The 71,694-nt window shown below is 46.3% G+C and overlaps 1 protein-coding gene across 1 annotated transcript; it reads left to right on the forward strand.

Moving 5' to 3' along the window:
- The first annotated feature begins 3,734 nt into the window (after positions 1–3,734).
- Positions 3,735–25,709, forward strand: SLC40A1 (solute carrier family 40 member 1). The gene is made up of 8 exons (XM_080798421.1): positions 3,735–4,021; positions 4,445–4,512; positions 10,321–10,480; positions 12,655–12,770; positions 13,819–13,945; positions 21,247–21,492; positions 22,227–22,880; positions 24,146–25,709. Exons 1-8 carry the CDS (start codon positions 3,979–3,981, stop codon positions 24,457–24,459), a joined length of 1,728 nt encoding a protein of 575 aa, XP_080654547.1. The 5' UTR covers positions 3,735–3,978; the 3' UTR covers positions 24,460–25,709.
- The last annotated feature ends 45,985 nt before the right edge of the window (positions 25,710–71,694 follow it).

Here is a 71,694-nt window from a genome sequence, read left to right on the forward strand (position 1 = left end):
GGGGGCCGCTCTGTGCCGCTTCTGTGGGGGGCTTGCGGGGAGCAGTGCCGTTGAAACGGTGCCCAGAAGACCAGCTAAAATGACCGAACCCCGAGGCCGCCGCCCCTGTTCCTGTAGCCTGGAAGGTAAGGCCAAGAGAGGTCTTGAGGCTGCGAAGGGACTTTGGGGCGACCTTGTGTCTGTCCTCCGTCACTTCAGAATACAGGAGCGTGTATGTGACACGGAGCAGGAGGGAGTTAGGCCGCCAAGGAAGCTACCTGCGGCCAAAGTTGCCCGAGTGAAACATTCATGAAATGGAATGTGCGCGTGTGTGTTTTCTGGCTGCACGTGCAGAAAACGAACCAGTGAGCTCGGTTCCATGTTTTATTTTCCAGTGAGTATGATGGGCAAGATGTCTCTCTTCCTCTTTGCAAATCCTTTCTAAGATCTCCTAAGACAACATTTGGTCTACATTTATACCAGTGAACACTGTTAATGAAAAATGGCAAACTTCCCATACAGGAATACATTTTTTTTTTTGGTAAACTTCACATAACATACATTTCACCATTTTAGCCATTTTAAAGCACACATTTCAGTGACTTTTACTACATTCACGGTGTTGTGCAACCAGTGCTATTTTCTTGTTCCAGAACATTTTCATCAGCCCAAAAGGAAACCCCGTACACATTAAGCAGCCGCTACCCACTCTTGCCTCCTCCCAGCCCCGGCCCCTGACAATAACTAACACGTTTTCTGTCTCTGTGGATTTGCCATGGGAATGTATTTCTTTTAGGATCTTCTGAATTCTGCATTTAATTTTCCAACTGGAAACTACAGACTACAGAGTGTGTGTGTGTGTGTGTGTGTGAGAGAGAGAGAGAGAGAGAGGAATGAGAGTCACTATTCATGAGAACCTTTGCAAGCTCCAGTCTATTTAAAATATCCAAACAAAATGAAAACCTGAGAGGATATTTATTTTTTCAATTAGATGTCCGTAATTTAAATTAGGTGTCAACTTAAATTTCTAAGGTTCAGTCAGTTATAGGTTATAGAAACATCAAACAGTTCTTGAAATATATCTGTAATACTGAAAAAGGGGTTTGAATGCAATGTAGCTTTATAGCTCCTAAATTAGGCTAAAACGCTTCACACCCATCAGAAAGCTCTGTTCTAGGTCTGAGCTCTTCCTGTACTAGTCGATGATAACCCTATGGCTTTTCTTTAGGGCAGTGCAGGGGTGACCGTTCTTTATTCTGCGTTTGTCTCAGCACATCAGATACAGCCAAGGAAACAGGGTGCTGGCGGTAAGTGAAAAAGCAAAATAAAAATAACAAAAACCCCGTTTCCCTCCCAACCATAAATACTTATCCATTTTAAATTAGAATATACTTTTTATCCTACCCGGACTTTATAAAAAGTTAACCTATTCACAAACTTAAAAACTTTGAAAATGAACTAGAAAGTGGTTCTCAGGGCATCTGTGTCTTTGTAAACTGATTTAAAATTTGCATGGCTTGATTAGTTATGATTACATTGACAGAGAAGTTGTGTTTTCTGAATTCTGGAAGAAATACATATTTTTGAGAGAAATTTTAATTTTCAGCCAAATAATTCCTCGGAAGGAGGATTAGCCTGTTGGGATGTGATTTAAGCTGTGCTTTATGATCTTGAATGTCAAGGCCAGGAGGTTACTGTCATTTTGCATTTTGTACACGTTTTGAGGACTTCTATTCCATTTTCATTTTCAATTCCTTTTTTTTTTCCCATGAGCCTTAACTAATATATCCTGACTGTTTCCATGAATAAGGACTTAGGATTTCCCTGCCAAAGCGCAAACACCTCGCTGGTTTTAATGTTACGGATTGTGCCCGTTTTTGTTTTCAGACCATTTTTCCTATGTGCTTCACTGTAGTCTCCTATCTGTTCGTTTTTCTTTTCGTTCTCTCAGTTTGGGCTTCTGGGCACTCCTTGATGACAACAGGAAAGTCTCCATGTCACATTTTGAGGTATACATTGACTTAGCCACTGCTCCCACAAATACCTCTCAGTCAGTGTCAACCAGAAGCAATTTTTTTTAAAGCAACCGAACCTCCTTTATGCCACTTGGAAGTTGGGAACAGCACAGCGCTTCTCTTCTGGCACGAGAAATTAATTTAATGCACTTGGAGGTCCTTGTTGCTGAGAGACGCTGTGGCAAACGTGCGAAGTGTCATTCGCTTTTCTGCCTTGCTTGAGGAGCTTATCAACAAAAGTCATCTCCGGTAAGCCCTGGCCATCAGGTGGAGGGGTTCGGTGGGCCAGCTCCCTCCTTCGGATCCCTCTTATTTTGTGGCTGCATGATCCCATTCTCCAACTTAAGAAGACAACCCCAAACTTCTCTTGGAGTAAAGACAAAGGGCTTTAAAGTCCTGCGGATAAAAAGAAAAGGGGGGGGAGGGCTTTAAAAGAGGGAAAAAACAGGAGCAGTTAACAGCAGAAGCTAAACTGTAGAGCCCCTATCTCTGCCTCCAGACCACATCCCAACGGAGTCCAGCTGTGCCCCGCCCGCCGGCGGACCCGGGAGGCTCCCGACTGATGGTGCAGATACTGGGCTTGTACTTATCCGAGTCTCCTTCCCCGGGGTGTCCGTCCGGCCTGTGCTCAGGGTGTGGAATCTGGCTGGAGTTTCAGTGTGTAGGATCCACTCCCGGGGGTTTGGCAAGATCGAGAAGGGTAAGGTAACTGGCTGGCAAGAGGGGCTGGTGTGCCCAGGGGCTTCGCACTGAGGGGGAAAAGGTAGAATTCACGGAAGACTGAAGCCCATGATGTTCCTTAGGTCATCCACCTGCCACTTCAGGAGGCCACTGAATGGCCTTATCTGGACAGGTGCGCGCCCGGGCCACAGCTGGGACAACCGGTATTCCTGGTAGCGGCCGGTCGGACGCTGCGGCGTTTGGAGGACAGGTGGGGAAGGAAGGCAGGGCCGGGGGCGGGAGTGCAGGCCACGAGCAAGAAGGAAGGGTGGGAAGGGAGTGTGCGCAGCGGCTCCACCTTGCCGCACCTCCGGGGGGGACCTGGGGACCCCGGTTCTGGGCTGGGAGTGGGTCCCTAACAGCCTGCGCGGCGTCCCTTTCCGCGCCTCCCTCGGCTCCGCGGACAGGGCTCGGCTCCGACCCTGGCGCCCTTTCCTGCCTTCGATTCTCCTCTTCGAGAGACGCTCCGCCGCCGCCCCGGGAAGCAGTGGTGCTCCCGGTGCGCGCGGCCGGAGGGAAGAGCCGGGGAAGAGGGAGGCCGTCAGCAGCGTCCCGTGTCCAGAGTCCCACGTTACAAACCCGGTCCTGGAAGCAGGGACCACCCCCGGCCCCGGCCCCGGCCCAGACCCCGGCCCCGGCGGGCGCTCTGCCCGTGACCCCGCGGCGGGCGGCCTCGCCGAGAGCCTTCCAGCCGCACCTGCCGGTTCGCTCGGCTCCGGGCCTGGCCCTGCGGCCCTGCGGGTCCGGCTCCGCGGTCCCGTCCAGCCTCCCGCGGCCTTCCCGACCGTCCGCCGCGGCGGCGGGGTCCCGGGGGCGCCCGGCCCGAGGGCGCCCAGGCCGCGCGGGGGGTGCGCCCGGGGGTCTGCGCGGCGGCGGGCGGACGGCTCCTCCGGGGCGGGGCGTGGGGGGCGGCGCGGGCCCGCGGGGGCGGGGCGGGGCGGGGCGGGGCGGCCGGCGGGGCGGGCGGCCCGCGGGAGCCCCGCCCCGGCCCTATAAGTGCGCGCGCCGGGCGGCGGCGGCGGCGGCGGCGCGGGGTCCCGGAGCGTCCCGCGCGGCCTGCGGAGCGCCCGCGCATAGGGTTGGGCTTTCCGACTTCAGCTACAGTGCTAGCTAAGTTGGAAGGAAGACGCGGGAAGACCCGGGCCGCTCCCCTCCGCGCTCCGCGCTGTCGCCGAGCGTCCCCCGCGCGGCTGCTGTGCCCCCGGCGGCGCCCCCGGTCCCGGCCCCCCCGATCCCGGCCTCTCGGAGCGCGGCGGCGGCGGTCATGAGCAAGGCCCGAGCGGAGCCCCGCGGGGCAGGATGCTGCGGTGAGCGGGCGCGGGGGCGCGGGGGCGCGGGGGCGCGGGGGCGCGCGGTCGGGCCTCGGCGGCGGGCCTGTGCGCGGGGGCTGCTCGCGCCGGCGAGGCTCGGGGGCGGGGGCAGCGAGCGGGGGGCAGGGAGCCGTCGGGGAGCCGTCGGGGAGCGGGCGGGCGGTGCGGGCTGTCGGTGCGGGCTGTCGCGGGGAAGAAAGACGGAGTCCGGGACCGGGACTGTGCGGGAGGCTTCGCGGGGCCGACCGGGGCGCGGGGGGCGGCAGGGGCGCGTGTACTGTGTGCGCGGGTTCCGTGTGGGACACTGTGCCCCGCACATCAGCGTTTAGGGGTCGTGTTGGAGGACACAGGACGCAGTGGCGTCCCTCGCTCCCCGCGACGACTGAACGCTCCTTCCCGCCGCCCTCCGTGTCTCCGCAGGCTCCGTAGCGCAGTACCTGAGCTCGGCCAAGTTCCTCCTCTACCTGGGCCACTCGCTGTCCACTTGGGTAAGCGATGCGGACGGTTGCGCTCACAACCCGCTTGCGTAACCTCTCGTTTCCTTCCATGCGGCCCCGTTTTACTCAACCGTCTTCCAGGTTTCTCGTGCAGCTGAAGAAATGAAGCCTCCAAACACACAAGTTCTAATGAAAAAGTTATTTTCTCCAAAGATATTTTGCCGTCCGTGTGAGTGCATGTATTTAAGTATCATACTTCGTGTCGATGAACAACTATCCAAAGATAAAATGACAAGGACAGGAATGTTGCAGTGCTTGTCAAGTATAGTTTGCGTTACTAGGCTTAGGAAATGGTAAAATTTGCTGCTAAGAATGGGTGAATGTCTCATGTATCTCCCGTGTCCCATTTTAAGGTATTTCTCCATTTTCTTCTTTTGTTAAAAAGGTAAGTTCCAGCATATTGCACAATGAAAATACAGTAGAAGAGTGGAATGACTGCCTTAGGCTAAAAATAGCATTCTAAGATTAATTTAAATATAATTAACCCCAAGAACAAATATCTGAGTGATAAGAATTCTCGGCTTTAAAAATGTTATCCATTAGTAGATATGCGTGCGGCATCTCAGGCTCTCTTAAAAACCATCATCCAAAGAAAATTTGCAGATGATTCATAATTCTCCTTCTGATTTCCTATGTGGTCCTAGAAGAGTGCCAGTGTTTCTGTGGGCCTGGATTCCTTCATCCACACCCCAAAAAAGAGTAATCCCAAAAGGATGTTGGATGTGTGTTTAATTAATGATTATAATCTTTCAACAATTGTTCTTACTGTTGAAAAGCAGTATCTGAGTAAATTCTATTTATGCCTCATCTGTAATATCTGATTTTAAAAAATCATAAATAAGAAGAGAGAATTTTTAGGGTAAATTTTGTGAATGTTATTTTCTTTTTAACTGGATCATTGGATCTGTTGGATCATTCTGTTGGTCGTTCTTAAGACCTGAATGCAGGCTATTACAGGAGGAAATGTGTACCCATGCTCTTGGGAAATTATTAAGCTTGGTTATCAGCTCTTTAAGAAATAGCAGTTCAAAGATGGCTTTGGCTTTTTAGAATGGCCATCTCCTATCTCCCCTGAGGCTTAGAGGGGGATGACTCTGCAAATACACATAAACAAACTGAGTTTGTTTTGTTTCCAACAGCTGATGATTCTAAGTAGAAACTAGTGAAACTACTCTTAATTATATGTAAATCAATAGTTTCTTCTTCCATTTAATTTAGTAAGTATTAAGTATTTTAAAAACTAGTAACAGGTGGTGGAGATAGTATCTGAAATTGTCATCTTGTGATCTGGACCTGTCTCTTAGAAGAATGAGGTGCCTCACTTCCAAATGTTCATTACCTTGTTTAATGTTTATGTGACCTTGTTACTAGATTGGGAGGTCAGATTTGCCAAAAGGGTGGAACTCTAGATGTTCTAGGAGGAACTGTTTGTCATGTTCGTTAAGAGTCCCACAAGAAAAGTGACAGATACCCCAGTCTTACATTAACTTGAGCAAAGGGAATTCTTGTGGAAAGTTGGATTAAAAAATATAAACAAAAAACCCAGGAATTACAACCATATAAGGTTGAGTGGAGTTTTACTTCTTGTTGCAAAAGAGTGCAAAAGAGGAATGCTCATTAACTCTAGATAATTCTGCCTTTTGCGTTTTGTCTCCTGTTTGACACTGGCTGATTTTATTAGAGCAAAATATATGTGCTTGTGTATGTGTATGTACATATACGCTTATCTATCCATCCATTCCCCTGCAAACTCTGCCAAATCATGGTTTCCTATACACTGAACGTAGAAGTGTTAGCGTGCAAGGTTAGATTTATGTGGGGTTGAATGCTTTGTATTTCTGTCTGCCAGTAGATCAGCGTATTTTACTCTATACTCTCAAAATACAAACTACTGTGAGTAGTGGATCTGTTGTCGAGGAGCTTAAAATGTGATTTAGTTTGGGCTTCAAAAAATGTGGTCACAAAAAGGTGACCAACAGTGTAAGGCAGTGGGAAAGGGCGGCCAGTTGCTTACATCGTACGTCATCATGATGGGGTTATGATGAGGTTTGGTGAGGTGAGTCCAGAGCCGACAGCCAAGAAGAATTCTCGAGACATCTTTAGTACAAAATGGTGGTTTATTACAGCACAGGACCCATGGGCAGAATGCCCTGAGGTTGTGAGGGGAGACTGATGATATCCTTGGGGGTTCGGGGTTTTAAAAGAGCTTTCACGTGCTAAAGAGGACCCACGAAGGATACCGGAAGCCTTGCCGTTGTCAAGTTAAGGTTGTTTTTCCCTCTAGCGAGGCATTACCAGTGAGATGGTTAGGACCCTCCTTGAGGAACGTTGCACTCTGCCCGCCTCCCTGTTTCCAGGGTCTGTCAGTGGGCTGCAGGTTATCAGGACAGTTAATTGTGTCTGTCTTTCCTGCTGGAAGCTGGGTCCTTGATGGAAATGCTTTGTTCTTGTAGATCGCGGCGGAGGCATTTGTAAACTGAGGGAGACTGGGGTCTTGCAGGCTTGTGATCTCTACAAGTTAACGATTTGTTTTTCCTTTTCTTAGCCTTAGGGCCCCCAGGAGTGCCTGAGGAATGTCACCTATGTCCCATGGGGGGAAGGGGAGGTGGGGGTATCAGCTTCTGCCCTGTCCTCCGCTTGCCTTCTGCTCCCTCATCATTCAGGCTGCGGACTGTCTCTGTTCATATCCCGGGTGTCGGCGTGGCTCCGGCCCTCGTTTCCTTCAGGTCTCTGCTCAGAGAAGTCTCTGTTTAACGCAAAATGCCACTTTCCTGCTCACGCTATTTCCTCATAGCGTTTATACCCCCTGAACTGTTCTAGGTTTGCTTTTGGTCTCTGCTCCCTGAGATGCCAGCTGTGTGAACGTACAGACCTTGACTTTTATGGACCGCTGAGTTTCTAGTGCCTGCAGGAGTACTGGGTGTACAGTAGCCGCTCAGTAAGTAGTGAGTGGGTTCCTGACTGTGGTCGTCGATTCCTGGATACTCAGTTGGCCATGGGCCCGCAGTCAGCTGGGGGCAGACGGACATGTAAACGAATCATCAAAGTACAGGGAGAGCACATAGGAGGCAGGAAATGGATGTAAGGAAGGAATGGGTGGGCTTGAAATCGCACTTGGTCAACATTTACTTAGACTTTGCCTGATTCTTGGGCTTTGTGAGCGCGAGGGATCTGTTGCCACTTAAAGCCTAAACTCTTTAGGAATTGGGGTAACTGGGGCAATTCTGTGCCTCTCCATCAAGGAGGTGTCATACCGTACAAGGATAAACAAGAAAGAAAATTTTCTTTTAGTAGCACTTGTTTTGGCGGCCCGCTGCAGAGGAATCTAAAACAAATGTTTTGGGTAAAAAATAGGACTTAAAAAACAAGAAAGAAAGGAAAGAAGGAAGGAAGGAAAGAAGGGAAAGAAAGACGTAATTGAGTAATATTTTTCATTCTTTATGTTGAGAAGGAGGAAACTCACCCATGGAGGCAACCTGTCATTAAGGGCATTTCTGTGTTTTTTGTCTTTTCCTTGGGAGCTATACAGAGGAATGAGGATTCAGGTAAAGGAGGGGAGGGACTCTGCTTACTCTTCATTCTTTACTTGTGGGAGGCACTAACTCTCCCCATGCCACTGTGTTCTAATTTAGTCTAGATTTGCTTCTCCTCTTGAAGATTAAGAAAACAGTTTTTCTTATTGACATCTTTATGTTAATATAAATTTGTCCTTTTATTGGTTTCAGACAAATTTTATGTATATCATACATTTTTAATAATTTAGTACAATGGTATTTGAAACTTAAATAAATCCTACTTAATTTAAGTGGAGAAACTTTCTGTTATCAAAGCGAACACAAGCTGTGTCAGAAATAGTAATTACGATACTGATTAATCCTTGAACTTTTGAACATTCAGGGAACAAATCTCATGTACCAGAACAGTGCGATTGGTAAATCGGTCTCAGTGTGGCCACTTTTGTATTTACTCATTCACAACTGGGATCCATGGCATGTCTACTCCTTTGTTGATTCCGCAGTCTCTAATCTGGGCCCTGCTCTCGGCTGAGGTGTGTGAGAGTGCACACCGTTCTAGAGCTCCCATCAGTTTCCTGTAGTGCTTGTTTTAACATTTACTTGACCATATCCACCCCATCCACTGAGAGCCTGATGTTATGTTAAGTTTGAATTGCATTTCCTTTTTTTTTTTTTATGATTTTATGTACTTATTTGACAGAATGAGAGATAGCGAGAGAGAGAGAGAGAGACAGCATGTGTGTGTAAGCAGGGGGAAACAGCAGGCAGAGGGAGAGGAAGGGAGGGAGGGAAGGAGCGAGGAGCAGACTCCTTGCTGAGCAAGGAGCCCCATGTGGGGACTCAATCCCAGGACCCCGGGATCATGACCAGAGCTGAAGGCAGGTGCCCCTTGAATTGCCTTTCTAAATTATGTTCGTAATTCCCTACATCAGGGTTTCTCTACCTGGTGGCAGAGATGGTACTATTGCCATCTGGGGCTGAATAATTCTTTGTTGTGGGAGACTGCCCTATGTATTGTAGATGGCAGAAGTACCCCCCACTCCCTGCCGCCAGAATTGTGACGACCCAAAACAGTTTCAGACATTGCCAGGTGATCCCTGCGGTAAAATCACCCCCACAGAGAAATACTGGTCCACATGATTGCTGTTGTATAATGTGCATCAGTTTTAAATTTTGAATGCATAGGATTGTTGTCTTGGCTTTATTAAAATTTTTAAATCGTTTGATAGACCTGAATATTATTTTGCTCCTGATACATCAAATTTATCAAACAGATGTTAAGAGACTTTGGAAAGAACCAGGACTCAGCACTGACACATAGGGTCAAATCCATGAGGAGCCTGGCCTGGGAATTTCATTTCTGGTAGTGATTTCCAGGGTTAAATTGTAATAGAACACTGTTGTTCTGTTTTATGTTAACCCAGAGGTCAAAGATAGAGCCAAAAATCTTATAATAAGGTCCATTATAGGTTTCTTACCTAGTAATTTATGTGACTCATATAAAAGTTCTGTTTTTCTACATTTTCCAGTGTTGAATTCCAAAATTCCCTATATAATCTGGAGTGAAAAAATAAGTAGTTTTTTTCCCCCTTTCAAAATCCATCTGTATTAAAATGTTCAAATGAAAAGCTGCTTACGCATTTATTTTTGGCATTTTTGTAAACGTGGTGCCAGAATTTGCCCATGTTAATTTCACCTTTCCGAGCCCTGCTGTTTATTGACTTTGAAATTTATTTGTAAAATAGAACATAGATTTTAGAATGTTGGAGGTAAAAGAAACTTTAAAGATCATATGGTTCATTCTTATCAGTTTACAAATTGGGGAGCTGGTTTTTTCTTGACATTCAAGGCATATGAATATTTGTGAACTAGACTGTAGTTTCATTCCAGCTCAATATCAAACTGCTTTACGCCTCCCAAATCGGAATAGGTCTGTTCCAGGCCCGGGCGGAAACCTGACCTGAAAGGGAACAAGTTTTGTCTCTAAAAGCCTTCTTTGGTATGGAAGGTACATTTTTTTCTAGAGTGATAAGGAGTGTGTATGTCTCATTGATGTCATACCTTTCTGGGTGTACTTACTAAATGCGCCAGAATATTTTCCACTGGGCTATGATGGATGGTTTTACCACCTGACCCGTGTTCAATGCATAGAGGAGTTGTTGACTTTGAACATCTCATGGCATAGCCTAGAAGTACCTTTTTGATAAGGAAGCAAGTTCCTCAGTATAATTGACTAGAATACAAAAATAATTTCACCAAAACATTTTCTCTTTTCTCATTCAAGGGAGACCGGATGTGGCACTTTGCTGTGTCTGTGTTCTTGGTAGAGCTCTATGGAAACAGCCTCCTCTTGACTGCAGTCTACGGGCTGGTGGTGGCAGGGTCTGTTCTGGTCCTTGGAGCCATCATTGGTGATTGGGTGGATAAGAATGCCAGACTCAGAGGTGAGTACCGGTTAACGAAGGCTTTGTATTCTTGGGGCTCAGGAACCCCTGGGACTAACCCACCGCATGTCTGCCTGCTGCACCTGAGGGATGGGGTGTTCCGTGGCAGCTCTTCTGACGGAGGGTCCTGGGGCCCCTGCACAAAATTGGAATGCCAGGATATTAAGCTTATAGATTTTTTTTTTTAGATCTTTGGCAGTTCATAAATTCCAGATGTTAATAATTAACACCATAGCTCTTTTCTGAGAACCATGTTAAACATTAAAAGTTTGCTCAACTCTGACATTCTTTCTAACCATGATGTGCACTGAAGTCTGCTAGTGTGATGTTGCTGGGACAGCTTTAACATCTGTCCTCTGGGTTACAGTGTTTGACATAGCGGCTTGTGTAGGGACTCAAAAACTATAGATTTAAGTAAGCGAGCCTGAGTCTGCATTGTGGAGAACTGAATTATAAATTTTTGACGCAAAGATAAGAAATGATAATATGTTGACATTTATTCTAGAACATTAGTGCAGTTTGCAAAGAGAGAAAGTGAACAATTCAGTTGTGTAGAATATAAGGGCACTGTAAAGTACGAAGTCAGGGCAAAATTTTCCCAAATTACGCACTTGGGAATCCAAGACCTGGCCATGTCTGTTTTAGACATTGGAGACAAATTGAGGTATTAGTTTCTTTCAGTGCGGGGTGACTGGCCCTGTATAGAAAGCAATTTGGATCATCTAATTCTAGGACTTGACGCTATTAGTGAAATGGTCAAGATGACATTTTTCTGTCTTGAGAATGGATAGACCAAAACGCATATAAAGTGAAGTTTTGTGTGCTAGAAAAACATTCCTAGTTGTTTACATCATTGTTTATAGGAACGTAGGAATATTATACATAGAGACCTTTTAACCTTAACAGTCGTCAAACACTGAAAATCTAGGTTGGGAATGTTGAGTTGGGTGAAAAAGTGTGTGGTGGGATAGCAGTCTCCCATTTATCCCTTGAAATCAGCTCCTGTATCACCTTCCATGAAAATCTCTGATCTTTCTGGGCTGAGTTAACCCTTTCTTCCTCTGTGCTCCCAGAAGACTTTGTCTGGACCTCAGCTGTGGTACTTACACTCTTACAATTATCTGTTCACCTATCTTTTTTTCCTCTGGTCTGTGGTCTCCTAAAAACGAAAATGACCTCATGTAGTTGATAGTTAGTCCTTGTACAATGAAAGAATGAATTCCATGTTGGGATTTCATTCCAAACTAATTTCAGAAAGCAGTTTGGGCTTTTATGTGACTTTCCGAGCCAGAATGAGCTTCGCTGCCCTTGAAGACAAGAGCTGGCTGTAATTATACCTCGCATACACACAACTCTGTATTTTTCAAAGTACTTTCATGAGTATTTTATTGGAGCATAATAATGACCTTGAGAAGTAAAGAAGGCAGGAATGGGTTCTTGTCCTCACCTCATAGACGTAAGAGACATTATGTGTCTTCCCCTAGATCACCTTTCCTGATACACGGCAGAGAAGAGACTGCAAATAAGACCGTGGGTGGCCTTACTTGGCACACGGACTGTCCTTACTCCAGTACTTTGTCTGCGTGGGTGCCTCACTCCAAGGAAGTTGGCATTTTCTGTGAAGGAAGGTGTAGCTTGGAATGTCATAGCCCGGCATGTAGCATTAGAATGCCCAGAGGAACACACCGCTACCCTTCATTCCTGGCAAATGTTTCTGTCTTTCCCGTGTATCTAGACCATGTGATCGTGTCCGATTCCGCGTAGCCCGGAGGAGGTTATGGATGCCGCGACTTCTTCCTTAACCTCCTCTATCACTTCTGTGGTTTCTTGTTTTAGCAACAAAGAGCTGAAAGATGGAGGTTGTCTCTGTGACGTGGTTCCGTTTATGACAGTAAACCGTCAAGGGACTAGACTAAGTGAAAGTGAGGTCATTATGAACGACTTCAGCTAATAGGAAAAATGGTGACTGCTTCGTTCCCTCTGCGAGGTTCGCTGGCCTGATGCGATATGGTGGGTCCTACTGGAAGCAGTTCATTCAGGATTTACTTCAGGAATGTTTTTTTTCCTATAATAATTTGCATATGCGTGACTGTAGTAGAACAGGGGTATGTGGACAAAAACGGCCCCCTGAGATGTTTTGGTGTAGTGAATGCTTTGTCTCTCCTTCTGTGCAGTGGCTCAGACTTCGCTGGTGGTACAGAATGTTTCGGTCATCCTGTGCGGGATCATCCTGATGATGGTTTTCTTACATAAAAACGAGCTTCTGACCATGTACCATGGATGGGTTCTTGTAAGTTCCCAGTGGGATTCCTAATGGCAGAAAATAGAACATCTGGTAGTGGTAAAAAATGAAAACCATTTGAGACTAGGGAATATCTTTTTACAAAGACACTGTTGATCTCTGTGTCCACTTTAATATCCCCTACAGTTACTATGTTTTGTTTTTGTTTGTTTGTTTGTTTTTTGCCCATAGTAGGCACTTATTAAGTATTGTTTGAATTTTAACTCTGTTCAGTTGTTTTTTTCTTACTTGTTTTTTGATGGCATTTCTAAGAGTTTATTATGTAATTCAGTTGTTAGTTTTCAGCTCACTAGTATTAACCAGTAATTTGTTCACAATATCTAAGAAATGTTACCCATATACTTATCAGTGTGTCATGATTGTGTTCCTCCAGTAATAATGGGTATTGATGTTTGGGGTCATGAGCTAGGTAACTTCTTACACTAGGTTCTCAGGGAGCTTGATGAAAAAAGGAGAAAGACCTGGGGAGGGGGCGGGAAACAAGGGATTTGATGTCACTCTTGAATCTTCTTAAATACTTAGACCGATACTGTCCAGCTTCAAGGCCAGGCGGGACAATCGAACTCTTCTAGTGTGTTCCCTTTATTTCGTTAATGAAAAAGTTGAGGCAAAGTGATGTTAGTTGATTATCCATCGTCAGGCAACTAGCCCGTGTCAGAACTCTGACTTAAATACGGGTCCTCTCACTTCCCCTTCAGTGGTTTTTCCAAAAGAGATATTCTGGGGAGAAATTACAACCTTACCCCCGTGATAACACTTATTATGGTAACTATGTCACGTGAAAGTACGTATGACTTTTACAACTTTTGTATGATGTGTATTATAGATGGTACAGATTAGGAAGATATTATGCCCTTTAACTCGACCGCTGGTACCTTAACATATCATGTCGACAAAGTAAAATGATTTCTTACGATTTTGTGAAATGAAGTTAAAATTTTGTTATTATGCCACCAAAGACCATTTAAACTCCAGTGAGGAAGGTACAGTGTGTTCACGCTGACCCTTTACCCCACTTTCTCTGGTGACTCCTCAGACTTCCTGCTACATCTTGATCATCACTATTGCCAATATTGCCAATTTGGCCAGCACTGCCACTGCCATCACCATCCAGAGGGACTGGATTGTCGTCGTTGCGGGAGGAGACAGGAGCAAATTAGCAGGTACTTTGGTGTTCTCTCTTAACTAAATGGGTTATATGAGGATTCGCTTTAAGTCAGAGGTTGTGAATGAAGCTAAACCTTTCTTCTGGGCATTTTTAAAAAGTATTTATTTATTTGATTGAGAGAGAGAGAGAGAGAGAGAGAGAGAGGGTGAAGGAGCACAGGGAGTGGGAGAAAACCTCAAGCAGACTCCACACTGAGTACAGAGCCTGGTGCGGGGCTCAGTCCCACAACCCTGAGATCATGACCTGCACTGAAACCCAAGAGTTGCGGCTTAACTGACTGAGCCGCCGAGGCGCCCCTCTTCTGAGTGTTCTTAAAGAAGGGTAAATTGAAAACGAGTCTTTGTCTTACGTCACCTTATCAGTCTCAGTGCAGTGACTTATCTCACTGTTAGCAAGTTACTTTATGAGACAGCGAACTTACCTTTTATTCTATGCAAACCTGGCAAGTAGAAGAACACTCCTTTTGAGCTCTTTCTTTTAAATTCTGCTCCCGGTCTCTTTACTTAATACTTAGAACAGTGAAAATCTGCTGTGAGATTATATCAGTCATACTGTGGATATTATCACCAGCGCTAACTGGTCCGTATGGATTTTATTTTTCTCTAAAGCAATTGGAAACGCCTTAGTCCTAAAAGAGACTCTAACAGTTAATTCCTTCAACTTTAAAGTTGCAGTCTGTGACTTTTATTACATTACATATGATATGCAACATAATTGCTGTTATAAATACTAACAAAACTAAGGCCAGAATATGGTTTCTAAGACGCTTATAATCTTAGTTGTCCATTGGAAACATGTACAAGAGGCCAGAGAAAGGTGAAAGAATGCTTATGAAGCAGCATGTCCTGTCACATCCGTATTACTCGGGCACAGAGTCACTCACCTCGCTCAGTCTTCCCTACCTGCCCCCCAGACACCCACTGGACTGATAATTACACAGGGTGAAGGAGGAACGGCACGTCTATCTGCTGATCATTTCAGCTGAATCAATTCTGCTGGTCACGGAGATAATGGGTGTCATAAACCCGTTGCCCAACCATCCTGACAGACAAGAAAGCCATTGTTGATGGTTTAAATGGCTTATCCTAGGACACAGAAGGCGAGATTAGGTGTTGGGGGTGACAAGCAACTTTGGGCCATGTGGCTGAAAAAAGGCAAGAAGGTGGTGACAGAAAGGAAGCAAAATCTATGGAAGGTCCCGGCGAAGAAAGAGAGGCATTTGCTTAAATCATCACTTTGTGGTCCCTGGGCCCTGGGTTTGAGCCCCGCATCGCATAGGGCTCCCTGCTTAGTGGGACGTCAGCTTCTCCCTCTCCCTCACCATCTTCCTCACCTTCTCCTGTTCCCTCTGCTCGTGCTCTCCTGCACTTTCTGTCAAATAAATAAATAAAATCTTTTTAAAAAAAGTCATTACTTTGTTGTAGCAGTGTTATAATCGAGACAGAAAGAGAGCAGTGTTTTTGGAAGTTGGTGTTTGAATAGGACGAATTTAGCACGTGTGAGTTTGCTGCATGACATTCTTTCTAGAGGTGAAGTAGTGATTCTCATTGATTTTTTTTTTCCTTCCTATAATCATTTACTAATGGGAAATAATTCCATGCCTCTTTTTGTTACACTGAACTTAAGATAAGGCTATGTCTTTTTTTGTTTGTTTTTTCCTTGTTACTTACTTTCTCTGTTTAACCTACTATTTTAAGTATGTCATACATGTCCATGGTTTAAAATTCAAAGGGTATAAAAAAGTATGTTTTGAAAATAAGTCACGTACGTATCTGTTAGAATATATTTGGGAGAAAAAGTTGGCTTATAAAGTGATTTTCTTTCTCCTAATCTGAATTTCTTAACTCATTTTGACTCAGTGAAGTCTGTATACTCCGGGGAAAAAAAGTTTGGAGTAAAGTGTAAGTTACTCAGAATCTTTAATTTGTTCTAAATACATACATAAATAAATAACAAAAAACAAAGATTCCATAAAACTTTGTGGGCTTTTTGATGTCCTCGAACAACAACAAAATCACGTCCATTTCTCAGCTGCCCTTTATTATTAGGAATAATTGCAGAGTGGGAGAATCTAGGCCAACGAGTCCATTTTCTAGCCTTCTGGAATTTCTCAGGTTTAAGGAAGGGAGTAGCCGCCTGTCGAACTTCGGTCCCCGTGACCCAGCTTTAGGAAGCGGCGCTTTTCTGCGTCCAGCTGGTAGGGGAGGTTGGTAGCCTGGCGAAGGGAAGCCTCTGTGTTGTCTTTCTTCAAGTTTCACCATCAGCATTTGTTAAAAAAAAATTAATTAAAAACCATGCTTCCAAGTAGGATAGAAACTTCTAGTTCAGAAGGTCAGCAAGAGTCTAACCATGGATTTGGGGGGCCATTTTTGCTTCAAGGCAGGGTTCTAGAACAGACAGAAAGGAGAGGGAGAGAGGGAAAACAGAGGAGGGGAAAGTGCACGTCCAGGGGACCCCCGCTGCGCCGGGTTTCTCTGCGGTGGCGTCTCCGGACACAGACAGACCTGCTGCGGCCGGCAAGCACGGACGTTTCTGCAGGCCGAGTTTTGAAGTCCCCGCAAAACTCTGAGGAGCCCCAGCAGGGGACCGGGCGGGGATGCCCAACCCGAGTGTGCCTTGTGTGTCCGTGCACGTCTGTGCAGGGCAAGGGCTGTGAGCCCGAGGAGGAGAGGTTGTGAGCTGGGGGCTACTCGCTCCCCTTCTCTGACCGCAGTGTCTCTTGATCTCAGAGTAGGTTTTAAAATTGGAAGTCGTGTCACCGAGGGTAAAAAACAAACCCAGGAGACATTTTCCCTGGAAGGTGAAGAAATTTTGGAATTTCAGTGGCATCCAGCCGAAATCGAGCTGTTAACATCTAGTCTGGACGGTTCCAGAAAAGGAATTGTTTTTCTACCTAAAACCATTGATTAATCAGTTAACTAATTTGCCTCGGTACTTGGTTTAGTATATTATTAAAGCGTTCTCCTGTGCCGTGACCCTTAGCCTGTCCAACCTGTTTGAAACTCATTTCCTCTTCCCCGACTTTTTCCTCTACTTTATTCCCCTGCCTCTTTTCTTTGTTAACCACTCTTCATTGATAGCTTCTGAGGTGGGTTTGGTTTTGTTTTGTTTTGTTTTTTGTTTTTTGTTTTCTTTGTCCTCCGTCCTAAAGAAACATCTGCTGGTTAGCTCGGTCACGTCTGGCAGATACATTTCGTATTTGAACTCTGTTGACTAAAGACTGACCTCGTGTTTAAGGTAGACAGACGTCCTGGCTGCTGCTCCCCGGCAGGTCTGGTTATTAGTCGCAGCCTATGCGACCGAATATACACTGTATGATAGCAAGTAGCTATTTCCTGTCGCATTCTGTGCCTCAGCTGTGGCTGAAAACAGTTAAATTGGAGTTAAATGAGAACACATTGTGGGTTTGCGTGAGAATAAAGGGAGATTTGTAAAAAGGACGTGTTTGCTTATTCAGCGGACTGATTCTTCCCTAGCCTGTTACCAGCCAAATGACTAGGTTGTTTCCAAAAACCATCCTGTAGTTCATTCTGCTTCAGAGAGACGAAAGCTGCTCCCTGATGGTACGTTACGCCTAAACATTGTCAGCTTCCTAAGCATGATATAAAAGACAGAATTTGGTGGAATTGGGAAGCGTCCGGAGCGCCTGAAACCTGAGGGAGTGCCAGAACGGCAAATCATTGTAATTAAACTAGTTTTGTTGTTGTTCTGTGGTTTTCAGAACATGTGTACGCTTTCCCTAGTCCTCGACTTTTGGAATCAAAATACTGAGTGATTTCAGTCGGTCCTACACGTGTCTGTTAGCACAGCAGTTGGCAGCTCACTGGTGGGGGCAGATGGAAGTTACGAGGTCTCTGCGAAAAATGGTCACGGGTGAGGTCAGTGCAAACTGCCTTTGCCTCTCAAGTGAAAGGTGAACCGTGTCAAAGTTCTCCTGTTATCACGTAAGCCTCATACACTCATAGGGCTAATTGGAAGGCAGTTGAGGACCAGGAAGAATTAGAGAAGGAGTAAAGGCAATTTTCTGTTAACTCACTTATTAGTCACGCATTACTTTTCCCTTAAGGTGCCCGACATGATGGATAAGGATTCGTCTCATTAATTCCACTCCACTCTGCGAGATAGAGGATAAGAAAATAGGTCATTTTCTTGACTTTCCCTCTTCCCCTTGACTTCGTCTTGTCCTCCACTCTGACTCAGCTCTGTGTTCCCGTGGTCATATCCTAGCCCTTGTCATCACCGCTCAAGCCTCCCCTTCTATCATCCTAACCTTGGGCATTCACGTCTTGAATTGCCACCTCCTATCTTTCCAGCTCCTTCCTTCTGGGACCCCCAACCGTACTCCAGCCTGGCTGTCACCGACAAGTCGTCAAATCCACTTCCTTTACACTGTCTCTGACTCCCCTCGTGTCCCTCCCTTACCCGCTGGAATTCCAAGGTCCGGCGTTCTGAGCACCCGTGATCGCCTCCGAGCGTGTGCCCTCAGTTCTGGTGGCCTCTCCTTCTGTCACTTCTCTTTCTCGTAAGATCCTGGTTCAATCTGAGCGTCTACAGTAGAACACGGCTGGAGAAGGACGCACAGTTGCGCTCGCGGTTCTCACTTCAAGTTCGCGACCGCTGGGCTCAAGTTGGCCCTTTCGTGCCGCCCGTCGCTCCTCCCACTTTCCGGAAGGACTAGGGCTCACTCTCCCTTTGCCCTCACGCAGCTCGTCCGTTCCGTACCTCCCTTCCCAGGCTCACTTTCAGCGATGACCTCGCTTCGTGCCTTGCTGAGAAAACGGGAGAAAGGAGACGTTATCCCCGCTCTCGCCTCACGCCTGCCTGCGGCCGTGGACGCGGACTGCGCGCTCGCTCGCCAGGCTGGTCTCGCTCGCCAGGCTGGTCTCGCTCGCGTCCAGGAGCGAAGCCCCTGCCGCCTCCTGGCGCCTCGGCATGGCTCAGGTTCCGTGCCTTCTCCTCTGCCGTATCGTGCCCGTCGGCCCAACGTAAAGTGCAGTAATTTTGCACTTAACAAAAATGTTCATTTGCTCTTAACATTTTTACTTCTCTCTACACCTCCACCACCCCATCTCTTTGTTCTCCTTTTCAGCAAAACTCAAGAAAACGATGTCTGTTCTCACTCTTTCCCGTTCCTCCCCTTGGTCGGGGCTTTGCTCTCCATAGTGCCAGGGGGCACCGTCCGCGCTGTGAGTCCAGGGACCCGCACAGTCCGCCCCTCACTGACATACAGTATGAGCGGCGTCCCCGCAGCGCCGCCGGCCCCTGCCCTCAGCCCCGCCGCAAGCCCCAGGACCCGCCACGCGACCGGTCCAGAGCCGCTGCTCCACGCTCGTCTTCCTTGACCTCCAGCGGCCCTTGCCGGCTCATTACCCCTCCTCTTGGAAGCTGGTGCCCACGGCTTCCAGGACCCCACTCTGTCCTGGATTTTCTCCTGTTTGCCTAGTTCCTCTTCGTTTTCCTGACCTCTAATGTTGACTTGCCCAAGACTCGTTCTCAGATCTTGTGTCTTCTGGATCTACACTCAGTCCCTCGGTTGATCTCATCTAGTCTCGCTGCTTTAAAACTCAACCAGCTGGGGCACCTGGCGGCTCCGTCGGTGACGCATCCGACTCTTGGTTTCTCAGGGTCGTGAGATCGAGCCCTGTGTCAGGCTCTGTGCTCAGCGTGGAGTCTGCCTGTCCTTTCTCTCAGCTCCCCCCCCTCGCTCGTGTGTGCTCTCGCTTTCTAAAACAAATAAATAAATAAAACCTTTAAAAAACCCAACTCGGCCAGCCGCTGACTACCAGATCGGCCACATAACTCCTTCCTCTAAGTCCAGACACATCTTTAACTGCCCACTTGCCGTGGCCTCTCGACTGTCGGGAGGTCTGTGAAAGTCAGCATTTCCAAACTAAATACTTGTTCTTTTGCCCCAAACCTGACCCTTTTGAAGTCTTTCCTTTCTCAGCAAGTGGCAGCTCTGTCTTCCCGGTCGTTGCTCAGGAAATAAACAAGAAACTTTAGAGTCCCCCTTAAGTCTTCTCTTTCTCACACCCCAAATCTAATCAGTTTACAGGTCTTTCCGATTCTACCTTTGAAGTATGTCCGGCACCTGTCTGCCCTCTCCATTATTGCTGTCCTGGTTTATGCCACGTCATTTTCTGCCTGTCTTCTCACCTCTGCTCTTGTCTGCAGGTCCTTCCTCTCATGCTCCAGTCTTTTCACGCCACAGAAGCTAAAATGAACCTTTAAAAATAGAAGTCAGACCGTGCCATCTCTCTGTTCGTTAGCTTCCAAAGGGTTCCCGAAGCATTCACTGTCAAAGTCGGCATCCGTGTGTTCACAGGGCCCTGCGTGATGGGGCCAGTCTGCCCTCCCTCTCCCACCTCTTCTCTCCCTCGCTCTGCTGCAGCCCTGCCAGCCTCCTTGTTGAGCCTCTAACACTGTAGGCAGCTCCTCCTGCCCCAGGACTTTTGTACACTCCTTGGTCTGGAATCCTATATTCACTAATATTTTCATGACTGTCTCTTTTTCCTCCTACTGCTTCATGTTTCTGCCATGTTGCTCTTTTCTTCAGTGAGTCCTTTCCTGACCTCGCCATGTTTAAAACTGAAATTTCTGTTTCCCCTTGAGCACTCTCTATGCCCTTTTTGTGCTTTATTGTTTACCCTAATATTTAATTAACATCTGACATGCTGTAAATGTATATGCTCATTGATTTATTCTTTCTTTTCCCTGGGGAAGGTAGACTCCATGAAGACACGACAGAATATTCTTCTTGTTCTTTATAGTGAGAGAATTGGTGCCTAGATCATCATGGGCATTTAATAGTTACGAAAAAATGGGGGCACCTGGGTGGCTCAGTGGGTTAAAGCGTCTGCCTTTGACTCAGGTCATGATCCCAGGGTCCTGGGATCGAGCCCCACATCAGGCTCTCTGCTCAGTGGGGAGCCTGCTTCCCTCTCTCTCTCTCTCTCTGCCTGCCTCTCTGCCTGCTTGTGATCTCTGTCTGTCAAATAAATAAATAAAATCTAAAAAAAAATAATAATAATTACAGAAAAAATGAATGAAGAGTCACCGTTCTAGATGTTAGACTGATTTTTTCAGTCCCAAAGCAAATGTAAATTTGAGGCAAATGTAAAATGACTTGTCCCAAACAGTAAATTGTTTCCAAACAAAATGGTTTGATCAGAATGCTTTTGGAAATTTGCATTTTAGGCATCTACACCCTTGGACCATGAGTTTGTGTTATGTGAGTGGGCAGTCTCTCTTTGACAGGTTTGCACACTTATCTGCCTCTCCTACCTACCTCTACAGATATGAATGCTACAATCCGGAGAATTGACCAGTTAACCAACATCCTGGCCCCCATGGCTGTTGGCCAGATTATGACGTTTGGCTCTGCAGTCATTGGCTGTGGTTTCATTTCGGGGTGGAATTTGGTGTCCATGTGTGTGGAGTACTTTCTGCTCTGGAAGGTTTATCAGAAAACACCTGCTCTAGCTGTGAAAGCTGCACTTAAAGTGGAGGAAGCTGAATTAAAACAGCTGAATTTACAGAAAGGTAAGCTCAGTGCAATGATTCGTTCCTTTTATTCTGGTGTTCTGACCTTAAACGTTGGGGAAGACCAAAATTACGTTGAATTATATCAGGTTTATTACTGCTGAGGGAGTGAAATATATGAATCAAACCCAGTCTTTGGATGGCCTGAGGAATGTTTCTGGATTGAATCTCAGCAGGTTGGAACGGGAGCCCTGGCCATTTTCCTGAATGTGAGCAGTAGACATGAAGGGAAAATTAATCGAGGGATGGCTGGGAAAAATTGAGCCATAGGAATGGGACGAACAATGGAGGGAAAAAAGGGAATAAGGAAATCGTAAGAGTCTGTGAAGAGAGGCGTTACGTAGCTATTTGTAGGACAGTAGAAGGGAGTGCTGACTTGAAGTGGACATTTCCCAGGAAGAGAGAGGAAGTTGGGCTTCTGGGCAAACGGAGTCTTACAGGGCCCGGAAAATAAGATGCTATGGTTTTCCAGACAATTACCGTATTTTTGTTTTATGGATTTTCTTACTACTTACTTTGGTGGGAATACAATTTGTTTTCTTAGGTGGGAGTATAATTTCTAAGGGAGTCGGTGGGGAAAGGGACACAGACCGTAGGAGAGAGAGGGGTACCAGCAGCATGCTGTTCATTTAACATAAATGCTACTTGGAGATTGTTCCTTGGCTGAAATTCTTAGGTTAGCAAAAGAAAATACACATTATGTTGACATATGTCATGATGTCTTTTATGAACAGAAACTGAGCCAAAATCCCTGGAGGGAACTCATCTAATGGGTGAGAAAAGCCCTGTCCGTGAGCTTGAAGACGAGCAAGAGCCCAGCTGCGCCTCCCAAATGGCGGAGCCCTTCCGCACCTTCCGAGACGGATGGGTTTCTTATTACAACCAGCCGGTGTTTCTGGCGGGCATGGGCCTCGCTTTCCTCTATATGACTGTACTGGGCTTTGACTGTATCACCACAGGCTACGCCTACACTCAGGGGCTGAGCGGGTCTCTCCTCAGTGTCCTGATGGGCGCCTCTGCCGTCACTGGAATCATGGGGACCGTGGCTTTTACTTGGCTCCGGAGAAAATGTGGCCTGGTTCGGACGGGTCTGATCTCAGGATTTGCGCAGCTTTCCTGTTTGATCTTGTGCGTCATCTCCGTGTTCATGCCTGGAAGTCCCCTGGACTTGTCGGTTTCTCCTTTTGAAGATATCCGTTCTAGGTTCATTCACACGGAGCCGCTGTCCACGATGAGCCCTACGAAGATACCCGAAATCATCCTAACGACTGAAATGCACGTGTCAAACGGGTCTGCCCCTGCAAACATCGTCCCACAGATGAGTCCTAAATCTGTGCCCATCATCTCTGTCAGTCTGCTGTTCGCAGGCGTCATTGCTGCTAGAATCGGTAGGTCCTCTCTGTGCGTTGATGAGCTGGTGTCTTTCTGCAACGCAGGATCGGAAAATTCTGCAAGAAATGACCTGAAATGGTCCCCGAGTGTTAATTTAAGCAAAATCCATTATTTATCCTTATGTATGATCCAGTCTTAATGATGAGGTTTTTATTTTTTAGTTTAAACTGTCGCATGTGTATAGGTACGTATACTGTCTTAAAACATAAGGGCTTGACATTTTGTTATAAATGAACATCTTAAGTATTACTCCTGATATAATTTGATTTTCAAAAACATATGAGCTGAGTAATTATAATGCCACTTAGTAATTTAGAGTCTTTATATTGCTAATAACTCTACCAAAAGAACTATAATTTAGAGACTATTTGTATAGCACAAAGTAAAAAAGATAGTGTTTTTGGTTAAAAAAAAAAAAAAGACGTGATAGCTAGGGGAAAAAAACCTTCAGAAAGTCCCTTTAGCTTATGTGTGTTTATAATATACTTTGCCAGACAAGTGGATTTTGTAGCTCTGGAAGGAAACACAATGTAAAGACTTCTTACAAGGCAAAATATAAGTAATTATTAATAGAGCACTGATGAATTATCTCTGCCTGAATTTGTTCTTGAAATGAAACTGTGTTTATCTTATGATACAAAGCAGCCCATTAATTTATCAAGGACAATTAATATTGAGGCAAGACAGCTTTATTGTAGTGGCTTTAGAACCCAAGCAGTAAATGTAATAATGGATTAAAGTCTCCTTAAACTTTAACCGTATGAAGATATTAGTACATTCACTTTAAGTTTTAAAAATACTCATACTTATATTCAGATTTATTGTCTCTGATTTCAGAGTTTTACTTTTGTTGTATAAATAATCACAGTAAAATAGAATTAAAATGTTTGTAGATTAGACTTATTTTTGTATGGTGGCTATAGAAATCATTTCCAGAAGCCACTAGTAACCCATACTAGTATCCCAGTATTTTTATCGTATTTTTTATTTTTCAAGTTTTTATTTAAATTCCAGTTAATTAACATACAGTGTCATCTTAGTTCCAGGTGTAGAATTTAGTGAGTCAACACTTACTTAACACCAGTATTTACTGATGAAGGGAAATCTCAATGACAAGGCTATGATGATATATACGCACAGCGCCTTTAAGATACCAGGGATAAATGTATATTTTGCACATGTCAGCATTTTCACACTGTGAATCTGAAATGTAAAGCTATGAATTAAAATTTAGTCATTAACAAATATGTTTTATTAATAGGTCTTTGGTCCTTTGATTTAACTGTGACACAGTTGCTGCAAGAAAATGTAATTGAGTCTGAACGAGGCATTATCAACGGAGTCCAGAACTCCATGAACTACCTTCTCGATCTTCTGCATTTCATCATGGTCATCCTGGCTCCGAATCCTGAAGCTTTTGGCTTGCTCGTGCTGATCTCAGTCTCCTTTGTGGCTATGGGCCACATCATGTATTTTCGATTCGCCCAGAAAACTCTGGGCAACAAGCTTTTCGCCTGTGGTGCCGATGAAAAAGAAGTCACGAGTGAGAATCCCGCGAATACGTCCGTCGTGTGAGCCAGCGGAGCCGGGGCTGCCCCCGCGCCGAGGTCAGATAGCGCGCTCGCTGCTTTCCTGCTTCAGCCTCCCCGTGGACGGCGAGGCGCTGCGCTCTGGTTTCCCCCCTTGTGCCGTGAGGGCTGAAAGCTATTTAGGAAACTTAGGTCAGAGGACGGGAGCTGGTTAATTTCCCTTACATTGAAGGATGGAAGAGAAAAGCTCCGTTTAAACGTAGCCAGTGGAATGGTAACACGGATTGCTCCCTCTCTCATGAGTGGGTGAGACTGTACGTAAGAGAGGTTAGTCATGGGATTTAACTTACTCTTTGGCAAATATCTGTTGTCTGTGCAGGAGTTCGGGTGCTTCATCTTCCCCTAAAGCTCATTCGCGTCCAGGTCTAGCTCATTTACTTTCTTCTAACATCTTATTCCCATTATAAATGCAAATTCTGCTTCCCGTATGAAGAAGAGTTTGGGAACCAGTGTTATTCTTAGGGATCCTATAGACTGGCGGGGATTTACGTTTATATGGAAGAATGGAATCCTTCACTAGCATTCCCAAATAGGGTGTATGGTGGTAAGTTTAGGGAGCGCCTTCGTCTTTTTATTTTCCTGGTGAGGTGGCGTGGTCAGCCCATGTAGCACTTGACAGAAGGGGCTGTCGCTGAGCTGCAGGGGGGCGAGGCTGTGGCTGCACCGCGGTGACCGCTCCGGGCTTCACGTGCCGGGACGGTCCGGCCGCAGGAACTGGGAGCGAAAGTCCCACAGAAGGGCGAGACCTGAGCTGAGCCCCAGCACTGTCCCCACCGCTGTCCCCTGCGATGTCTATCTTGGAGTCTGAGGGAGCCGCTCCCCGCCGGGCCGCGAGACGCAGACAGCGCTCATCTGGGGAGGTTTGGTTGTAAAATCATCTGATTGACTCTAAAACGGGCTCCCGTAGAGCATTTTTCCTTCACCGTGTTGTGCCTGGAGTGATTTTCACACCGTTGTAGAGCGAGGCTGGTCGCCCGTGTGGCTCCGTCACACGTCTGTGAGAAGGACGGAGCCAAAGAAACGCTTTCGTACGGATTCTTAAGAAAACTGTTCTGTAAGTCATCTCGCCACGCGCCAGTCCCTAAGCGTCGTGCACTTTCGAGGGGACCGCGGTCTGCCCTGTGAGCACTTTCCTCCTCCCTGCGGTTGTCTGCCTCCTTCTCTCCTATGACACGATGATCTCCGGTTGTAAATCTTTGTAAAATTTTCTATATAAAACCATTTCTAAAATCTGGATTCCTTTTCCTGAGTTGCACAACCCGATGCGTTCCCGTTTGTCACAGAACATGGGTTTCGGATGAGGGGGTTTTCCTCTCTAGAGGATGTAGGACTATGGAGGGTAAGCGCCGCGGGTTTTCATGCCCCCGCGCTGTCCCCGCGCTGTCCCCGCACTGCTCCCGTGCAGTGTTTGCGGTGGCTTGACAAGCCCGGCCCGCGCCCTGCCCTTGGCCACGTCCCCGAGCTCCGAGCCCCGAGTCCTCCTCCGGCGGTGTCCGGCCGTCTCCCCGCCGCGCGGCTTCCCCCCCGGGTCGAGTCAGGGCAGTCGCGGGGAAGCGCCCTGTGCCCCTCGGGGAGGTGGCGTGTGTCGCGGGTCGCATGTGGCGGGAGGGCTGGGCCTCGCTCCTGAGACGGTCCCCCCGAGGGTCCCGCCACGGCCCCAAGCGGAGCCAACCCCGCGCCCAGCCCGCGGCGGCGGAGACGCGGTGCGGCCCAGGCGGGGCGTCCGGTGCGGGTTCGGCTCCGACGCGGCCGGTCGGAGGCTCCGGTCCTTTCCCTCCGCGCGGGAACTGGACACCTCGGGGTCGCCCTGGCTCCGCGTCCGTCGGGCCGGGGGTCTGGCCGCCGTCGAGCGGGCCCCGAGCTCCGTCCCGGGTCGGTCCGAGCGGGATGCGCGGGGCCCGGTCCGCGTGGGGCATCTCTCCGGGGCGCGGGTCCGGGGGCGAGGCCGGTGCGGGACGAAGGAGCCGAGTCGGAGTCTCCCCGGCGGCCTCGCCCGTGTCCGCGTCCGCGTCCGTGTCCGCGTCCGCGTCCGCAGGGAGAGGGAAGGACGTGGCGGGCGCCGGGGGCCGGGCGGGCTCTGCTGCTCACGGACGGACGGACGCCCGGGAAGGTGGTGGGGACGGACGGATGGACGGACGGGAAGGCCGCGGGGACGGACGGACGGACGGGAAGGCGGTGGGGACGGACGGACGGACGGACGGGAAGGCCGCGGGGACGGACGGACGGACGGATGGACAGGAAGGCCGCGGGGACGGACGGACGGCCGGGAAGGTGGCGGGGACGGAAGGACAGACGGACGGGAAGGCGGCGGGGACGGACGGACGGACGGACGGGAAGGCGGCGGGGACGGACGGACGGACGGACGGGAAGGCGGCGGGGATGGACGGACGGACGGTCGGGAAGGTGGCGGGGACGGAAGGACAGACGGATGGACGGCCGGGAAGGCGGCGGGGACGGACGGACGGACGGACGGGAAGGCGGCGGGGACGGACGGACGGACGGACGGGAAGGCCGCGGGGACGGACGGACGGCCGGGAAGGTGGCGGGGACGGAAGGACAGACGGACGGGAAGGCGGCGGGGACGGACGGACGGACGGACGGGAAGGCGGCGGGGACGGACGGACGGACGGACGGGAAGGCGGCGGGGATGGACGGACGGACGGTCGGGAAGGTGGCGGGGACGGAAGGACAGACGGATGGACGGCCGGGAAGGCGGCGGGGACGGACGGACGGACGGACGGGAAGGCGGCGGGGACGGACGGACGGACGGACGGGAAGGTGGCGGGGACGGAAGGACAGCCGGGAAGGTGGCGGGGACGGAAGGACAGACGGACGGGAAGGCGGCGGGGACGGACGGACAGACGGTCGGGAAGGTGGCGGGGACGGAAGGACAGACGGATGGACGGCCGGGAAGGCGGCGGGGACGGACGGACGGACGGACGGACGGGAAGGCGGCGGGGACGGACAGACGGACGGACGGCCCGGCCCGCATCTGACCGGGGGACACGCTCCGACACCAGCGCGGCCGCTTGGGTCACCCCGACGAGGGACGCGGGCCGCACAGGCGAGTGTCTCTCACGTACCTGAGGACATTCCTGAGACTCACGCACGTCGTCCCCGTCGCAGTCAGTGACCGCGAGCCCGTCCCGCTCCGCTGCACGCGGGCTCCGTGCGGGGCCGCCGACGCCGTCCTTGCCGCGGGGCCCAGTGCGGACACGTGCGGCGGCTCCGGTCCGTGAAGACGCAGCCGCGGCCGCTGGTCCGACCCGCCCCGCCCCCGCCCCCGCCCCCGCCCCCGCCCCGCGAAGGCAGCCGGTTCGAGAACGTTCTCCCCGGCTGACCGCGGGACGGACCCGCGACACCCGCGGAGCAGCCGGACGTGCGGGCGGGACGCGGCGGGGCGGCCGGGCCGGGAGCAGGACGGGCCGCGGGAGCGTCTCCCCTTCCCGCAGGCCTGCGGGCGCCGCGTCCGTCCTGCGCCTTCCCCGGGCGGCCGGAGCCCCGCGTTCTTTACTCCGTGTCCTTTTCACTGTGCGGCTACAGGATGATGAGGATGATTAAAAAAATAAAAACGTTAGAAAATTTTCTGGATTATACAGTGTGCTCCTGTTTTGAAAAAGAAAAAGAAAGCACAGAATTTTATATGGACAAAGTCCCCTTTTCCCATCGCACTCCCCCAGTGAACCGTTTAGGGTGTATCCTTACAGATAATATTTTTGTGATGAAGTTTAAAAAATAACTCTTCATGTCATCGTCGGGTTGCTTCACCAAGAGGATGTTGATCTCTATCTGTTCATTGATTTTTAAGTGTCTATTTATCCCCCCAGATTCTGAGTTAAAAACAAATTTGCATTAAGGTTGTTGATATAGCAATTAATTTTTTTAATATAGATTAAAAACCTTAAAAGCATAAAAGTAGGTCTACAAATCTCTTGTCCAATATATTTATTATGACTGAGAAATAAATTTAGTCTGAGATTCCTTTCAGCCAAGACAGAAGGCCCCTGAATTTGACCTTTCCCCCTGAATGACACTGAAACTCTTTATTATCTCAGTTAAACGTTGCTGCTGCTCTTCCAGCTCCCTTTTCCCCCTCACGATGCACCTTCCAGAATAATCTTTGCTGTCAGAACATTTTTGTTTTACAACATAGCAATTCACGGGTAGAGTTGACATGTTGGAAGAACCTTGTGACAACACATGCACCTTCATCACAAACAAGTCTGAACCAGCTACATGTAAGTCACACTTTAAAAGTTAAGTGATTTTTTTCCTTATATGGAGACTTGTTTACAGTCTCCAAGTCCAAAAGGGAGGAAATATTTTATCTAAAGGATGGACCAATGAGAGATCAAAGTACAAGTGCTTTTTTTCCACATTCTTCACCCCAGCCTCGACGCAAATTAGTGTGTATTTTTTATTTGAACATTTTCCTTATTGCATTTTGCTGGGAGAAAGGGGCACCAGAGAAGTTTTGTTCTAAACTGTCTGAGAAAGCGGTTGTGCCTCACTCACACAGGCAGTCGTAGTGGTGGTAGTACAGATGCTAATCGAATTAAACTGATGGGAGAGGTGAGAGGATAAACATGTTTTATGGTGAAACTCTTCAGGAGAAATAGATGTTTGAAGAACTGGTTTTCTTACAATAGATGATTCCCTGATAGGCAGGACACAGTCAAACAAACCATACCGGAAGGAATACTTGAACCCGGTGTATGCATGTGTGTTCCGGAAGGAATGGTTGCCGTGCGTGGGTCTGTTTCTATTTGCTGCGAACCTGACCGAGCAGATGTGTTTAAATCAGGGACACGGCAATGGAAAGGAACTAACTCGTAAGCTTCTGTTACTTGTCAGCACTTTCTTTGGGCCTCGCCGTAGCGCAGTGGAGGAGATCTTACCCTCTGTGTTTCACAGACGAGGAAACCGAGTCCTACACGAAGGGTCACGTGTGGCACAGCTAGGAAGTGGCAGGAGAATCCGCAGTCCTGTCTGTCCGTCTGCAGAGGCTGTCCTCTGCTGTCCACGCCACACGACCCCGGCAGGGCCTTCTCTAACGGGAAGTGTCAGAAAATCCTTACTATCCCTCCGGGGTCTGTTTGTCACGGCGAATGTGCTACCTTAGACGGGGACATGGGTGTGACTACGAGCTCACGAGCTCACGGAGCAGGAGGATCTCCAGTTGCGTTTCCAGGAGCGAAAGCGTTTCCAGTCGGTCGCCCGCGCCCATCGAGGATGTCCTGGCTGGTCCCTGCGCGGCACTTACTGTACCGTGGGAGGCGCGAGTGAGGTACGTCGGGGGGGATTTCCTCACATCCCTGCGAGGCGGCACAGGGCGGTGAGTAGGGGCGGCGCGGGGCGCTGGGTGTACGCTCCGGCCTAGTCGTTTACCCGCTTCTGTGCTCCTGGTTCGATCGTCCCCTTCCCTGGACCTCCGTGAGCACAACGGAGTAGTAATGCGTGTCTTGTAGGGAATTCGCATTTTCAGCCCAATACCCGATACAGAGCCCCCGGGACAGTGTTGCTCAGATTCACGTGAGAAGGAATTAAGGATATTCTTTGTTTCAGTATCATTTATTTTTACCTGAATTATCCTTACGTAAGTGTGTCATGTTGGATGGACTGTTCAGTTAAATACACCAATTAACTTTACTTGTTCATTTTTTTTCTTCAAATGTAACATATTCCCTTTGATAGTGGAAGTCTACCGACCCATCTGTCTAGAAGAAAAGTACACTGAATTTACGTTTAGTTTTAGGTCTTTGGAAAACAATTAGCTGCGATTTCCTTCGTGGACATTAGAAAGAACGTCTGATTTTAAAAAGAGGAATATTCTCATTGTTTTTAATTCTAACATTTCCTAAGCTTCTAGGCACTTCTGTGTAAATGAAAAGGAGAGGGGACAGAGGGAGAGAAGGGTGAAGAGCAGACAGACGGAAGGAAGGAGGGCGCGGTCTCGGGGACACTGGGAAGGGAATTCACGAGGCAAGCGCTCAGAGATGGTCAACAGCGCCCATCGCTTTATCTACTCTGCCTCCTCAGATGTCCCTGAAATGACAGGAAATGAGTACGAAAACCTTCAGCTCCTTTTTGCGGCTTGTTCCCAACCTTGGGCAGAATCCTCAGCAGATCAAGCGAACATTTCTGGCATAAAGAAACAAGCCAGGGAGACCGTACCGCCGTCTAAGCCCTGGTGCCGGAGGCCGGAGCACCGGTGTAAGCGACCTTCCCTGGAGTAGCCTGTCTCGACAGGTGCAGGGAGCCAGGGAGGAAGGTGGGCAGAAGGTTGAATACAAAACGGCTGCTCGTTTCCGGCAGAAAGGAGCTCCAGGCTCTGTGGAGAGCAGGTGTGCGGGGCTCATGACACGAGGACATTTGCAAGGTGAACGGTTAGTCTGGAGAGGGTGAGTTCTCCCAGGGAAGTAGCTTCCCCCGTAGAGAAGCTCTCGGGTTCTGATACTGGAAGGGAAACCCTGATTGTCCTCGTGCTCTCTGCCCAAGTATCTGAAAGACTCTGTGGTCTCGGGCGCCTGGTGGCTCAGTGAGTTTAAGCCTCTGCCTTCGGCTCAGGTCATGATCCCAGGATCCTGGGATCGAGCCCCGCATCAGGCTCTCTGCTCAGTGGGGAGCCTGCTTCCTCCTCTCTCTCTGCCTGCTGCTCTGCCTGCTTGGGATCTCTCTCTGTCAAGTAAATAAAGAAAATAAATAAAATCTTTTTTAAAAAAGCCTGTGTGGTCTCAGAGCTATATCAGTTAATTCCAGTATTTATCAAATAGTTATTAAATGTCATAATGTTTTACGTTTTACTATTTACATCATATGCGATTGTTTTGACTATAGCTTATAGGTTATTTGTTTTCGGTACTTCTTTTATCATTCTTTTAATTCTAATCCTTTAATTCTCTCCCATCCTTCTTTTTCCTGGCAGTATTTCATTCATACTCTCGAATGTTTTACATTGCTTAAAACTTTTGGTCCATGGATTTTAAGTAAATAAATGTTTAGCCATGTATACCTGTCTTATGAGCAGTTTTATGTAATACGTTAAATTCAAAATGATAACACAAGCTTAAAGTAACACATTGTAGAAACTCAAAGTTTAATTGACAAAGGATTGAGTAAATAAACACTCAGAAGGACACTGACCTCGCAGTGTCAATATTTATGAAGTAAGAGTCACAGATTTCACATGATCGTTAATAAAAGCTGGTGCTTTCATTGGCTGGGGGAGCGTGTGAAAATCCCTCCCGCCTAAACACAGGGAGACAAGCCTAGTGATGAGTAACTACCTGAAAACCCGAGAACAATGAGAACGCATTCCCTCTGGTTGGTGTAATGATGGTGAAGCCGTCACTTTTCATGTGCTACCATTCTGCCCTGTTTGAACGTAAGCGGCAGCAGCAGCACCATTAACACCACAAAACCGACACCGTCTTCCGACATAGCTTTAAAAATACTTGAACAGTTTGGGTATGAAGTATAGGTCTTTCCGTTTTTAACTAATTTTTAACTAATTTAACTAATTTCGGTTACAGGGCTCTTTCTTACTCTCGGGCTATCTGATGTATTACCTACTCCCCTCTGCACGTATTTTATATTTCATGGGAATAGCTAATAGTAGCTATTAGAGACCATTTTCTACTTTCAAATCATGTGTGTTGTTGCAGTTCAAAAGCACCTACCCTGGAATATAATTTGTGATCTGGCTCACATCTCACGTGACGAAGTCAACAAACAGATAAGAGGAGTTTATTGTGAAACATTTTTGAGTGTCCCTCGGAGCTGAAACATTGTTTTCAATGTCAAAATAGAGACAGAGTTCACTGGAAAATTTGGAGCAGAAATAAAGCCCAGAGGAGAGCCCTCCGCAGACACTCTTAGCTCCTCCTCATCCCTCCTCACTGGGGTCAGATGCCTGTTGCTGGGTGAAATGCCCCCATTTCGAGTTTGCAGCTGCAGAAAGTGAGAGTTTCAGAGAAGTCGGTCGACATGTTCCCAGTCACAAATCAGTGTTAGTCGTTGCCAAGACTTACATAGTAGTGCTCAAAAGATTCTGAAGAATGTTCATTTACTGAGGCCCTGTATCTTGCTTGAAGGGAGACAGATCCATTAAAAAAAAAAAAAGGCCATTACTTTGCATTTTCCCCACAATTTATTTATCTCATTAAAACTGTTGAAAAAAAAATCACATCTTTATCTCATAAAACTGACAACTGCGTCTCCTATGATGTCTCACTGTATAGGATGTTTTGGAGTCCCAGATTGAGTCACGCGGTGCCTGCTGTGCGCTAGTCTGACCTCCGCACAAGAAAAACAAAAACACATGGGATATCAGGGATATTCAAAAGCTGAGGGTTTCATGGGAAATGGTATCTTTACGTTGTAATGTGGCTTTGCTGTGCTTGAGATGTGCACGGTGCTGTGAGAGGCCAGAGAACACCTCTTAGAGCATCCCGGAGCCAGCAAAGGCCTCCTAGAGAGGCCATCCTCACTTCCGTCTCTTCTGTCCCTTTGTCGTGGTATTTGCTTATTTAAAAATTCCACATAATACATGAAAATATAAACAAGACCGTAGAATTCACCCCAAATCTCTTCACCCAGAGATGATTACAGTTTGATATTTTGGGGAATATCCTCCTAGGAAAATGTGTGTATGTGTGTGAATAGATAGAATTTTAGATAAATGCGGCCATTTTCTGCATGTTATTCTGTATCTGGCTTATTCCATATCAATGAATTAGAAATTCTGTCCCTTTTCACAGCTATATAATATTCCCCTATAGTTTATACCTTTATTTAGATCGTCTCTGATCAAAGTACAATTAGGTTGTTCTCCTTCTTATTGTTGTTTTTAAATAATTCTGTGTTTAATATCACTGTATATATATCTTTGGGTACTCAGGCCCTGATCTCTACAGATTCTCTGGAGGAATTGCTAGACCATAACTGACACACATCTGAAATTTTGGTTTATAAATGCCAAACTGCTCTCCGGAAGAGTTGTACCAATTCCTGTTGCCACGTTCTCCTGGGCCTTTGTCAACATGGAATTTAATCTGCCGTGTCTTTGCCAGACTGAAACATGAAAATTCCTCCTGTTCCAGTGTGCGTTTCTTTAATCATTAGTAAGTTCGAACATCTTTCCACATGTTTTTGTCTCATTTTAAAACTTCTATGAATTATTCCTGTCTTCACTGGCATGTCTATCACCGTCTGGTTGATTTGCGAGACTCTTCCGGTGCCGGGACCTTTGACGTTTGCCCGTCGTAGGCACTACGGCTCGTATTTCAGGCCCATCATTCTTTTCTATTTTGATCTTGACTTCAGTGTGGGTGGCGAAAAGTCCTCTCCACATCAAGATTTCTAAAAGCTCATAGTTTCTTTAATGACTTCCACGGTTTTATTTTTATATTTAAGTATCTAAGCCACCCAGAATAAGCTGTGATACAAAATCTGAGGTAGGGTTTCAGTTAGCCATCTGTCTTGAGTGACATTTTTTCCTTGATTTTAAATACTATGTAGAGTAATGATTAAGAGAATGGGTCTTGGAGGTAGGTTGTCTGAGTCCAGCTGCTGGGTCCACTGCTTACAAACTGGGCCTGATGGCTCACACATAAAACGGGCTTAAATATCGATCTCTTGAGTGGTCAGAATGACATACATTTGTGTATGTCCAGGGATGAGGAGAATACATGGCACATTATCAGAGCTCACAAAATAGTGCCGAATTCCTATGTCATGTGGAGTTGTTTCTAGACCCTATTCTGTTACACGCACTGGAGTCTAGAAGTTCACGGGTCAGTACCAGTTCTAACAATAACATAACATACCTATGGACAAGGTCTCTCATTCTTTTTCAGAATTTTCCTAATTCTTCTAGGATTTTTATTTTTCTAGGTAAGCTTTAGAGTCATTTTGTTAGTTCTAAATAAACTCATTAAGATTTTGATTGTCGTTTCAGAGAATATATACTATTACTATTAAAAAAAATTGATTTCCTCGTAATTTTGAAATTTTCTTCCTGTTAAATAGGTATGTCTTTCTATTTGTTTGAGTGTTTCTTTCTGTTATGTAGTAAATGTTTATAGTTTTATTCTTTAGGTCCTTCTCATTTCTTGATACTGAATGTTCTGAGCTACGTCTTAGAGGACGGATTGGAGTAAGCCAAACAGAGAAAGAGAAAAACTGGTCCTGTCTCTTCAGCTTCCAGAAGTCATAGTTATTTTTGAAACATTCCTAGTCCTAGAAATAATGTTCTTTAGTCAATCCACATAAGATACAAGTAGTAAACTGAACTGCCAAAAAAAAACTTTCCACAAAGGTCTTTCCTACAAAGAAGAGGGTAAGGCAGGCAGCCAGTGTAAGAAATATTTATGCAGCTGTTGCCCGAACTAATCCAGGAAACTTCTGGGGACTGGCAGCGACATACATGCTCAGCTTTTCCTGAGCCTACTGACTTGTTTAAAAAAAATCTAAAATCGTTCATACGTGTGTATGAACGAAGGGATCTGAGTACAGATCGGTGTGTGTTTGCGGGTGTTTGAACTGAGCTGGACCTGGGCACGTTGGTGAGGTGATTCCAGGTTTTCTTCGTTGCCTTTGACTCCATTTTCCGTCTGTCCTACCTCAGCTTTCGACCCACGCCTGTGGGACACCAGTGCCAGAGTGTGATTTCCTGCCCGCGCACTCCCGTTCTGTGCCCGGTCCCTCGAGATGTCCAGTCTTGAGTAGCGGGACCTGGTCCACCCGGGCTCACCTGAGTATGAAATAAACAACAGAAGGTTGTCCTCAGAAGGTACCTTATCTAGCATTGTCCTTCAGATCGCAGAATCTTAAAGAAATTTATGATCCCCATCATGTGATAGTTTATTACTACTCTCTCTGCCAATTAAAGGTAGAGGGTTGCATTTTCCCTTCCTCAAGCCCTTTAAAAATACAATGTGTCCTTGGGTGAGGGAACTCATTTCATTCTTAGGGCATGAGTCCAACCTACGATCCAACTGTTGAAAAAAATAATCAGGCCATTGCTCTTTTTCCCACCAGTCTAATCTTAGGATCTTAGACATTTTGTGAGACAGCCGGGAAGACAGAATTCATCCAGTACTGTCCTCACATGAATTAAAATGTGTGTACCTTCCCAACTTAAAAAAATACAGGGTGTTCCGTTAATAAAGTGGTTTCTTCTAGTAGGCAATATAACCTTTACAGGGACTATAGGCAGAATTCTGAAAAGGCAATTAGAATACAATAATTGGGAAAAAAAGTTTGTAATTTATTATGCAAAAAACGTAGATCAAAAATGTCCTAAAATTAAGTCTTGTTGGTGGTTGCACCATTCCATGACTGTAGTAAAAACCATTTTATCGTATGCTTTACATGTATGTATGTATGGCATGTGAATCACATCTCAATAAAGCCGTTTTAAATAGCCATTGATATCCAAATACCTTGGAAGCCAAAAAAAGGCAGAAAGACAGAAGGAAGGAAGGAAAAGAAAGAAAGAAAGAAGGAAAGAAAAAAGAAAGAGAAAGAGAGAGAAAGGAATCAGTGTAATCTGATTTAGTAACGGACTGCTTTAAATAACAGTAGCGGCAGGGCGCCTGGGGGGCTCAGTGGGTTAAGCCTCTGCCTTCAGCTCAGGTCATGATCTCAGGGTCCTGGGATCGAGCCCCGCATCAGGTTCTATGCTCCGCAGGGAGCCTGCTTCGCCCGCTCTGCCTACTTGTGATCTCTGTCTGTCGAATAAATAAATAAAATATTTTAAAAAAATAACAATAGTGGCTAAAGTGGCTGGGGCAGCCTCTTTGGAGCAGGCAGTTTGTGTAAACTCTCATTTAATGTTCACAATCAAGTAACGAGGAAGGAAACACGATCAGCATCCCTATTGCACGATGAGAATGTGCTGCTTGCGGAGGCAGACGCAGGGGCTACAGCGGGGCAGTTCGCGGGGAGGCCGGGAACCGCTCGGAGCCTGGGCGCCCGTCTCTGCAGCTCAGTGCGTCCGTCCTGACCGTCCGCAGCATCCCCAGAGACTCAGACAAGTGCTTGCAACCTCGTGGTACTAGCGACTTGGTTTTCTGCAAGAGATTACGTCAAAGAATTGTTTACATATAGCGAATTCTCCATCATCTTTAACTTCGTGGACACTTCCTGACAAAAAGTCTATCATAGTTTGCAATTCGAATTGTGTTTTAAAGTATTCGGGGCCAGGACAGCTTTCTGTGGACAGGGATCGGTATTCCTCCAATATAAATAAACAAAAGTGGCAAATATTTTCCATATCTGTAAACCCGTATTTTTAGATTGCATTTGCTTTGTCATGGTGTCAGGTTTCTCTGGATTCTCAGAAAATCCGCCTCATTTTCACTCCACATGTATCCACTAGTACCAGGGAAACCAACGTGATCACGGTGGGGGAGAAAGGAGCCTCCCGTCCTTCTGTAGGAGAACCAGCCTCTAAGACAAATCGAACATAGACACGGGTGGTTTATTGGGAGCTTGTGAGAAGGTACAAGGAGGGACGACTTTTATTATTTACGGAATGTTCAATTTAAGTAATTAGGAGGCAAACCCAAACCTTTGTCTCTTGTTCTGAAGAACAGTAGGAAGAGTCGCAGATGAAATGTCACGGGGACGCTCCTGAGGCTGGGATCTGGGACCGTTTCTTCCCCATCACTCTCAGCAGGCCGATGGGTGCACCAAGTTTCCTTGTGCTGTTCGCCCCTCCTCTCCTCCAAGCGTCCAGCCGTTAGCAGCCCATGGTTCCTAAGAGGACTGTTACGAAGTTTTAAAGATAAGGTTATATGATCTAGTGATTAATGTATATTTGACAAATTATTTAGATTAAATAATAATTTTGACCTTCCGCTTGCCCACTGGCTATGAAGTATATAACAATTTTTTGGTGTGTCATGTTGATTTTCCAATATCGTTTTTAGTTTAAATCAATAGTCTTTAATTAGTGGTTTATTGAAGGCCCAGAAAAAAATCACGGATGAGTATATAGGGGCATAAAGAGATGAATAAAATAGAATCCTTACTTTTTGGGAGTTCGCAATCTAGTAGACAGGGTAAGCCAAGCATGCCAGTCCCCCTACAGCAGGGCATGCTGGGAAAGGCAGTCCTGAAGACATTTGCTGAGCGGACACCATGAGCCTGGCACCAGGGCTCGTGTTAAGTGGAATGACGCACAAACCAAACGCTAAGCATCAGAGATATTGTTTGGTTCTCGGAAATGACTTCATGGAGAACATGGAATAAATACGTCGTTAGACTTAAAGAACACACGGGAAGACCCATGTCTGTGAAATCCATTGGGGAAAAAAAAAAAAAAAAAGTACTGTGAGTGTCTACCCTGGCCAGAGAAGTAGGTACCTGTGTAGAACTGGCAGGAGATGAGGGTAACCAGAAGAGTACATCCCTCTCATAGAGGTCACAAATGCCGGTTTAGTATCTTTTTTGAAGATTTCTTTCTTTATTTATTTTAGAGAGAGAGAGCAGGGGTGGGGGGAGGAACAGAGGGAGAGGGAGAAGCAGACCCCGCTCTGAGCACAGAACCTGGTGCGGGGCTTGATCCCAGAACCCGGGGATCATGACGTGAGCCGAGACTGAGTCTGACACCTAACCGGCGTCAGCACCCAGGGGCCCCACAGATGCCCAGTTTCAAACCGGTGGCTCAGTTTAAAGTTTACAGAAAAGGGCGAATCAGTTGTGTTGTCCAGCTGAACTCCTGGAAGCGGAAGACAAAGGGTGGAGTTGAGAATGGAGCCGAGAGAGGCGGAGGTGACAGGAAGCAATTTAAATTGGTGAGAATACCACGTGGCTTGGACCAGGACAACTTACGGAGCAGAGGTAGAGACGACATAATTTCCGGAATGCCGGCACAGGTGGGAGCACAAGGAAAGACACACACGATGACTGCAGGGTTCTGAACCTGGTTGAATAGTAATAAATTAGCAGAAACCGTGCAACAGAGAGAAGAAAACAGCTCAGGGAATTGGAGGGTATGATGCTCTCTGGTTTAGTTTGACTGAGTTTCAGGGGTGAGCAGCTGGCAATGAGAGTCTGTAGCCAGAGAAGCAAGGCTAAGCTCGGCGCCGTGGCCATATCGTGGCCAGTGAGGTTTACCCGAGGAGCGGTTATTGTTAAAAGAGAAGCCAAGGCTAGAAATACCAGCATTCAGGTAACTGAAAATGATCATTGGATTCAAGGAATAAATATAGTTATAGGACAGAGAAGGGAGAGAGGAAAGGATTGGCGTATAGTTTGGAGGAAATTCTACATTAACAGTTGGAAGGAGAAGTGTGAGACCCTGAAGATGGTAACGAGTAGTCAGGAAAAGAATGGAAAGTAGCGAGCTAAGCATGGGAGCCAAGGAGGCTTAAGGAGGAAGGCAGTGCTGGCAAAGGTTGCACAGTGATGGACAGTCATGGGGAGAAGGTCTCTTGGGTTGTTGTTAAAAAACCTACCCTTGAGCCCGGTTATCTCCATTTTAAGAAATACATTTAGCTATCATATTTGAAATGCTCTCATTCTTTTATTTTAGCTCTTCAAATAAAGGCTAACAATATTGCTTTACCATTGCCAGTCTTGGAGATTAGTCTCTGATAAAATTTAACTATAATGTCTAAATGCTGATCAAAACTTTCCATAGCTTTCACCATGATAAAGGCCTATCATTCATAAATACACATTCTTTCTCCAAATGCCAAGCACAGAGAGATGGTGTATGAGAGAAAAGACTCGTTTACAATTGCTCTCTTTTTCTTTGAGCTTGATTTTCTAGGGTTTTGGTCCACTTCACACAGAACATAGATTTGGGGGGTACCTGGATAGCACAGTTGGTTAAGCATCCAAACTCTTGGTTCTGGCTCAAGTCATGATCTCGGGATCCTGGGATCAAGCCCCACATTGGGCTCTGCGTTCAGCTCCAAGTTGGCTTGAGTTTCTTTCTCCCTCTCCCTCTGCCCCTCCCACTCGTGCTCTCTCTCTGTTTCTAAAATAAATAAATCTTTAAAAAAAAAAAAGAGCGTGAGAACATGGATTTGGTCCTGTCGTCGTTGAATTGCGTCCCCTCAAAATTTATATGTTGATGTCAGCACCAGTATCTCAGAATGTGAGCTTATTTGGAAACAGGGTTGTCGCGGATGTAGTTAGTTAAGATAGGGTCCCACTGGAGTAACGTGGGATCCCAATCCTTATGAAAAGGGGAGACTGAGTCACAGACACGCACGGGAAGGAGACCATGTGAACACGAAGGCAGGGATTGGGGCGATCAGCCAAGCCCAGTGACGACGAAGACAGCCCCCAAACCAGCAGAAGCTGAGAGACAGGCAGGGAATGGCTTCCCTCTCCCAGACGTCAGAAGGAACCAGCCACGCCAACAACTTGATCTGGAAATTGTCGCTTCTCGAACTGTGAGACAATACATTTCTGTTGTCTAAGCCACCCAGGTTTCGGTCCTTTGTCGCACGAGGCCTAGTAAACTACAAGCCCAGAAGCAAGTAAGTCAACAGCGTGTCTCCCCGGTCATGCGCACGGAGCTCTCTCGTGCTGCAGAGAGAACCGTGACTCAGTTTACTCTGAAGAACACGTATCTGCACGAGCCGTTGGAAACTGCCTTCCTGCCCGATTCACTTCGTTTCCCAGAGACAGCGGTTCTTTGACCAGAGTTTACATCGTGAGGGAACAGCCAGTTTTGGAGAAAAAAATCTCTTCCACTCCGTGGGACTGAGACTCTTCTAAACCAAACTAATAATAGCACTGGCCCGTTGACAATGACCGGCCATCGCGCGGCTGAGCCATCAGAGGTGTTATAAAAATAAAGCCCAATGACGGTGTCCATTACAAGTGAGGGTTCTGAGTAGGTGTTTTTAATGGAGGAAGTGATTATGATTTCTGGAAATGTACTGTTGGTGCTGTCTTTTGATATTCAGTGTTACTGGAAAAACAGACCGACCGCTAGTTTATAAAGCAGCCTTTTGTACAACGTTGGACATTTACAGTTTGTCGTGGTTGCACCTGGCTTGGCGCAAGTTTCTCTCTATACAGTGGAATATTTTCCGACAGTCGAATTGCTGAGTGGGTGGCCTCCATGGCAGAGCCGCTGTGCTCCAGGCTCCCTTTAAGAACACAGAGCCGTAGACATTTCTATTTTCAAGACCTTTAGAAGCTGTTCCGTGGCCAAAGTTTTTCTTCCCAGACAAAACAACCCAGATTCTGGCTAACATTTACTGGATTTAACATAATTTTATAAAACATGCTATAAATCCATCACTGGCCAAATATTTCTATAATCTAATTTAGGTTCCTCCTCTGTCCACCCAAAAAAAAAAAAAAAAAAAGGTCAGAGCTTTCAAGTGATCATAATCTGAAGAATTTGTGTGTTGCCGTGATTACTACAAATCACCCAGGAAATAAAATTATCAAGACGAACCCGTCCGAATCCAAGAGGATATCAAGAGGATGTGGTGCCTTGATTTGCGACACTTACTAGGTTGACCTGGTCCCACCTTTCGGCTTGCCTGTGGACGCATTATCTCCTTTCCTTGGTTCATTGCAATTCTCTACCCAGTACTTTTCAAAGAAGAGTGGCTTTGCATTGAAAGTTTTAAAACTTCAAATGTGATCTCTCTGATCGGACCCTCTGCTCCCTTCATCACGTCTCCTTTTCTGACTCCGACGCTCCTGCCTTCCTCCTTCTCTTGTAAGGACCATCGTGATTATGCTGGGCCCACCTGAGTCACCCCAGATCCCCTTCCCAGCTCAAGATCCAGATCCTTAATCCCACTGACAAAGTCCCTTTTGCCGGGACGGTGACACAGTCACAGCTTCTGGGATGAGCACAGGGACATGTTAGAGGGGAGCATTTTTCCGTCCATTCCAGAAAGTGATTCCCTTCTTTTTTAAAGCGAAGGCCCAAAGTCCATCTGTGGCTACTATTTTGTGATTTGGGTTAAACTGTCTGTCCTGTCTCTGGGCGTGGGTGTTTGTCCTTTAGGGCTGCGTGTACCCAAGCCAACGGCCGCTCTCCGGCTGGGCGAAGAAAGGACGGTCTGCAGCTCGCGCGGACGGCAAGTTCTCGGAGGCCCCTGCAGGCGACCGTCCGGGCCCCCCACCCCGGAAAGAATCCCACCAGCCTCGGCCGAGCAGGTCGGGCAGCAGCACCCCGGGATTTACTCCGGACGGAATGACTTGGGGGTGACAAGCAGCAAGGGAAGGGCAGCCACGGCTCCTAGGGACGGGGTTTCTCCGAGGTCCAGTGGTGTGCGGCAGAGGCCACAGGAAGGGCAGGGGTGCCCGAGGGAGGCGCCGACAGGGCGGAGGGGTGAGGGAAGGTCTACGCGGGCCCCGGCCGGGGCTTGAACTCGTTGGCTGTTTTGCTCTTGGACCATTTCTACCGAACTCGCTCAGTCCGCTCTCCGCCCAGTCCTGCGGGCAGGTCGCCTCGGCGGTTTGGCGAGGACTCGTGGGTCAGACCGCTCTGCGCCGCGACGGCGCGGACAACGGCTGGGTCGAGCGGAAACAAAGCGCGGCGGGGCCCGTCTGCTGGCCCCGAGGGGCGGCCTCCCCGCAAGGGCACTCCGCTTGCAAGACCTCGAGCGTTCCCGGCTGCCAGGTGCCAGGTGCCAGGTGCCAGGTGCCAGGTGCCAGGTGCCCGAGCGCCAGGGAGGAGCAACTCCTGGGGAAGAGCCGCGCAAGGACGCGGGGACGAAGCCGGCCCCTGAGTGTGCCGGAGGGAGCGTCTCCGTGCAGAGACGAGGGCGGGCGCAGGCCGGGGGGTGAGGCCCACAGGGTCCCGGCCACTTGGGACATTGCACCTGCCGACAGGGAGAGCTGCCAGGAATCCGACCGCTAACGACCGCCTTCGGCCAACACTTGGACGGTTTGGTGGATCGGTGTTCTGCCACGATTTCGGTGTGCTTTAGGGGACCTTCGGGTGAAAACCAGTTCATGTCACCGTATTCCATTTCAGATATCAGCAGGAGAATTTTCTATTCACTTCTGGCTGTGGTCCTCTGTGCCCTTTACCAGGCCCGTGTTTCTCCTTAGCTGTCGCCACTTCAAGAGTTTCCCCTCCTTTTTCCTGGGGAGTACCTTGGGCCCAGAGGCAACCCGGCACAAGGAAAGTGACGTTAACTGCCCTCGTAACAGTGATGTGACAAATCAGGTTGCTTTTCAGCCTTGTTGGCCCCTTGTATGGATCCAAGCAAGGACAGAATGGGCACGTGACGGCGCAGTCTTTTCACAGGACTTACGGTCTATCCAGGTCAAAGCTGAAACAGGGCAGGTAGGCTCAGCTGGGACCGTGCCTGGCTTGGGTTTGCTTGTCTGCTGGCAAAAAGACCACGTTCTGCTCACTCCAGTAAGCGCTGACATTGTCCTGAGAATATGGGCACACACCCTGCGAGCCCGTTGTAAAGAAGGACTGTCTTCCTCGCTTCGGCTGGACGCCATGTTTGCCCTCAACGGAGGACTAAAATACAGAGTAGGCTTTGGTCACAGGACATCTGCATCACCTCGGGCGGGTGACGTACTCAACTTGTTAAATAAAAGAATAAGATCCATCTCACAAGAATCTTACGGGGCCTAAATGGAGTAATGAATGTGGAGATACTCCGTAATTCTAAAGCGTCATAGACAGGACCGAGTTATTATTTGTGCAATTTAAATTAGATCTTACCTTTTCTGCATACTGTGTTCTTTGGGAGAAAACACCAATAATCTCACTGATTATCTGGCCTAGGTACCGTGTAAATGTTTATAATGCTTATCTAAGGGCATCTCAGCTCACTAAGCTGCCTGGAGCCCAGATGCTATTAGTTTAAAAAAATTGTGTTTGAACTTCTTTTCTTGGGGAAAATAAAAAGCCAGAACTAACCCAGGACACCCATATCCAATAAAGTCTGCCACACGAAGTAGGAAAAGCTCACGGTGAGTGAGTCTGAATGAGAGCTTGGGGATTCAGGATCCTTTTATAAATTGATAATTGTATGGAAGGATGGCTCTTATTAATTTCCAATTTGGCAAACGTCCCCTTCCTAAAACAGAGTTAATTGGTTCGAAGGAAACATGTTGATGAAATATTTTGGAAGGAGAAGCAGATTGGATCATTGACAAACTATTTCCCACGCACAAAGGCACTGGTTTACTGGTTGCTGAAAACACCTGGAAGGCTTCATGTTTCACCTTAGGATGAACTAGAACAACAGCGTCGTAAAAACGTTCCTGCGGATTATAAAGCTGGTCAACAGGGAGTACCTGTCACAGACGCTCTTTGAGTCTCGCAAAACTTAGATCAGTGTTGGGGCACCTGGGTGGCTCAGTGGGTGAAGCCTCTGCCTTCGGCTCAGGTCATGATCTCAGGGTCCTGGGATCGAGCCCCGCATCAGGCTCTCTGCTCAGTGAGGAGCCTGTTTCCCTCTCTCTCTGCCTGCCTCTCTGCGTACTTGTGATCTCTGTCTCTCAAATAAATAAAATCTTAAAAACAAAACAAAACAACTTAGACCATTGTTTCTTAACTCAGTTTTGGCTTCTTTGTCAATCTTTCACAAATAGCTCGTATTCCCTTCAGGAGGCACATCCCCGCCTGTTACTAAGTCGATCCTTTGACCGAGTGAATGGAAGGGTTTGTGTTTGCTCATCTCACTCTGCTGGTTGTCAGGAGGGAGTTAGTTTTGTATCTTCCTGTAGACAAAGAAGAGATAAGCCCCCTCGTTGACAGGCTGACCTTCACAGATCCTTAACCCGCTTCAGAGCCGTCTGCTGCTGGGAGTGGGGCACCCATCCTCAGGGGCGAGGGGGGGGGGCTCAGACTTGGTGCACACAACAGTCATTGCTGCAGTTCTGTCCCCAGCACGAGGAAGAAGCTCGGTGGAAGAAGCCAGCTAAGAAAGAAGTGAGTCTAGAAAAATGGTCTTGAATCCCAGTTTGCCATTTTTCCCCCTGGGTAGGCATTGCTACATTATTTTATGTCTTGATTATAGTAGACCCTTGAAATACTCAAGGGATAGTCTTGAGACGCGGAATCCTTAAGTGCAAGAATACTATTGGAGCTACAACAGACTGGAGAGAAAGGTGAGAAAATGCGGTTGAAATAGAGATGCTCACCAAATCCCATCTCACTCACTGGCGAATCGCTTACTCCCATCAGTTTCAAGTGACAGGTCCTTTACTTTTGGGGTTACTGGCAAATAGCCAAACCCTCTGGTGTTAAATCTTTAAGTCAATCACAAGAGTCTAATATAATACCTACTCCTTAGGTTTGTTGTGACTATAAAAAAAAGTAACAGGTGAAAGAGAACATGTATATAACATATAAATTAGATCATCCATATAATTATGTAGATACAGAACACTATATAATCCATAAATGTGAGACTCCTTCCTTCCAAAGTGTTCACTTGATGAGTGAATGAATTTGGTAAGAGAATTGTTTCTCTTTAGGTGAAGGTGTGATAAATGTAGGTGGTCTTCGGACATTTTTTTCTAGAATTCTCTAGGCTCATTGATTTTGGAAAAATCCTGGCTGATTTAATACATTGGCTCCGTGGCTAGCCGTACAACCAGGAAGTCAGGTCATCAGGTCACAGTTCCTCATTCACCTCTCCTCGGCCCTTCCTAAACTCCCTTGTCTGTGAAGTAGGATTTTTGCTCATTCACGGTATGTGTGTGTGTGGGAGGAGACAGTATTGTTTTTCAAATATATTTTCTCATTTTGAGCCACATTTTGTTAAAAAAAAAGATTTTAATGTGGCTTAAAAGATGCACCACAGAGTTAACATAAATCTCAGAATTAAATTAAAAATGAAAGTTAAGAGAATCAACAATCCTGTAATGACTATATTTGGGTTCATGTGGGAAGTCAAACTCAGAAGAGAAAAAGCAGAAACAAGTTGTCTATAACAGATCATGTGTGTCTCTTAATTCCTTTACATATGCACAAGTTAAATAAAATATTAAAAATATTACTTTTAGCACTTGTCTAAGGGGGCAAATGAGGTATGAGTTTTCATTTTAAAATGAGCTCAAAGCAGAGAAGCATGAAAAGAAAGAAATCAATAACCCTAAAAAAATGAGGGTGGGAATGAACCAACAAATAAATGGTTTTAACACTTTTTTGGGAGTTGAAACTGACCGGGAATGGCGTGGTGAACCAAAGAGGCTGAGAGCCGAGGCTTTACAGACGATGGGAGCTACGGGGATGTAAGAGCTGATGCTCAACAGAACGAATCCCAGAAAGTCTCTGGCCCACGAGTCAACAACAAGCAAATGGGAACTAGGGTTGAAACTACGGGATTCGCCCGAGGTCCGCAATGAAGCCGCTGCCAGCACGGGCACATCAGGTCCTCTTCCCCAGACCAACACGTGGGCAGACGGATGGCACGCAGAGCTTGTCTCCAAATAAACTGACCAGTGTTTGGGGAAAGCAAAGATGACTAACCCTCAGTCACCTGTGGGCAAAGTATAGGAAGCGTTGCTGTGCCTGCAGGACGATAGGTGAGTGTTAATAAGCTCATAGTGTGACAAAGCAAAGATGTAGCTAGTAGGTGGAGGAAAAGGACATATAGAAGGAAAGGCAAGAATGCTCATACGCTGACAACATCTGTCTGGTCATTCATTCATTCACTCGACAAATGCTTACTGAGAACACCCTGGGCGCAGGCCTGTTCTGGTCATTCAGACAATATCTGACGTCTGACGACACCAGACATAACTCTCCGTCTTCATGGAGCTTACGCCGTCAGTAAGTGAGGCTGCTAGAGACACTGCAACTGCTTTTGGAATGTCCTATTACAGTAATCATAATCATGATATAATAATAATTTGGAATGTTGGAATAAGAAATAGAAGTTTAAGTATGTTGTTATAAGATATAAAGATAAGTAATAGAAAAACTGTAAATAATAACGTACATGGAGATGAGCGGCGCTGAGTAAGTGACCTGACTTTCAAGCTCTTGTATATGGGATTCATTAGATACTGTCTAGAGCGGCCACACTGAAACAGATAAAATCATGATATCTAGAATTAGGGAGGCCATCACCAAAACTGAAAACAGAAACAGCGGAAAGAGTTTGCCTGTGGGGTGTGGCATTGAGGGAGAGAAGAGAAGGATGAGAAGGTTATCTTTGTGTTTATTATGTCCTGTTTGCTTTGCTACCATGCGCATGTATTATATTGATTAACTTGTACATTTTAAATTAGGTGACCTCTAAGAACAGTTGTAGGCAAAGAATGAGACTCATTTTTCATCTACCAAGTGTCATGGGCTTAAGCACAAAGTCATTAGAAATAGATTTCCTTTCTCTATCTTTTAGCAAGTGTTTAAAAATAGATGCCATTTCACTGTGTTCTCTTGGCTGTAATAAATGGTGGGGTTCAAAGAATAAGTTTGCAAAGATAAGTGCTGGAAATGAAGGATAGCCTGGGTGCAGTCCATTTGAACAAAATAATGCTTTCACTTTCCCCTCGTTTACCTGTACTTAACCAACAGTATTTAGGAAAGTGGGGGTAACATTTACTTAATGCTTATTTTGTATAAAGCTCTTTGCATATGATAAATCACTTAACATACTCAACAACCTGATGGTATTGACATTAATTGTTACATCTGATAGTTGAGGGAATTGAAGATTAGACAAACAATGAAGTTTGCTAATGGCAGTTCAGGGGGTAGGTGGAGAGCTAGATTTCCAACCCAGGTCTGTCTGGCTCCAATAGCTATGCTCTTTCTTCCCCAACCTTTGGTTTTTCCAGGGTGTATCTTCTTAGAAAGAGGCCAGATTTTGGTAAAATTCCGTTGTAGGTTATATTATAAGTCAATATTGTCTATGATGTAAATTTCTGTAAGTGCCCAGTTTTTCTAGGTATGTATTGATAATAAAAGTACATATCTATTAGTTTCCTAAAATTTAGGCAAAAAAAAAAACAAAAAACAAAACAAAACCATGTAAAGTTTTATTTTCACCCCCAACCAATAATATCCTTCCTATTCCCTATGCCGTATTTTAAAATTTTCTTCAATGGTAGTTTGTCCCTGGACGAGTCTTTTGGTCCATTTTATGACCAACTTCACACACATGATCTCTTGTATTGCTATTATCTGCAGAAATGAGGCAATGGTCCTCTCTTGAGTCCACTGTTATCAAAAAGAAATATACTCCAGGACCAAGTCAGATGAACATAAATTTGGGGGAAATAGTAATAATAATAATAACATAAAATAAGCTGGCTCCTGTTTTGTGTGCATATAAGGTGTCAGATGCTTTTCATGAATCACCTCACTTAATCCTCTTTCCAGATCTGTGGGGCAGACATTGTGATCAATATTCTACAAATGGAGACTGTAACCTATTGAGGTTAAGCTATGTGTTCAGACTTGGCATCAACCCAGGAACTGATAGAACTAAGACTTGAACAGCAGGTGTAGGAGTGCGCTTGTCATGTTCCCGAAGTTGCCTGACATCATTAATTTTACACATTCCGTCATGCTATCCTTGGGGGGCAAGATAGGTTGTTGAATAGTAGGGTTGGATGCTGTGACCCATCTGAAGTGGATTTGCTTCTACTGATGCCGCTGGAGGGAAGTGGGATACGTTCTCTATCTTGTTTGGTTCCATGTTGTTATGAACGGATTCGAGATGTTCCTGCTGTGTTGTGGCCGCTGCTCTGATCATCATCATGATTATTATATTATATGATTATTACATTGCAGAATATACAAAACTGGAAAGAAGAGAGGGAAAGGGAGAATGAGAATCTTAAAAAATATATGACAGGTTACAGCAAGGATCTGATTTTCTGACAAGAGGAAATTAAATACGGATAAAATTACAATCATGCTTTTGTCTGAAAAGTTACCTATTCGAACACAGGGGAGGAAAGATGAAGCGTAGTAAGGACTCATGCAAAAATGTGGCCGTCGTATTAGTCTCAAGCCTTCATTACCAGCCTCACAGTGATAGTTGCCAAATACCTGTCTCCAGCCCAGCCCTCTACATGGCTCCAGTCCTGTGTGTCCGAGAGCTCCTTTGATTCCTCCTCTTGGTGTTATATGTCCAAAAGGCTCCTGAAACTTAGCATGTCCAAGACTGAACTCTTAAGCTCTCCCTCTTCCGATATACTGAAATCAGTGAATATGACCACCGTCTGTTCTGCTAGTAAATTTAGGCATCATGGTTGATACGTCTTTCTCCCTCATCCTCTCTTCCCCATCTTTAATTTCTCCCCATACCCCGTCCATTTTAACTCCTAGAATCTCAGAATTTGTCGCTCTTTCTTCTCCACCGCGGTCTCATTTTCCACGCGACCATCATTTCTGACCTGTACTGTCGTGGCGGTCCTTCTGGTCTCAATGCTTCTACTCTAGGCCTCTTCAACCCACTTCACATGCACGAGTGAGTTTCATCACACAAATTAGATTGAGTCATACGTACACCTGCCCCAAGATTAAATTCCTCTAACGCCTTTTGATTTCCCTCCAGTACAGACAGAGATCATGCCCCTGTTTACCTTCTCCACCTCGTCTCATCGATCTCCCCCTTGCTCTCTGTACTCCAGCACTACGGGTTTTCTTTCAGTCCCTTGATCGCAGTAGCACCTTCTGCCACGACGTCTTTCCACAGGTGCTTCCTTCTGTCTGACATATTCTTTCCGCCTCCTCATTTGGCCAATGCCAACTCGTGCTTCAGGTCTCTCTGTTCGGGCGGCATTTCCACCACTCTTTAGGCTGAGATTCTCTCGTTACATATTCTCATCGCTGCATGCTCCGTTCCTGTCCTTTGGAGCTCTTACCTCTGTTTATAATTCGTTCGTTGGTTTGCATGACATATTTGCCGACTGTAATGTGGCAGAATTCTGTGCTAAGTGCTGGGGTTAGAGTGATGACTAAGACAGCTAAGGATCTTCACTCGGCGCTGGAGGAGGTATATGGTAATCAAACCAACACTACAATATAAAGTATGTCCTTTGGTGAAAGTGCCACAGAGGAAAATACAGCAGACAAAGAGGATAGGAAGTAGCTGTGTGGGCACAGAAGCGTGTGCTATTTTAAAGAATCAAGGAAAAACTGAGAAGGTAACATTTAAACTGGATGAGAGGATGAACCTGGCATATATCTGAAGGAGGCTGCTCAGGTAGAGGAAGAGGAAGGGCAAAAGCTCTGAGGTGGGAGGAGGCTCCCCACGTCTAGAGAGCGGCGGGAAGGCCGGTATGCTAGGAGCAGATTAATAGGGGAGATGGTGACAGAGAGCGGGCTCAGCTGAGGCGGGACCTCAGAGGTCCATGCGAGAACTGGGCTTTCAGTCTGAGTATGTGGGACGTAGTTACCTAATGTAAGCCAAGGATGTGATCTGACGTATGTTCCTAAAGGATTACACTGGCTACTATGCGGGGACTCAACTTCACGGGGGGATAAGGCTGAGGAAGGGTGGAAGCAGGGGTGTCCGTCGGGAACGTCTCTCCACTGATTCACACGAGATCAAACGGTGGATTGGTCACGATGATGACAGTGAAAGTAGCGGAATTGGTCAGATTCTGGATATTTTTGAAGGAAAACCAATAGAATATGTTGACAGATTGGATATGTGTTACATAAGAAAGAAAGAATCATGAATTACATTAAGTTTTATAGCAGAAGTAACTAGAAGGATGGAATCATGATTTACTGAGACGCACAAATCCATGAGAGAAGCAGCTTTGAGAAAGGTCGGAAGTCCATCTGGACATATTAACTTAAGACGCCTATTACGCGTATTCTGGTGGACTTAGAGAGTAAGTAGGTAGCTGGACTTAGGAATCTAGAGGTTGGGAGAGAAGTCTGGGTAGGGTGACCATCATGGTTTTCCTGGGACTGGGGAGGTCCAGGGAGCACAACACTCTGGTTCTAAAGCCAAGAAAGTCCCGGGCCAACTGGGGTGAGTTTTTATGTAGGTCTGGGGTACAGATATGAATGTGTGCATCTTGGGCTTATAGATGACTCTGCTTACATGAGAGATCTAAAACAGTTAAATTTGTAGAATCCCACATTGAAATGGTGGTTGCCAGGGGCTGGCAAGAGGGGGAATGGGAGTTCTAGCCACTAGGCATAAAATTCCAGTTAAGCAAGAAGAATAAGTTCCAGAGATCTGCTGTACAACTGTGCACCCATGATCAACAATACCATATCGCACACTTACGATTTTGTTCAGAGACGGATCTCACTTTTAGTGCTCTTACCGCAATTACATACATACACATGTAATAAAAATTTAAAAGGAAGTTTAAACCCATCTTCCTCCTAACATCTTTCCAAGTTTCTACTTCAGCTGATTTTACCTACCCAGGGACTAAAGCCCCACATCTGGCGTTCGTCTTCCATTACTTCTACCTTACCGTCACTCTACACATTTAATTAGTTGGCTAATCTCAAACATTTCTCAAATATACCTCCTCTACTCCATTCCTACTGACATTTCTTCAGTTCAGGTCTCCACCGTTGCTCACATGAACTGATACAGAGAACTGAACTTTCTCACTAGAAATCCTGCCCTGACTCGCCACTCCACGTAAGCTTGTCTCCACGTTGCTGACAATGACCTTTCTAGAGTTTAAATCTAGTTGTTCACTTCCTGGATTAATACCTTTTGAAAGGCATCTTATTATCTTCCAGATAAAGTTAAAACCTCTTCCAGCATATAAAATCCTTCATAATTTAGTGCCCTCTGACCCCACCTCCCAGTCCTACTCCATCCCATACACTCTCATCCACCAGGAACAAACCATTAGCAGATACCCGGATCGGCTACCCCCCTTCATCCCCCCCTGGGCTTGCCATGTTGATACATTTACCATTATGCTACGCTCTGTTCCTCCAACTCGACTCAACTAAAAATCGCTCTCATTCATGAATGTTCTCTTGGTGTGCCTGTTGGTAGAATGAGCCGTTTTCATCCACGCTTACTGCCCTCAGAGCACTTGTTACAGTGCAGGCCAGTGACTGGTGTTCATGTCTAGTCCCCGCTAGACTGAGAGCACGTGCGGGCGGGATCCGTGTCTGACTGTGTCTCATGTACCCAGTGGAGCACCTGACCCGTTGCAGGTATTCAAAGAATGTTGCAAAGTGAATTAAACTCATCTGGATTTTCTAATTTCTTCTCGTCAGATTTCTTAAACAAAAGAGGGAGAGAATCATAGAGAGATTCATTTTTGTCCTCCCCCGGCCTGTGATACGAGGGTTTAGCGGACTGCAGGACGCGAAAGGTGAAGAGAGAGGGTCTGTGGTGTGCTTTCGGCGAACGTCTGGAAGGCTCGAGATTAACAGGGTGTGGAGAGCTTGGTCTGCGTCTGTGTTTGCCCCGTTGTCCCAGCAGGAAGTGTGCGAGTTACCAGATGCCCGAGATGATAAGTTAGCAAATTACGTGGTTCGAAATCCTCACGTGCACTCGGCTTCTAGCTTGTTCTGTCAGGACCCGGCTTTCCTTGTCAGATAGCTGGAGCGGACGAGTCGTGCGGAGGTTACAGAACTCGTTCCACGGCCACTTCACGCACATCTTTATGCTTGCTTCGTTGGCGTCTGTGCAGAGAAAGAGAAGGGCTTCACTCTTCCTGCCTTGCTCTCCACATCGGAACGAAGGCAAAGTAATTTTCGGGCCACAGCTGTTAATAATTACAGAGAGAGCATGTGACGGCTACACAGTCAAAGCAGTTTTTGTGTCTGAGACGATGACACATCGTTAACAGCTGCTTTCCCTACTCTACCTGTTTTCATTTTCTTACCTTCAGTTGTATTTCTTCCCGTGACAGACACCACACCTGTCGCCCGCCCTTCGCTCGTCCCCTGCAGACTCCACCAAGTCCAATTAAGACTCTGACCTTTGGTCTCTGGGCTGTTGACTAGTCTGTCATTAGCGGTCTCTTAGATTTGAACCCAAACAGCTACTACAGTTTACAGTCGAATCTTTTTTTTTTTTTTTTAAGATTTTACTTATTTATTTGACAGAGAGAGAGAGAGAGAAATCACAAGTGGGCAGAGAGGCAGGCAGAGGGGGAGGGAAGCAGGGGGAGTGGGGAGGGAAGCAGGCTCCCCGCTGAGCAGAGAGCCCGACTCGGGGCTCGATCCCAGGACCCTGAGGTCACGACCTGAGCCGAAGGCAGAGGCTGAACCCACTGAGCCACCCAGGCGCCCCTACAGTCAAATCTTAACACAGCCCCCAAATTCTTCATGAACAAGACTGGTCTTCCTCTCCAGACGTAATTCTCCTGCTCCGACTTTGTATTCTGTAGCTGAAGTGCTTGTAGCTTCTCCAAGCAAACCATGGGCAGGTGTACGCAGAGTTTTAATTGTGTTTCAGCAACTTGGGCCTTTGTTCACGTTCCCGAGGTCCTTCTGTGGTGTCTCTTCCTTTTACCTCCCTGGCTAGTTCCTTCTCGTTCCTCGCAGTGTGGTTAACGTGTCTTCTCTTCCAAAAAGTGTTTCGGATTTCCCAGGCGGCGCAGATGGCCCTCTGCCTTGCTCCCAGAGCACACTGTGCACAATTTCATCTTCAAACTTACGACATTTCCTCAAGTGTATGCGTTTCATTCCGTCCTGTTAACTCACAAGTCGGCAAGAATGCGCCTCGTTCTACTCATCTTCGTGTCCCGTTCTGTCACGTGCCCAGTACGTATTGTTTGAACCAAACTGAGTAGAACGACGCCAAACATGGGGTTTTACCTTGTATTTCTCAAGATATTTTCTGAGTAGGATTATATTCACATCACCATGTCACAAATAGAGAAACACGGGCTATATGATCGAGGACAGAACCTCCAAATTCTGCCCATGATCAAGCTTCCGGGAAGAGTCATCTATGCACGTTTTCCTCGTGCCTCGCTCTCCTTTCACAGCTAAGTTCTCTTCAATCCACCACGCCACCCTAGCTGTCCTGGCTTCCATCTCAGCAGTGGTCACATTCCAAAATCCAACGTATGCCTCCAGTCCACCCCTTACCTGCATTCCCTAAGTGATCACTTTCCCTATTTGAAATTCTCTTTCCTTCACTTTTATAACGCAGCATCGTGTAATACACACTCTGGTGTCCTTTCCGCCCCACCTAGCCCGTCCTCTCATGTCCCTTTGCTGGTGCTGCCTCCTCTACTTAGCACTGAGAGTTCTTCAAAAATCAGTCTCGGACTCTTGTTTCTTTCTTACCCTGCATTCTCTTCCTGTGATGTCTCATCCACTCCCACAACTTATAAAAAACACTATGTATACACCAGCAACTCAAAGATAGGTTTCTGCAACTCAGATCTCCCCCTGAGTTAGGAAATCATCCACAGGCTTATCTGCCGTTCCCTCTCGGTTGCCTCTCGTGCATCTTGATTTAAACATTTCCGAATCCAAACTCATTTTCTTATTCCTAAACCTACTCTTCATCTAGTCTTCTCGGTCTCCCGTCCTCCACCTTCCCAAGTGTCCGTGGCAGGAATGCTGATGTTATCCTTGACTCTTGTTTTTTTGGTAAGCGTCTGTCCTCGTAGATGAATCTTGAATCTGCCCTTGTCCTGGCTCCGCGGCCGCTATCTCTTGGCTGAACTCCAGCGATAGCGTCCCAACTCCCAGCGCACCCGCTCCCGCCATCCTTGTGTTTTGCTCATTTCCTCCAGTCCTTTCTATTTATAGATCAGCAGAGTATTCTTTTAGAGATGAAGTTTTAATCATGTTATATCCCTCCCTTTCTCTTTAAAATGTTCTCCATTTCTCTTAGGAAAAACAGAAAATCCTAGCATGGCTTTTAAAGGCCCTGTACAATCAGCTCTCACTTTTCCACTTCTCCAGACCTTCCCATTTGGACCCCGAACACAATAATAACTGTATCCTTATTCATTTGCTCTGTTTTCATTTTTCTTTGAAAAACTCTTCCCCTCTAAAATGTAAATTCTATGAGACCAGTGTCCAAGTCTGTTCTGTTGATCCCTGAATCATAGAAACCTAGGATAATACCTGATGTGCAAAGATAGTCAATAAATATTTGTTGAATAAATAAATCAATCAGTTAATTAATAACAGCTTCTTTTGGTACATATAAGTAGGTCATCCTTGGGGCCCCTGGGTGGCTCAGTGTGTTAAAGCCTCTGCTTTTGGCTCAGGTCATGATCTCAGGGTCCTGGGATCGAGCCCCGCATCGGGCTCTCTGCTCAGCAGGGATCCTGCTTCCCCCTCTCTCTCTGCCTGCCTCTCTGCCTACTTGTGATCTCTGTCTGTCAAATAAATTTTTTAAATCTTAAAAAAAAAAAAAAAATAGGTCATCCTTCATGGCTTCCCCTCAGGGCAATTCTCCCAAGTCAAGCATTCTTAAGAATCCTCATTTTAAGAATTAGACTCAGCCATCCATGTTATTCATTTTCTTTCTATCATTTGTTTATTAGTACATAAAAGCCAACTATATGCCAAGCACAAAACTAATAGAAATAAAAATTCAGCAAGGTACAGTGAGCAAAAAAGGACCCCAAAGTGTATATGGAACTGTTCTTTAATCTTTAGAACAAATATTTACTAGTTTGAGAATTAGGGTGCTGGGGTGTCTTGCCGAGATCTGAAAGACGATTGCCCTCCGTGCTGCTAGGAGGTACGACTTTTTCTCTTTCTGCTGCGTGTCGTGACGTCTGGACTGCGGTGTTTTTTCAGTCTGCATGTGCCCCGTGGCATTGTGGTGTGCGAAGGGCTGGTCTGTTTTTACTGTGATGATTCTAAGAAACTAGTGCAACCCTCTTAGGAAAGCATCGTCATTTTGATTATTTTCTTCAGCTTGGCTGTCTTGGCTCTCTCTCACAGATTTTTTGGTATGCTTTAACCCCAGGCTGATATTGTCAGGAGTCTGACCGGTATTTGGGGGAAGTCAATTGTTTCCTCATGCCAGAAGCAGTGTAAGTTTACAGCACTCAGTGCAAGAAACAGCCATTGGTAGCAGTGGACTAAGTTGCCTATCGGTCATGACTCAGCAAACAGCACTGCGCTTCCTTCATCAAGTAAACCCTAAGCAGGAAATGGCAGGAATGTGTCACATGACTGTGACTCAGCATTTTCCACGAGCACTCACCGCGGCAGGATTGAAAGTTCAACAAATGGCCCGGCCAGTCATGGTAGGTGGGAGACTATCAAGGCATATGCATTTAACTAAAAACAATTTTATGTCAAAAATGTTAGCACTGCCAGGAATTCACAGGATTCGGTTATTATTTGTACACTTGTTTTTTTTCTTCCCAGAGATAGATACCAGTACCCTGGTGCTAATTTAGTACTGAGGAGTTAGCAAATGGCAGACGTGAAAAACATCTAGGGTCACATGTTTAGCCATAATTTTATTTATTTTAGTTACTAAATCTCTTGCACACAGGAAATCAGCACAGTTTGCTTCTGAAGATATGAAAACTTGTGATTTTAGCACAGCATTAATGCTTTATTACACTGAGAATATTTGCTGAGAAGAAGTTGGCTCTCCTGGGTTTCCATAAACATTGTGGGTTTTTGTAGGTTGAACAAAATATGTAGCATTAAAGGACTGCAAATTCCTAGACTAAAATCTGAGGCAAAGTTCAAATTGCTTTTGCTCTTTTTTTCTTGGCAGACTGTGTTTTTCTAGTCAACCACAGTACTGATCCTGCCCAGAGCTCTCCTTTAAATGCCGCTTTATGAAAATCTTTCTTTAAATCTGCTTCAAACTGTTAGAAGGTTTTCTGGGAGGAAAATTAAGAGGCCATAACATGATAACTTTTTAAAAACAATTTCTGCGGGGGCCTGAGTGGCTTTAAGCGTCTGCCTCCAGCTCAGGTCATGATGCTGGGGTCCTGGGATCGGGCTCCCTGCTCAGCGAGGAATCTGCCTCTCCCTCTCCCTCTGCTCGTCCTCCCCCCACTTGTGCGCGCTCTCTCTCAAATAAAAAAAAAAAATTTCAATCTAAAGACATTTTCTAGAATCACCAAGTAGCATTAATGAATCCAGAAAGAGCCATGATAATGGAAATATTCAGTGACTGGGGTAGTTCCTTTCATTCTTATGTCTTCTGGATCAACTCGTCAGTGTTGGAGCTCTCTGCGTTTAAGGCCACTTCACGGAATCCTGGTAAAATCAACATTTGCCTTTCCTAGGGTGCGTGGGTGGTTCCAGCTGACACGGTGGACTTTATCTCTGGGGGACTCCTGCGATCGGCCCGACTAGCAAACACCTCCGGCCAGGCTGGGTGGGTGTGTGCACGCGTGTAGCCCAGGCCTCAGGTGACACACATGCCCGGCCCGCTCTCGCTGGTGGCTCCGGCTGACGTTGGGACTCCAGGTGCCCTAACCCACGCGTCGTGGAAGGAGAAATCATGATCCTGGTTGTTTGTTTGGTTTTGTTTTTTCCCATTTCCCAGGGACTCTTCTGGCGACGTCTCCTCCGCCGGGGAAGGCGCTGCTTGCAGGGTGGCCCGGGCACCCTCGCCACAAACTGCCTCCCTTTCTTCCTTCTGGGGCGCTCATGCCCCAAAGGTGCAGGATAACAGACCCTTGCAGCACTTCGTGTGGGTTTTTCCCCCTTGGGGCGGGAGTGGAAATGCAGAGGAGGGACACCGCTGAGCGGGGCCGTGAGGCCTCCGTGCTGAGTGCGCTCCCGGGGGGCAGGAGGGGCCCAGGGCAGGAGACGGAGGCGCCGGCCCGAGGCCGAGGCTGGGGGGCTTCAGGAGGAGTCGTCCAGGGTTGAGCGAAAGGAGGAGAAACGGCCCGGGGGCAGACCACGGAGGCAGAGCGGGAACGGCCGGCAGGGGTTCCCGGACACCCGGTCTCCTGGAGGACACCCGCTCTGCGAGGATCCGGGCGCCAGGAAGGAGGGAGGCGGCCGAGGAGAGACGCAAGGACCGGCGGAGCTCGGAGGCTGAGAGTCGAAGAGGAAGGAGGGTGAGAGGACAGCCAGGAGGGACGTGGATGGCCCTGCGGGGGTCAGCCGGACGCCGGGACTTAGTGACAATGGGCCAGAAGCAGGAGGAGACCCACATTCCCTATTCAGAAAAAGATCAGAAAATGACCCAAACAGAGTATGTACAAAAGTAAATATTTAGCATGAAGAGGGAAAGCCTAGCAAAGTACAATCATGCATGTTTGCTATCACCCAAAAGCGTGTGACTGAGGAAACGGATCGCCGGGGAATCCTGGTTGAGCCTCCTGTCGAGGCTCCTGGAAGCGCCCTTGCAAGCGAAGCGCTTAAGGCTTCGGGCAGCCTCAGCCTCAAGGCAAATCCGACCCGGCCAGAAGGATGCGACCGCGACCCCGGCCAGAAGGATGCGACCGCGACCCCGGCCAGAAGGATGCGACCGCGACCCCGGCCAGAAGGATGCGACCGCGACCCCGGCCAGAAGGATGCGACCGCGACCCCGGCCAGAAGGATGCGACCGCGACCCCGGCCAGAAGGATGCGACCGCGACCCCGGCCAGAAGGATGCGACCGCGACCCCGGCCAGAAGGATGCGACCGCGACCCCGGCCAGAAGGATGCGACCGCGACCCCGGCCAGAAGGATGCGACCGCGACCCCGGCCAGAAGGATGCGACCGCGACCCCGGCCAGAAGGATGCGACCGCGACCCCGGCCAGAAGGATGCGACCGCGACCCCGGCCAGAAGGATGCGACCGCGACCCCGGCCAGAAGGATGCGACCGCGACCCCGGCCAGAAGGATGCAACCACCACTGACGCGAATGCGGCTGAAGTTAGCGTCTGGAAGGAGGCACGTGGAGGAAGGCGGGTGCCTTGACAATTCTGCCTTCGAAATGGTCAGCGTGAACTCAGAACAGCCCTAACTCCTGAGTTTTTATACAATTTAAGTAAGACCATGCATATGAAGGTGTTTTAAAAACTTGTAAAGTTCTTACTAATGTTAGATATTTATTTTCTTACGTTCTGAAAAACCCATTACATCTCAACCATTCACCAAGTCTATCTAGGACTTCAATGAGCCTCTTTATTTCTGCCCTACGCAAGCTCCTTAGAATTTTGTTTTATAATCACTGTGAAGTACTGTGTCTCATTTTTCCTAAAACGTTGTTCTCTCAGCTTCTATGATTCATATTGGAGAGAATAAAACTGTTTCAGTCCCCACTTAAAAATGATTTCACTCTCACCATCTCTCCAGACTAACTTCTAAGCCCTCCGTTCCTTTGATAACTTACCGTTCTCATCCTGGTGCTCTCTCGAGACTAATCCGTGTGTTTTTTCAAGGTGCCTGGCCAGAACTGAAACAATGAATGGAAAAAGTATTATAAATCATTTGCGTGTGTGTGTGTTTGTGCCTGTTTTCCAGTTCTGCCTAGCATTGGGTTAATTTTTGGCAATGACTGGTAGATTTGTTTTCCGTTTGGTATCTCCCTTAGAGGAATTTCAACAGTGGTTAGTTGGGATCATAGAGGAAATTTGAACAGGATAACCCAGGACGCAGAGAAGTTTGGAACAGTGAGCAAAGTTCTAGGGAGAATTAATGAATAAAGCATATGGAAATTACGCAACTGGGACTCCAATCAGAAAGAAGCATTTGAGAGACCACCGAGGGCAAGCCTGGTCACAGAACAGGGAGCACCGGTAACTGGCAAGATAAGGGGTTATGATCCTGGAGGACAAGCAGGAAGTTAAGTCACCAGGTTGATATAATGGAGGCGAAGCTGTACCTTGTAATTGGATCAAAGGTTTTTCATGATGAGTGGCCGGTGTGGGATGGGGTAGGAGGCCAGGATGATCAAATAGAAGAACTTGTGGGATAGAGATTAGAGAAGCTGTTCCACTCTGTCTTGATACTACAATCACCTTGACACTTATTTTTTTTTTATTTTTAATTTTATTTGTTTGAGGGAGAGAGAGAGCACGACCTGGGGAGAGGGAGGAGAGAGAATCTGAAGCAGACTCCATGCCAGGCTCGATCACGAGATCATGACCTGAGCTGAAACCAAGAGTCATCTGCTTAAGGGACTTAGCCACCCAAGTGCCCCCACCTTTAATTTTTTTTTTTAAGATTTTATTTATTTATTTATTTCACAGAGAGACACAGCGAGAGAGGGAACATAAGCAGGGGGAGTGGGAGAGGGAGAAGCAGGCTCCCTGTGGAGCAGGGAGTCCGATGGGCTTGATCCCAGGATCCTGGAATCATGACTTGAGCCGAAGGCAGACGCTTAACGACTGAGCCAGCCCCAAACATGTCAGTGTCCGTAAAGACATGTCAATGTCCTGGGGCCATAAGCCAACTGAATTAGAATCTGGAAGTTGGCCTCGGCTTCAGCAGATTTGGAAGAATTATCAGGTGATTCCGGCGTGCGTTTAGAACAGAGAACTAGGCTTGGAGCCCTGGTTCCAAACCGGAGGGGTTTTTATGACCCTGGTGGTGCAGGGGGCCTTACTCCTGACCAATTACATTAGAGCATGCAGGAGTGAGATCTGGGTATCCCCGTTTTTAAAATTCCCTCGGTGATTCCCATGAGCCACCAAATTTAGGGACTGTTGGATTAGAGGGGTTGTAGCCTGTGATCTACTGTGCGTTACGGATACAGTGAAATTATGTTGTGTGATAGACCTTGTGTATTCAAAATCATACTTGCTGCCCTGAAGCTTAAGGCACAGAAAAGAATCCAGATACTGCGGTTTGTCTTTGTTCTGGTGCCTCAGTGCCCCCTTCTAATTTAACGGAATTAGAATAACAAAACCTTGAAAACTAGAGGAGATCTCAGGAAAGATGCAACCCAGACCCCTTCTCTTCTACGTGAGAAATAAGGGGCCCGGAACGGATGGTGAAATTGTCTGTGATCACTTGGGAAGTTCATGACAGAGTGGGATCCTCTGACTTAAATACTTTTCAGTCTTCTTCCACAACATCGGCTACATTAAAAGACTTAGTTCTGAAATGTTAAATGCTAAAAGGGATAGGATATAATTTACAAAATCTAGACAGTCAATGAACAGAGTTAAAGTGATGTGAACCCATCCACAAAACTCAAGGAACACTAGAAGTAAAAACTACCCTTGAGGCATAAAATAATTTTATTTTAAAACAAGTAAATCAAAAAATAAAATAAAGCAAGTAAATTAGGTTTAAAAAACTTAATCCCCAACATGCCGTTTGTAAAGTTACTGGCCATGAGAGTCCTTTTAGCCACAGAGACAGTCATTGTACAGCCACTCTGTTTTTTCAGGGAGGCTAGACTTTTGGGGGACTTTAGACCCGGAAACCGAAATACTTGGGTTTCCTAAGGTCATCTGATAAACTGTAAAAGAAAGTTTTGCAATCAGTACCTAGACCCTCAGTCATGAGACTTCCATGTGTTTTCCTATCCTCTGGGTTGGTTAGTCCAATTCCCGAACGAATTCCACTTTGGAGAAATCAGAACAAAGGGAGATCCCTTTGGGGGTAAAGTTAAATGCATCTGATTACACTGTTTGTTAAGTGGGCACCCTTCCTTGTGTATTTGTGGACTCGAGTTCCAGGATACAATCTTTGCAAGAAATACAGTGGGCATTTCCTCTGTGCCTCAGGTGCTATCCTTTGTCGGGGCTCTGTGGCCAGCTTTCCGGCCCTTACCTTTGACGGCGGCTACGGTGACAACACAGGAGTGTGAGGCCTAAAAGTGACGGGAAGGAGGGAATGTGAGTACGTTAGATCGCCGAGAGGCCTCCGTGGACTGAAGCAAATGGCCAAAATCTAAGCAGATGCAATTCAGTGGGGAGAGGAGACTGCAAGGCCTGCCCCGGACACAGCACAAGGCACCCGAGGGGGGAGGACTCTCCGCCTCACAGCACTTGAAGGCTTCTTACTGGAGAGGGCGTTGATGCTGGGGACCCACAGGCCGCCACGCCTCTGAGGGGCTTTGCCGTGGCCCAGAAATTGCCTGTGGCCTTCACGAAATGCTTAAATTAGGAAAAAACAGAACAAAACAAAAAACCAACAACCCCTCCCCCCCCAAAACGGATTAGACCTAAAGGTTTCAACTGGGAGAAGTAAAAGGAAGCTACCAACAGATTTTATTTCCGTGTGAGAAAGAAATTTCTCCGTTAAAGCTCTCCAGAGATGGCAACTATTCACTTCAAACTGTAATACAGTTTACACACTCGAGTGGATACGTGTCCTTGAACATGGGTTTACTCTGTTGACAGCTTCAAAAGGAAAAATCTCAATGTGGACCATTTCTGAATTACCCAAACTGTCGGAGAAAGGATGGAATTGATGAGAAATTGGTCATTTTAAAAGTTGAATGTGTGTAGGGGCAGGGGAGGAGGGGAGGGCACTTGAAAACATAACTCTCCATTTCATTCACAAACGTAAGTTTATTTAAAATGATTTCTAATCCATAGAGAGCGAGAGATAGGAGTGCTAGAATATGGGATTTTCATTCCGAAAGAAAAATTTCAAAATTAGAAGTTCTGATTAGTGACTCAGTCGAATCACAAAGTACTTCCTCGTCGTCAGCGTTTCTGTCACCGGATCCCTGGCTTTGCGGTCCTCAGACGTGAGGGCACCCTTGTGACTGGCTTAGGAACCCCGCACTTTGACCTCCAACAAAGTGGAATAAAAATAAAATATTCTCCAATCATGTGAGGTTTGGATTTGAAGATGACCCATAAACCTTTTTCGGCTGTAATTTTTATAAATGGCATAACATGAGTGGGGTTGGAGGAAATTCGGTGAGGAGAAAGAAAAGGAAAATGAAGGTTGTCCATCCTCCAGGAAGAAGGAGGAGTAGACATAGTACGGAAAGGGCTTCACTTTTTTTTTTTAAGATTTTATTTATTTCCTTATTTATTTGAGAGTGAGAGAGAGGGACAAGCAAAGTTCGCACCGAGTGTGGAGCCCCGAGGCAGGGCCCGATCTCACGACCCTGATGTCATGACCTGAGATCCTGACCTGACCCTGAGATCAGGACCGGACCGAAGTCAAGTGGTGGAGGCTCGCCTGACCACACGCCCGGGCCCCAGGGAAGGCTTCATGCGGTCGCCCAGCTTGAGGACTGCACCTGGTTTGGAAACTACTGATGGATGTTGCACGTAGCTGATGTCCCCGAGGGTCCCCTCCCAACCTGGGCCATCTGTGCTTCTCATCTTCAACCTTCTCTTACAAGAAAGAGTGTTTGATTCAAAGAGCAGGGAACTTGCTGACCCTGCGTTGTTGGGAAAATTGCGGAATTTACGGTGATTCCCGCCCTCCCTCCGGGCACTTCATGCTTCCGGGCAAACTTTGCTTTCAGTGTCTTTTCTTTTTCTCCACTGGGATGGCCCCAAATATTGTCAGATTTTCCGTGAGTCTTTATCCTACACATCTTCTCATTCTAAGTGTGTGACTATTATCACTTAAATCCTGGATAAAATTAATCTCATTTATTTCCCTTCCCTGTCCTTCCAGCATTAGTAACTTCACCCACCAGCCCCTCCCCTCATTCTGTCTCCCCGGGGGGAATTCCCCATCCTCCTTGGGGAACCCTTCCCTTCCCCCTCGAGGACTTTGTCCGGTCACTTACTGGTGGCTTCACATTCTGCACTTTGCCTCCTTCCTTGAGCCAAAAAGACTTAAAAAAATCTCTTAATTCTACTTCCACCTCAAACTTCTGCTTTAGCTCTCCACTTTTTTTTTTGGACACAAAATTCACATAAGATCTCTACTGTCTATATTGGCTCTCTTGACTCCCTGATCTCTCTTCGCAAATTGGCTTCTATCTCACAACTCCTCAGCAAACGCGTCGGCGAGGGTTACCAGTGACTTCGCCATGGACAAATCCAGAACCTCGTTCCGGTTTCCCCTTCCTTGGCTCCTTTAAAACAACCACACTGTTGACTCTTTGTTTTTCTTAGTTCTCTTACCTCTTTTACTATTCCTTCTTGGTTCCTCTCATTCTTTCTGCTTCTTCATATTAAACATTTTTAATCAGCCAGGATTCACCCAGGATTTCCTTGCCATTCGTCCCTCTCCCTGTCCTCCCCCGGCGTTGGTCGTTCCGCGCTCCTGCAGTGTCCACGGCGACCAGCGCTCGCTCAGCGGCCGGTACCAAATCGCTTCCTCCCGCCCCAGTCCCTCTCGGAGCTCCCTTTACGTGTCGGTGACAGCGGCTTTGACATAGATGTGACTGTGGGCGATTTATTTACGTTTCTGAAGTTTCTGGGTTTTTTTTTAAGGCGTAAAGTTGGCTGTAAGATTTCATAACATAACATTTCTTGTCATGCTCTGGGATAATAAGGCCAATGGAAATGTTTTACTCCTAATAAATGTTTTTCTGAACAGTAAAAGTGAAAAGCAATGTTCGTGGATACGGTGGGGAGGCCGTGGGGGAAGCAGGAGTAGAAGTCACCGGGGGAAGCACCGAATTTTGCTTGCGGGTGAACTAATACTGCGGGATAAATACAGAGCGTGACCCTGCCGGCGACAAGCATGAGAAAGCAGAACTAGTCCTAAAATAAGCGATTTAAAATGCTGAGTTTTATTCCATTTAAATATCAGCATAATCCAAATAAGGAGAGTTTGTCTTGCATTTTCTGCTGGTGAATTAGCGTTTTTCTTAAACATATGCATTTGTAAGTATTAATCAGGTGATAGATTGCTTATTATCTGTCATCTCAGTAGTAATACAAGAAACTGTTTTGAACTTAGGCTTTTCTCAATGATTTGTTACATTGAAAAAGCATCGGAAAAATTTTATTTATTCATCAATTTAACAAACTTTTTTTACATAGTGTTCTGTGCCGGGCACAGTTGCCTGGTGGTGAGATTATTATAGACAAGGGTGCTTGCTTCAAGAAACTTAAGAAGAAAGCTATGCAACTAGATAACACACAAGACAGACACGTTTAACAGCCAAGAAGAATCATTTTGCTCAGAGCAATCGGCAGAATAACCCGTGACTGGAGCTTGGCCCCCGCAGGTCAGGTGACTCCGACAACTCAGGAATGTTGACGAGTTACCTGCCCTCGACCTGTCTCTCTGGGTCAACGTCCTAAAATAATCTACGGCTCCTCCAAGACTAGAGTCTGCCCTATTTTCTTCCTCCTCACCCATCAACACCTCTCCTTTCCGTATCCTATTCCCATGGGACTGACCTCGCTACTTCACCAAACCATTCCCACTCCCCACACCCCAGTTCATTATCCTCGCTCTTGAGTTAGGTATGTTCTAGAATCTTAGAACTGATTGGACAGTTTTAAGATCTGCCATTTGAATGTTCTGATCTCAGGTTTCAGGACAATCTTTGACAATTTGAAGGTGTTGAAGAAAATTAAAGTGCTTGTTTGGGTAGTTGCCTTGATTAATAACAAAACCATGTGAAAGGTAATCTGGATTTTTGAAGTTAGAGGCTAAAAATGATTGTTATTTCTTTCATCCCTAGAAGGTTTAAGAATGAAATGGTATGTCTTCGAATGTTTGAGTAACTGACTCTATTAATTAGGTACGATGAACTCAAGATAAAACCTGGAGAAAAAATTAGTATTTTACTCTGCAACAGGTTTTGGACCTCCTGGAGTAGTTGAAACCCATTTGATATAAAAATCTGATTAAAAAATATCAATGCTCCATAAATTTGGGCAACACTTACTGCTGGTACTTGTTCCCATGAACAAACATCCTCTTGTGAAGGAAAAGCCAATATTTCCTTCCTTTTCAAGGGAACTGATTACAGTGACTGTTTCTATTTTGGTAAGATACATAAACACATTTCGATGAGAGCAAAAAGCAAAGCATAGCATGGTTGGTGATTCAGCAAAAATAAGGATGGCTATGGTCAGCAAAAACAATTTAGATTTTTCTCATTATGAGTGCCATTTCCACTAACTGGCAAAAGCATTGCTTTTCAAGTTGCCTTAGGAAAAAAAGTGGGCTGTTCGTGAAAGTCCCTTCACTTTCAAGCGTGTGTTAGAATCATAACAAAAGTGACTCGCCGGGAGGACATTTCCTGGGAATGAGATAATGATTCAGTATTTGGTCAGACATTGCCTTCCAGATAACATTCTCTGCCAACTTTGAGGTTTCTGTGTTTTGGACTATAAACTGCCAAAGTCAACGTTTTCATACATAAAAATAAAGACTGGAATGGCTTTTCAAGTACCATTCATTTGAAACTTGCATGCTTAGTTTGTGAATGTGGCAATGTATTTGCAATCTGAGATTTTTTTTTAATTTCAGAAAATTAATTTAATAGAAACTAATGCAGCTTCATTTTCCTTCTCACAAAACAGATAAAGCCCAGCTGGACCGTTGACACAGGGAGACAGGGTCAGACAACGCCGCCCGGATAGGCTTTCCGTGGTCACAAGAGTAAATATATCCATAGTGTAACCAATGCAAGGAGAAGTGAGGCACTTCACTGGGAGGATTTATTGGAAAATTAGAGTTTAAGTATTCATCCATTCAACAAATATGTATTGACCATTCACCATGGGAGGGAGCCTCTGACATCACTAAGCTTTCAGGCCCGTGGTGGAGATCATCGAGGAAACAGACGTAACCAGGATAACATTTTGAAAATACTAAGCAGATGTCATTTTAATTCCCACTAAATCATGATCCTCTGTGGCTCCCCACCGTGTAGGCCTATAGATGGACAATCGGACCCAAACTCGGACCAAGGAGTATTGTTATAAGGATGAGTAAGGGCCGGAGACTAGATAATATTAGGCAAAAACACAAAGAAGTGTGAAATCCTGGATCCCAGTGAGAGCATTCGAGGAACTAAAAGAGAATTTTTTAGCATGGCTGGGCAGAGGGAGGAAATGGCAAAAGACAGGGCTGGTGAGCAGAGGCTAGAGCGTGCAACGCCTCATTACCCTATTACCACATATTCGGTGTCCTTGAAGATCTGGAAGAGGCCTAGGGCGACTGGACCATGCAAGGGGAATGTTTAAAATCGTCCGCATAAGTGCTGTCCAAAGTGAACATTAGAGTCTAACGAATTAACCCAGCTTGGGGAGCTATGAAATAGCCAAGGATGTTCGTTCTTACACTCCAATTGGAATGAGTGCTTTGTGTGAGCAGGAAAAGTGAGAAAGATCTGGGTGTTTGGTCAAGTTGCCCAGATATCTGGATTGGATATGGGGAAGGTGGGCTCTGCGCAGCAAGCCCTGGGTGCAGAGTCTCAAACATTCCGAGGGCTCATCTGTGACAAGAGTAGGCTTAGGCTCTGGCTCAGGAAAGAGCAGGAGAACATCTGTGAGGCAGCTCCGAGGACTCTCCTCCCTGCCCTTGCCGGGGCAACTTCCCTAGAGGAATAGAAACTAGCATTCATAAGAGGTTTTGAATCTGGCCCCTGGAAGAGCTGTAGAGCCCCAAAATGGGGTTGATGGGAGAGTGAGACAGGCCTGGGGGGCACTGCACACGGTAGTTATTTTACTTAACTGTAAGAATCAGAGGCATCCAGAAAGCTAGTCCATAGTGTATGTCCAAGAAAGAGTGTTGGGTTCAAGTCAGAAGAACTAAATCAATTACGGTTCCGAAGGTCAGGAGGAATTCAGAAGCAAGACGAGGATGAGCAAAGGCTCCGGGGCAAAGGTGTGTAGGTCGGGAATCTTTGCAGTGAGCAGAGTCATGAAGCTCGGATTCTCCTTCGCTGGCCACCAGCTGTTGCTGCATGAATGCGTCAGCCTCAGTTAAGACACAGGGTCCTGGTCGACATGTCCAGAAGCGAGGGACAGTGCTGACCAGGTGGTCACCATGGATTGGAACTATCCCCTGCAAGACCACTCATCCATGCAAGTCATGGTAAACCAAAGAAATTACCAAGGTCCACTACCTGGAATTGTTGACATTGGAAACTACTGTCAAAAGAAATCGAGGAAAACCACAGCAGAGAATCCCAAGAACGAAAGGTAACTAGGGGATCGCACAGGGAGGCCGCATAGCTCCGCGGCCTCCATCAGGCTTTCTCTGAAATTCCAGTGAAAGATATTTTTGCTTTAGAGAAGGGAACAGAGATGCGGACTTGGGAAACAGAAAACTCCTGACAGGAGTTTTAGACCAGTTACTATAGAATTATAACCTATCCTTGGACTCCTGGTAGAAGGGAAGAGAAAAGATAGCTGCTTCTGGTTTGCCAACTGGCAGGTCAGAAACGAGATTTCTTCCGTGATGACCTGACGAGCTTTTGCCCCCTCATCTATTTTTATTAATACATCACCTTCAGGGAACTTAGCTAATTATACCTGAGCAGAAAATATGTTTATGGAGGGGTTATTTATTTAGGGCCAGAAATTGTGGGGGTGTCTCTGGCAGGATATTTTTTTTAAGGTCTACCATAGAGTTATACTTGGTGATTTGAACTGAGAGCCAAACAAACAATTTCTTTTCTTATCTTTTTTTTTTTTTTAAGATTTTGCTTACTAATTTGAGAGACAGTGAGGGAGAGAGAGCACAAGTTGGGGGGGGGGCATCCAGAGGGAGAAGGAGAGAGAGAAGCAGGCTCCCCACTGAGCAGGGGGCCCAACATGGGGCTCCATCCCAGGACCCCAGGGTCATGACCTGAACTGAAGGCAGATGCTTAACCAACTGAGCCACCAAGGTACCCCTAAACAACCAATTTCTTTTAAAGCAAGAACATCTATGAAGTTGTTAAAATAAGGAACTAAACATCCCTGAGTCTTAAGTTTTAAGTAAATGGAAACACGAACATATTAAGTAATCTTGCACGTGCCTTTTGTACTTTTGCTAGGTCTGTTTCCTTCAAGTATATTGTTTATCCTTCTGAAAAAAGAATTAAAATAAATGATATTTAAAGTAGCATTATAAAAATGATTTTATTATTAATCTGTTAAAATTAAATGAATTTAAGCTGGCTAAAATCTTCAAAAATTTTTTAAAAATATGACTTTTAAGACAGATTATGTTGAAATAAAGTAGGGGGAAAGGAGAAAATATCTATAGTTAGTCTCAAAATAGTAAATGAGCTGAAAACTTAGATCTGAGTTTCTTGGTGGGAAGGGGAAAAGTAACTTATGTTGGGTTGTATACTTTATTATCTAGTGTAAGGAATTGTATACCTTTGTGTATAAAAGTACATTTTGTTTTTCCTATATTCTAGGAGGAATTTATCACAAAAATCATTACATATGAGACATCTGATAACACATTCAATTCATAGTGGAAGAAATGCAGAAACAGTCTTCATAGAGTTATTTCTTATAATAATCCTTTCTAAAGCAGAAGGTGGAATGTTAAGACAAACTGGCGAAAGTATGTCTGTGTTGGGGTAAATGAGTAACGGGGTTTTCATGTGGTCCGGTTGCTGCGCTGGTAAACTGGTGAGAAGCCGGGACAGCAAACCCCACCCCCCACATGTTTCAAATGTCCCAGATGAGCTTGGGAGAAAAGGAGCAGAGGAGGGGATTAAAAACAAAGCCTGCTTTAAAATCTTAGGATTCTGGCTTGCAAAGTGACAGGAATTCCTCATGGAGCTACTACTTGTGTAGGAAACAAAGTCAGAGTTCTATTAAGTAAGTTAAATACTTTTGCAAATTCCTGCCCAGACAGAAGTTTCTGCTTACATTTTCACAGAAGTGGATTGCCATGAAAACAAGGTCTGGAAAAAATTAATGGTATGTTTTGCACATAGTAAATTGGCTACTGGCACGTTATTTGGAAAGAATATAGAATATTCATCAGCTAACTGAATAAAAAACTGCTTAAATTCTCATTCTCTAGCTCGTGTGGTTGATATTCTATTGACACAGCTGTCTTAACCAATGTGGGGCAACATACTGGCTTATTAATGATTACGATTCATCACCATTTTGCATAGGGGAGTATGCTGTAAAGAAAAGCAGCCCATGGTGGTCAAGACTATGGTTAAGAAAACTTGCTTTGTGTTTTTTTTACTTGAAATTTTTTATTGAGATAGACATAGATTCACATGCAGTTGTAAGAGGTGACGCAGAGAGATCTTGTTACACACTTCCCAGCTTCTCTCAATGCGTAACATGCTACAAACTATAATATGTCATCACAACAAGGATATTGACACAAATACAGTCCAGTGATGTGATTCAGATGTCCCCTGTTTGGCTCATGTTCCTTTGTGTGTGTGTGTTTCATGCTACACAGTTTTACCACATACAGGTTTCTGTATCACCCTAGTCAGCACACCGCAAACAATTCCATCACCACAAGGATCCCTCCCTTTGCTTTTTGTGACCATATCCTTGTCTCTTTCCCGTGCACCACTCACTGCCGCCCAAACCCCTAACAACTACTCATCTGCCCTTCATTCCTAACGTTTGTCCTTTCAAACATGTTACACGTTATGCAACCTTCAGGACCGGCTCTTTTTTCACTCAGCCTAATTCTCTAAAATCCTTCCAGGCTGTTGGAAATGTCAATAGTTTGTTTCTTTTTATTGTTGGGTAGTACCCATGCTATGGATGTCCTTCATCGGTTGAAGGACTTCTGGGCTGTTTCAAGTTTTTGGCTATTACAAATAAAGCTGTATGAAAATCCAGGTGTGGACATAACTTCCATTTCTGTGGGATAAATGTCCAAAACTAACTACTGGGCCGAGTAGCACTTGCTTGTTTGGCTGCATAAGAAACCGCCACGCTGTTCTCCAGAGCGGCTGTATCTTTCTACTTCCCACCAACAAGGTAGGCGTGGTCTTGGTTTTGCACATCTTCTCCGGCATTTAGTGTTGCTGGTGTTATTCTGCGAGGTGTATAGTGATATTTCATCGTACTTTGAATTTGCATTTCTCTAATGGCTAATGATGGTCAATGTCTTTTCTTGTGCTTATTTACCAGCCATACATCTTCTTTAGTGAATTGTCTAAGTCTTCTGCCATTTTTTGTATTTTGAAATGCACAACTTTCTAACTTCAAGTGTGAATTTTTTAAAAAATGTTTTATTTATTTATTTATTTATTTATTTTTAAGGTTTTATTTATTTATTTGACAGACAGAGCTGACAAGTAGGCAGAGAGGCAGGCAGAGAGACAGAGGGAAGCAGGCTCCCCGCTGAGCAGAGAGCCGGATGTGGGGCTCGATCTCTGGACCCTGGAACCTTGACCTGAGCCGAAGGCAGAGGCTTTAACCCACTGAGCCACGCAGGTGCCAAGGTGTGAATTTTTTTAATTGAAACTTACATTGATACCATGTACAGATCTTCCTTAACTTACAGTAGGGCCCCATCCAGATAAGCCTATCATAATTTGAAAATATATAAACATGCATTGAATATACCTATGCGCTGAACATCATTGCTTGGCCTGGACGACCTTAGATAGGCTCAGGACACCTACATTAGCCTACCGTTGGGCCATATCACCCGACACAAAGCCTGTTTTGTAATAAACTGCTGAATATCCCATGTAACGTATTGAATCCTGAACTGAGAGTGATGAAGAGAATGGCCTTCTGGGTACAGAGTGAGTCTAAGCATGCCCGTGGTCACCCTTGTGATCGCATGGCTGACCGGAGCCGCATCTCCCCGCGCTGCCGGGCATCACAAGAGATGTTATACTGCACATCACTAGGCTGGCAAAACTATCAAATTCAGGATTCAAAAGTATGGTTTCTATTGAATATGTATCATTTTACAACATTGTAAAATAGAAAAATCTTAGGTTGAACCATTTTAAGTGGGGAAAGGTTCCAATTTTTTTCATTGTTTCATTTCAAACAGAGACGCCAGCGCGTGTCCCACAAATACAAGCTTCCTACTTGTACTCAAGGTTCACTTGAGGGACAGCCGCGCGCCTCAGTCGGTGAAGTGTCTGCCTTCGGCTCGGGTCATGATCCCAGGGTTCCGGGATCGAGCCCCGCATCAGACTCCCTGCTCGGCGGGGAGCCTGCTTCTCCCTCTTGCTCTGCCCCTCCCACACCCCACTTGTGTGTAGGCTCTTTCACAAATAAATAAAATCTTTTAAAAAAAAGAGATTCACTTTAGAGTTTAGCAACCAAGAATCCAAGAAATGGCTTTCAGAACACTCTTTAAAAATTTTTTTAAAATTTCATAAAATATTTTTGATCCTTAAGTTTTCTAATTGTTTTAGTTAATCAGGTAATAAATTAGGTCAAATAATGGAAAATAAGCCTACAGCTTTAAAAATACATCTGAGTTGGGATGCCCGGATGGCTCAGTTGGTTAAGCATCCGCCTTCGGCTCAGGTCATGATCCTAGGGTCCTGGAATCGAGTTCTACACTGGACTCCTTGCTCAGCAGGGAGCCTGCTTCTCCACCTGCTTGTGCTCTCGCTCTCTCTGACAAATAAATAAATAAAAATATAAAAAAAATACCTCTGAGTTGAA

The sequence above is a fragment of the Martes martes genome, assembly GCF_963455335.1.
Source record: "Martes martes genome assembly, chromosome: 3".
In the NCBI taxonomy this organism is placed as follows: Eukaryota; Metazoa; Chordata; class Mammalia; order Carnivora; family Mustelidae; genus Martes; species Martes martes.

Coding starts and splice junctions, on each gene's coding strand:
- SLC40A1 (XM_080798421.1), top strand. CDS start 3,979: ATGAGCAAGGCCCGAGCGGAGCCCCGCGGGGCAGGATGCTGCG. Junction 4,513..10,320: donor GCCACTCGCTGTCCACTTGG/GTAAGCGATGCG, acceptor TTCTCATTCAAG/GGAGACCGGATGTGGCACTT. Junction 13,946..21,246: donor AGACAGGAGCAAATTAGCAG/GTACTTTGGTGT, acceptor CTACCTCTACAG/ATATGAATGCTACAATCCGG.